Source organism: Camellia sinensis, chromosome 8 (assembly GCF_055761805.1).
Source record: "Camellia sinensis isolate YWXY chromosome 8, ASM5576180v1, whole genome shotgun sequence".
Lineage (NCBI taxonomy): Eukaryota > Viridiplantae > Streptophyta > Magnoliopsida > Ericales > Theaceae > Camellia > Camellia sinensis.
In genome coordinates, this window is record NC_138968.1 from 91,763,869 (window position 1) to 91,835,957 (window position 72,089).

Consider the following 72,089-nt stretch of genomic DNA (forward strand, 5'->3'; position numbering starts at 1 on the left):
CTCTATATATTTGATATACAGAGAAACAGTAATACATATTATTATTAGTATGTGAGTTTACCCGAAAATCTCCTGCAGAAAAAGATTTCTCTCTTTGTTATTCCCTCTTAGGTCACCATTATAGAACCTAGGGATTTGGAGTATGGATACAACGTTGAGAAACTCTGGTAGCTTTTCAATTGACGAAGAGTTTTTCAAACGAGACTCGTAATCCAAGTATTCGATCCAAACCAGTTCTACTTCAGGTAATATGGTTACCCGCATCTTTTCCTTCATATAGAAAAATGTAACACAAATCTGTGGTCCTATAGCATGGAAAAAGTTGACAAAGCTAGCCCTCCAAATCTCTTGTCTTTTCTTTGATTTGAACAACAATTAATTCCACCAACAAAAACATCTAATGAAATGTTGCTATGGCCTTCTTTGGGAAGTGAATTTTTAATTTTTTTTTGACTAAAATCTATAATAAGATAAAAATAAGTTAAAATAGTTAATAAAATAAAATATTATACCAAATTCATAATAATTTCACTTTCTCTCTCACAAACATCACATTTAACTACAAAAAAAAAAAAAAAAAAATTTCCAACCATCTTTTCAAACATAAAATTTTTAACCTATTAAAATAGTAAAAAACTAAAATAATCTAGTTTCCAAATAAGGCCTGTATCATGCGTGTTCACACTGCATACAATTTGGTTATTAGTAGTTCAGTATTATATATATATCCTCAGTAAAATAAAACAGACCCCACCAGTCTCTCCACCTCCACCATATATTTTTTCAACTTCTTTGACTACAATTTTCTTCCCCTTTCTTTCCCCTTTTGCTACGGCAAGACAGCCATGTTTGATAAAGCTACTTGCAACCCTTTAATTGGCTTGAATGATATTAATAAAAAAAAGAAGACATGCAAAGTTCACATGAGACCTCTCTATATCTTTTTTCTTTTTCTTTTTGTTTATTGTCTCCTAAACTTGGGTTGATTTTGGTAAAATGCTTGGAATTATTAGTTCAATAGGATTGTTAATCTCCTAAAATGATGGGACTAATTCGGACTCATATGTATGAATCTAGTAAATGAAATGAACTTGAAGTATGAAACAAGAAGATAAATGTGGGACAAAGACTTCCACCTTTTTTATTTTATTTTATTTTATTTTTTATTTTTTGAGTTAAAGAAGTACTTCATAAAATTAAATCATATAAATACGAGGTTGTCCTCTGACATCTAGTACCAGTTGATTGAAAGCAATAGAAATAAGTACATGAAATATATGAAATCCTAAGTCCATCTTAGGTCTCGTTTAGAAATTTTCATTTTTAATTAAAAAGTCAAAAAGTTATTAAATTAGTCAAAAAGTTAACAACTCATACAAAAAAGTCAAAGATTCTATTTTCTCTTTACTTTTTGCACATCTTTTCGTAAAAAGTCAAAAAGTCATCCCAAACACACTAGTTTTTTTTTACTCATATTTTAACCAAATAGCCAAAAAATTACTAAATTAACCTGTTCCCAAACGTTACCACCCAGATTAGCCAGCAAATCAGTACATGCATTTGTTTTCCTGTAACAGTGATTAAGCTCTGAAATTCCCAACTTCTACTCTCTTCATGTTTGTATTCTCTCCTCAAATGAGATTAAAGGAATTGTTGTGTGAGAATAGGGATCTGACCAACTTAATATAGACAATTATATTTAAGAGCCTTAGAGATTGGCCTTATCACAATACCCTCAAAATTCGATCACTAGCTGTAAGATGGAATCACCAGTATGCCTTTTTTTGACTGAGCAACAACCAATTTGGTTATTCATAATATTAGCCCACTTTTAAGTGAAAATTATACCATAAAAAAATATGGTATTAATGGACTTGCAAATTTAATGATAAGAAAAAGTGATATAATCATCGTAAATGAAATGTTTTGTAGCAAAAATTTAAACTAATACTTGGGATTAGGCAATAAAAAAATGAATTTATTTAATTTAACTAGTAAAATGTTGAAAAAAAAATATGTAACCAACCCTACTTGATTAGGATATAAAACTTAATTTAGTTCAGTTGTCACTTATATCATCCTGTATCCTGTTCTAATAAAATATGAGGAATTCTGTTCATAATCCCATATTTTTACAAATAGAATTAAATGTACAAAAACTTATATAGATTATCAAATGTGGCCTAATAATTATACTTTTGTCTACTTCTTCACAAATCTCTTTACTATACATGTGTAGGTGATCTATGTAAATTTAACCCATATACATAACATAGTCACTATCATTACTGTGTATATATATAATTTTGCTCCTATACATGACATTGTCAAGGCATTAGTAAGCACGACTATCAATGATTTATAAGGTGAATGTGTCCTATAGGCAATCCTTGCCAAAGGACTTTACCTATACGCGACTTGGGTGACGTCCCACTTCTCCTAACTCCATTCTACCCTTATTTGGCACCAAACCAGGAATATAAATACACATAATACAAGTATATTATAAACAAATTACAACATATATGGCCTCATGATTTACTATGGGGTGGAGGCCTGACGGCGGCCACCCACACACAAATATGTTCCTGTATTTGCTGTTGGATTCTATTTATTTGTTGTTCATAGAAGTCTACCTGTTGTATAGCCCAAGGCTAAAGATCCGGACCTTGAAGAACTTCTAAATAATTATTACGACTTATAATATAAAATTCTAAAGCATTTAATAAATCGACAAGTATATCAACTGAGGGCATACATTAAAGGAGGAAATACTTACAATCACAATCTTCAAAGCAACTTAATTCTTCAATACTTAATTTATATATTGGAGAAATGTTTATAAGAGAGAGAGTGCTCAAATGATAAAAACATGAAATTAAATTACAATTACACTTTGCCTCAACAAGGGTGAGGACCTTCTCCTTTTATAATATAAGAAACGAAAAAGATAATATAAGAGGAGGATAGGTGCCGTGTCTTTGTGGAGTGGAGTCGATCGTCCTTATCCTCATGACTCAGCATCTTATCTTCTTTGTCTGGTGGTGGACATTTATCTGGACAGCTGTGTGGTAGATTTGGATAGCAGACAGAGCATTTGCTTTTGTCAAAAGTTGGTGTACTGGTTATGTCGTTTTATGCCGAAGGTTTTGCTGATGAGGGACAAAACCCATCATGCTTTGCCTTTATCTTTTTAATCTTTTTCTTTGTCGATTTTGTCGGCAATTATACTGGTGAGTGAATCCCAAAAATCACCAAAGTTGGGTTCATCATCTCCTGGTGTTTGTGATTCGCTAGCTAAAACGGCAAATTCATTTTCATCCTGGTCAGGATCTTCATGATCTTGACTACTGGTAACAGATTTCATGGAGGTATCATCTCCGGAAATAGTTTGGAGAAATTGTTCCTTCATAAAATTCATACTTTTAACAATTAATTCTGTTTCTGAAAAATTAGGATATTTTTGTCGAAATTCTGTTTGGATTTGTAAAAACGGATTTTGAGTAACTGGTTGGCTGGGAATAGTTTTTGGAACAGCATTCCAACAGGCTTGAGAATGTGCCTTGATTGTCTGGACAATTTCTAGTAGAGTAGGGTTCATACCCTTATCCCACCATCTCACAAAGAAAACCTTTTTGAGACGTGGGATCTTATTATGATAATCACACTAAAAGTCTCATTTCCAAATCTATGGAATACCAAAACGAATTGTGAAATGGACTAAGGATTTTGTAATAGAAATATCCTTATTTACTGGTAAATGGGAATATGCAACATGCCATTCATTATAAGCTTCCCTGATTAGTATTCGTAAAACTTCTAATTGTAACCCAAATTTATCCCACCAAACGAGAAACCAAGAAGGGACATTGTTTTTAAGGACATCAGGGCAAAAATGAATAAACCATGAATGGTAATTAATGGGATTCTAATAGTAAAATGTTTGAGTACAAGTATCGATATAGTCTCAATAACTATACCGAGTTTCCCTGTTACGAATATCAAGTTAACGAGTAGTATGTGGATGGATGCCCCATATGGTAATGGGTATAATGTTTCTGATAGTAATTTTGCTATACTGGATAGGACTGGCAGTTTTAGAAGGATCATGCAAAGTATGTTTGATCTCAGTAGCAGCAGTCTCAATATTTTTTCATTGGTATAAAAACGTGTTTTTACTAAAAGTAATGCAACGATCTGATGCTAACAGTGAACATTGGAAAGCCAAATTTATTGATGGCCTTCCTACTTTGTTTCTAGAAAAGGTCCGGAAAAAACTTCGGGATCGCCATGACCATATGGCTATTCCTTATGACCAGTATACCCATGGCCAACTTAGTAATTTTAGAAGGAGGTCTTTCTTCGTGTGATGACCTCAAACTTCAATACCGTATGAGAAAACAGAATCTTACAGGAAAAAAAGAACTAGGTGAATTTTGTAATCAATTTACCTATGATACCAAGATTCAGTATCCCTCAAAAACCAGAAAATCTTATCAAAAGCCTTCTAAACAATATCGTAAACATTATCAAAAACCTCACTGTGTCACATCTCAACAGAAAAAGTTTTTCCCCCGTGACAACCCACTTAAAAGCTTTTATCCAAAAAGAATGTTAAATGCTATAAGTGTGGTACCATCGGACATTATGCTAATCGATGTAGATTGAAATTAAAACAGAAAATTAATGAAATGTCTTTAGATCCTATTATAGCTCAACAGCTATTACAGACTTTATCTGAAGAAGAAAGAGATAATAGCTCTGAGTCGGATGGACTCACTGAGCTATGCTCTCCATCTACCTCTAGTGATGAGTTAGAAATACCAGAACCTAATTGTTCTTGTTCTACAAATCTGAATCAGATTTCTGAAATAAATTATTGGAAATCTATTGTTGAACTAAATGGTTTGGACCTTGGGGGTCCTAGTATTCATGTTTTAACTGATGACCAGAAATCCATGTTAGATTTTGCTGAGCAAATTAAGGATCCAGAAATGAAACTAAAATTTTTAGAAATTTGTTACCAACAATAGAAGGCTGCTACTGAACCTCCTTTAATTCCTATTCAATCTTATAGCATGAAGGATGTTTTGCAAAGAATACAATCTTCACCTATTATTGAAAAACCAGTCACCATTCAAGACTTAAAAATGGAAATTAATATCTTAAAACGGAAACAAGGCATCTTCAAACTACAACCCAAGCTATCCAAGCAGATATACATCTGCTTAGAACTGAAAAACCAAAAGGTAAAGATATTGCTCCAGAAACTTCTGCCCAAAAGGGTAATTAGTATTTGATGCTTGTTAATCAGGTTACATTTTAGATATGGTATATCCGAATTACTTTTGTTATTCAATCTGAATTTATTATCAAAGATGTAGTTGCCCTTGTTGATAGTGGTGCTGACATGAATTGTATACATGAAGGATTAATTCCAACCAGATATTTTCAAAAAACTAACCAGCCACTTACTAGTGCTAGTGGTAATTATGAAATTCCCAACTTCTACTCTCTTCATGTTTGTATTCTCTCCTCAAATGAGATTAAGGAATTGTTGTGTGAGAATAGGGATCTGACCAACTTAATATAGGCAATTATATTTAAGAGCCTTAGAGATTGGCCTTATCACAATGCCTTCAAAATTCGATCACTAGCTGTAAGATGGAATCACCAGTATGCCTTTATTTGACTGAGCAACAACCAATTTGGTTATTCATATACTAAAAACAATATTAGCCCACTTTTAAGTGAAAATTATATCATAAAAAAATATGGTATTAATGGACTTGCAAATTTAATGGTAAGAAAAAGTGATATAATCATCATAAATGAAAATGTTTTGTAGCAAAAATTTAAACTAATACTTGGGATTAGACAATAAAAAAATGAATTTATTTAATTTAACTAGTAAAATGTTGAAAAAAAAATGTAATGTAACCAACCCTACTTGATTAAGGTATAAAACTTAATTCAGTTCAGTTGTCACTTATATCATCCTGTATCCTATTTTAATCAAATATAGTACAAATAATACTTCCATAATCTAATCGCATCCATCTTCTTCTATATTAGGAATTCTGTTCATAATACCATGTTTTTGTAAATAAAATTAAATCTACAAAAACTTATATCGATTATCAAAGGTGGCCTAATAATTAAACTTCTGTCTACTTCTTCACAAATCTCTTTACTATACATGTGTAGGTGATCTATGTAAATTTAACCCATATACACAACATAGTCACTATCTTTACTGGGTATATACAATTTTGCTCCTATACATGACTTTGTCAAGGCATTAGTGAAAAAAAGATTGAAACCTTTTTTCGCTGGTGTGTAATTTCTTTCTTTGAGAAAGTTTGAAAAACTTTGATTATTTCAAACTAAAGTACAAAAATAATAAATAAAAAATGGAGATGTCAAAAAGAATTTGAATTTGACCAAACTCCCATTATTGTTGCACTTTAGAAAGTGAGATGCTATGAAATTATCTTACTCGTTGTCTCACTGATTGTGTGATGACAGAGCTTGAGAAAATTGTAAATTAAATATTTGAGGAAATTGTAAATTAGTGGAATTTTTTTTTTTTTTAAAAATTCAAATTAGTAATTAGCTTTGTCAACTTTAATAATTAAAGTTATAATTTTTTTTTTATAAATTTATAAATATTTTTGCAATTTTCCCTAACTATTTTGAATCCGATATCCTATTGGCAAATGAGACCAGCTCTCCAAATGAGATGAATTATCTTTGACTCAATGGCCTTACATCATGATCTAATTAATGGTCATTGGTATGTCATGGTCCAACATTCTAATTAGGGCCAAAAAAAAAAAAAATTGTTTGCCAAATAATTTTTGAGAATATTTTAATTATTTTTAAATTCCTTTTGCACAAAACTAAAAATAATATGAAAATAATTTCATTTTTAAAACACTAAAAAAATTAAAACATTACCAAACCAAACTTGCTTGTCAACTTGAACTTTGGCAATGTGAAATTTGGCACAAAATTTAACTTACGCTCGGTTTGGTGATAGGTTATTTTAGCTTAAAAATTAAAAAGTTACTACAAGTTATTATATTACTCTCTCTACTCTTTTATATGTATTTTCATTAAAAAAAAATTAAAAAATAACTAAAATATTCAATTCTCAAACCATCCCTTAAGATCATATATGATATATCTCATCAATAAAAATAATAATACTAATTTTAAAATAAAATAAAAAAATGGAATGATATGATATGAAGTGGAGATTATTTTATTTTTTGTCAATTAATGAAAGATAATTTGCAAAAATGAGAATTATATCAAATAATAGCAACTACAAGGTCATTATTCACTGTAGGGAAGTCGAATTCAATATCTGATGCTAATTTTCAGCCCGAATGGTAATTAAATTATTAGAGCATTCTTACAATGTGATCAATAGCGGTCCTAATCCAATTAGCGGTCCTAATTCAAATTGACTAGTATATGAGAGACGTTAGGCACGTGTTAAAAAGTGCATGCATGCATGTGACATCTTCTAAGCTATTATTGACCATTTCATTAATAATAATAATGTAATTAAAAATGTGGCTTTTAAAAAATAAAAAGATGTGACATCTAGACTTTGCCACGTTGCATTTTTTAATGTTATTTATTGTCATTTTACAAGGTCAACAACGAAAATGAAATAATGTTTAGTGGCTCCAAGAGTCAAAAATTAAAATAATATTTTGGAAGTTCTAATAGTAAAAAATAAATAAATATATATTTGTATATGAGAAACAATCACTTTGTTTAGTTTAGAATTTTTAAAAAATTTCAATCAATATTTTTTGTTTTTAGTAATTTTTTAAAATATTTTAATTTTAATTTTAATTTTTTACTTTTTAGATCCACTTAATTTAAATACGTTCAAAAAGTACAAAATTTATGAATTTTTTTTAAAAAAATTCAAAAAATTATATGTTTTCAATATATATATTTTTTGTATTTATGGATTTTTTTTTTTTAAAAAAAATTACAAATATTTTACTTGTAAGTATATCACTAGGCGAATCTAAAAATAAAATAAAAAAAATATTAAAATATTAAAAAAAAAAGTTCACAAAAATCAAATAAATACAAAATAAAATATCTCAAATGTCTTTTAAAAAATTCAAAATCAAACCGAACGATAACTCCATGACACGGAATTAATCACATAACAAATCAAAAAAAATAAAAAAAATACAATCGAAGAAACATGAGTGAACCAATCTTTGCAGTCGCAAACTCTTATAGCTAATGTTACTCTTTATTTTTTACTAGTTAAAATATATTTTTATTTGCATGCTCTAACATTGTTTTTTATTTTACCTATCTATATACATAAATTGTTTAAATAGTCTCCCAAAAGTTCCCTAAATGTAGCTAATTTGAAATTTTTTTGTTAGTTAGCTCGTTAGAATGAGTAAAATTACTATAATAGCCAATAAGCTTGTTTTAAAGAGCCTATAAAAAATACTCGAAATATTATTTTCCATAACTGATTGTATGTTGATTTCTAATCTATAGAATTATTAGGAATAAAAATATGACATTGAATTAGGATTGTTTCGGAAAGTTGATTAAACACTAATCACATAACAAATCACAAAAAATTACAATTGAAGAAATACGAGTGAACCAATCTTTGCAGTATTTTTATTTGCATGCTCTAATGCTATTTTTTATTTTACCTATCTATATACATAAATTGTTTAAATAGTCTCCCAAAAGTTCCCTAAATGTTGCTACCTTGAAATTTTTTTGTTAAAATTATTGTAGTTAGCTCGTTAGAATGTGTAAAATTACTATAATAGCCAATAAGCAAGGTTTTAAAAAGCAGCCGCAATCGTTACGTAATGCCGTTACGTAACGGTTTTGGTGATTACCGCCACCCGTTACGGCCGTTTTTACAGTGTGATTGAAATTCACAAGTGTGTCGGCCGTACTGCTGTTATAGCGGTCGTAACGGTGCCGTAACGACCTGTTACGCACCGTTACGTAACGCTTTCGAACTGCTTCTTTCGAAAAAAAAAAAAAAAAAAACTGAAAATTGGAGAAGAGGGATAGAGAGAAGAGGGAAGGTGGAAAGGGAAGATGGAGGAGTAAGAAATAGAGAGAGAAAAGAGAGAAGATGATGAACATGTTATTGATTTGTTAAAGCTGTAAGACCTATGCTATTCTATTCAGCTGCTATTAATGAACCATTTTGTTTGTGTGCGCCTATCTATATATTGTTCGATAATAATAATAATAATAATAATAATAATAATAATAATAATAATAATAATAATAATAATAATAATAAGTGTGGTCATTATCTATTTATATATATATATATTTTTAGGCTATTATTTATTCTTTTACTTTAGTGATTGATTTTTTTGTAAAATATTTACAAAACATAACACCTATAATTATATCTTAATACATTTTTTATATATGTCAATTTTTTTTTTGATTAGTTCATTTTATTTTTATTTACTAGTTATCCAAAAAGAGAATGAGTATTCAAGTGATCCAAACCCAAACAAAAAAAAATTCTTTGTAATTTATATTTTAATTTTTATATGATTACATTAGCATGTATAATTTATTTTTTAAAACTATTCAAATTAAAAGTTACATATGCTTCCACAAGTATAATAATTAAAAAAATAATTTTATACTACGTCCAATATTTTTTATTTTTTGTTGCCACAAGCATAATATGGATTTATGACATATAAAGTCATTAATTATTAAAATAAAATGTAAAAAACTCAGTTTATAGTAATTTAAAAATATGAAATATATTGGATCATATTTAAAAATTTACAAAAATTGATCAATATTTATTTTAAAACCCAATAAATATGATTATAGAAAAAAAAATGTGTGTATCGGTAAGTTTTTTTTAAATTGTGCGAAAAATAAAAAAATTCACGGTTCCGGTTACCGCAACCATTACGTTACGGCCTTTACACCCCGCAACCGCAACCGCGCTACCGCCACCGTTACGGCGACCGCAACCGCTTTTCAGAACCTTGCCAATAAGCTTTTTTTAAAGAGCCTATAAAAATACTCTATTATTTTCAATAACTGATTGTATGTTGATTTCTTATCTATAGAATTATTAAGAATAAAAATATGACGCTGAATTAGGGTTGTTTTGGAAAGTTGATTAAAAATTAATTTTTTAACCTTTTTTTTTGAAAAACATGTAAAATAATAGAGAGAATGTGATTCAAAATAAGTTAAAAATTGACTTTTATTTTTATTTTTATTTTTATTTTTATTTGTATTTGTATTTTTATTTTTATTTTATTTTTTTGATCTTCCTGAAAGAGGCCTTATAATTGTTGTAAAATTGTGTACTTAAATCAAATAAATAGATGCATATTGAACAATTATTTTGAATTTCAAAATAAGAACATACTAAAATTTACAGAAATTCATAGTAAAATAAAACTAGTAGTAGGAAGCAAACCGAAGTCTGTGTGATACCACAGTGTCCATAAAATAGATTAGCCGCCTCACCATGGGTGCTGGAGGTATGTCGACTTTTTTCTCCCAGGATACGACGGTCAAAACCAGCTAATGTAGAAGCACCTTCTGAATAGCTTCGGCGCACTTGATAATGGTTGCACTCTCTCTAACAAGAACCAAAGAAGGGACTAGCAAAAGAAGATAGGAAAATTTTCTTTGGTGTAAAACCATCTCCAACTCTTTATCAAAACAACATCTCTATTTTCCATCAAAAAAAAAAAAAAAACTCTCAAAACTTATATATTTCAAGTTGGAAGGGAAATGCCTCTATTTATATAAGTAGGGGAGTCCCTAGCCAGAAAGACTATACATCAATAGGTTCATCAAATGCCATTAACCATGGCCATCAATTCTAGCCATTAGGGCTAGAGTTACAAAAGTTGAAAACCTATGGCCACTGATATGGTCATCAACTCCATCATCAAAAGATGAGAGTTACAAAGATCTTAACCTCTCATGTGCTTAATATATACAAATAAATATGTATATAATGATGTTTGAATAAACCAACTAGATAGGTCACACAATGGATACCAATGTTGGGTCACAACCCGATCCAAACCCAATTCTCAAACACATGCATAAGCTAAGCCCAACACAACATAACTTAGCTCAAGCTTAAGATTAAGTCCAAGTCTAAGTCCAAGACCAAACCCAACACATGCACAAGCACAAGTACAAGTCTAGGCCCAGTTTAAACTAAGACTAAGTCCAAATCTAAGCCCAACCTTTATTGATGTCCATTTTATGAGACAATTCTCATTCATACCTCAATGGTTTCGGCCCATCATTTTTATATTGTAATCTTCTCACTTGAGAGAATGCAAAACTACTCAGACCCACCTCAACCGACGGTTGAGTCCCACTTTAATTTCGAATTAAAGTTGCCGAAAAACCATTATTTTCCAACAATCCCCCACATGAATAAAATTGGCCGAATAAAGAAAACGGACAACGCTTTACAACAAAGACTCAGAGAGAGAGCACACAGAATAATCTTGCATCAGAAAAGGTAGCTGTTGGCCTTGAACCTTTCGTAGTGAAAGCCTATCGGATTTACTGGCTGACCAGTGAACGTGATGTCTTAATCTGTTCTGCCGTTTGTGTAAATCGGGACAATAGACCTCACACAGGAGTTACTCCAACCATTATTCTTGTTCTCATTAGTGTGTCCGGTTTGGCCCTGGAACACTAGCCTGGTTCAGTGAGTGTTTTTAAAGAATTCAGCCTTGTTAATTCTTAAAGAAGTGGCCCCACTTCGCACTCATATAGGTGACCTACATAAGGTATCTCTCTATACCACGGTTGACTATTCACAACACTTAGGTCATTAAAAACATCAGCTTAACCTCCCATCCCATAGGGTATCACTGTATAAAGGAATGGGCATAAGAGTTTACCTCTACAGTGACTCATCCGTTACACGCAGTTAGGTTGTCCCTTTAAACCTAGATCTTAGGATCTCCAGTCAACTAGGTTGGGTTTTCCATTCCGATAACATTACTCAAGGCCTTAACCCCATTCCTCTCGACGACGTTTCTACTAACTCTCGAGTTAACCCTTTGGTTAGTGGATCCGCAATGTTGTCTTTAGACTTTACATAGTCTAGAGAGACAACTCCATTTAGAGAGTAGTTGTCGTATAGAATTATGTCTATGACGGATACGTCTAGACTTTCTATTATATATATGACTCTGTGCCCGTCTAATCACCGATTGACTATCACAATAAATACAGATAGCAAACACAGGTCTCGACCAACGTGGAATATCCTTAACGAACTTGCGAAGCCATTCAGCTTCTTCAGTTGCTTTATCCAAAGCAATAAACTCAAATTCCATCGCTGATCTCAATATACACGTTTTCTTGGAAGATTTCCAAGACACGGCTGCCCTTCCGAGGGTAAACACATAACCACTAATAGATTTGGAGTCCTTTATATCAGATATCCAATTAGAGTCACTATACCCTTCTAGTACCGCTGGGTATCTGGTATAATGCAGCCCATAATCCCGGGTGTAGCGTAGATAACCTAACATCCTCATAATGTCTCTTCAATGAGTGGCATTTGGGTTACTCGTGTATCTGCTGCATGCTAACAGAGTAGGCTATATCCGGCCTTGTACAACTCATCAAATACATCAAACTTCCAATGGCCCAAGAATATTCTAGCTGAGAGACACTCTTACCATTATTCTTGGTCAAGTGTAGACTCACGTTTATCGGTGTCCTAGACACACTTGTATCTGATCTACTAAAATTTTCAAGTATTTTCTCAACATAGTAAGATTGAGAAAGTACAATACCACTAGATGTTCTGGTAATCTCAATACCTAGAATGACATCTGCAAAGCCCATATCTTTCATGTCAAACTTTGAGTTTAACAATCTCTGGGTAGTTTGAACCATTTCATCATTACTACCAACAATGAGTATGTCGTCTATGTATAGACACAAAATGACATAACCTCTGTCAGTGCCTTTAACATATATGCACTTGTCACACTCATTGATTCTAAATCCATAGCATTGTCAAACTTCTCATGCCATTGCTTCGGCGCTTGTTTCAAACCATATAATGACTTGACAAGTTTACAGACTTTCTTATTTTTCCATGGAGCTGAAAACCCCTTGAGTTGTTTCATGTAGATTTCTTCATCTAAATTTCCATTTAACAAAGCTATCTTTACATCTATCTGATGTATCTCTAAACCACGTAAAGCGGTTATCGCAATTACTATGCGAATGGATGTAATCCTTGTCACAGGTGAATACGTATCAAAGTAATCCAGGCCTTCTCTCTGCTTGTATCCTTTGATAACTAGCCCATCCACTTTCTAAAGATCCACTTACTTCCCAAGGCCTTACTGCCTGGGGTTAGATCAATCAACTCTCAAGTATGATTCTGTAAGATGGAGTGAATTTCACTTTTAATAGCTTCTTTTCATAAGGGATTTTCCGGTGAAGTCACCGCTTCATGGAAAGTTCGAGGTTCTCCCTCTAACATATAAGTCAAGAAGTCCAGGCCAAAGGACTTGGTAGTCCTAGCCCTCTTACTCCTTCTCAGCTCATTTAAATCCTCAATTTGATCATCAACTTGATCATTTAAGTGATCATCTGTTTGATCAGCTATATGATCATTGTCACTTTCAACCTCTTTCATGGAACTCTTAGGAAAGAAGAGTAGATTTCACCGCAGTGCCCATGGATGACTTCCAAGCCGTCCTTGGGTTGGATTTCTTAAGAACCACAAAGACGGCAGTGATGCCTTATTCTAGTAGTATGTGTGTCATGGGGGATAAGCCATGTCTCATTCCTGCTATGGCCACCAACAACAGTGACCGGTTTGTCTCAGCTATGCAACTCAAGAGGGGTGTTAGCCAGAGGGCTACAATTTGCCAGAGGGCTTCAGCTAAAGTGTTTTAAAAGTTTGAGTTTGCTAGAAAGCAACAGCCAAGAGGGCTCAGAGATTGAGTTTGCCAGAGGGCATCAGCCAGCAGGCTTTAGAGGCATGAGCTTGTTCATGAGCAACAGCCAGAGGGGCTTTTATTTCGCTAGTGGGCACAGTACAGAGATACTTAAGTTTATTGAAGATATCAGCCAGAGGGCTTTGAGCTTGCCGGAGGGCATTGTTTAATCATTTTGAGGAGTAACTGATGATTTGCATTGAGTCGACGAGGGCGTTGACAACTCGAGTGGAGGAGGAAGTCGCAATGCGACAACCCACTGCGAGTTAGCTCAGAGGAGCATTGGGAGCATAAGGGATTATTAGAGGAACATCGTCCGGAGGAGTCAGCTCAGAGGAGCTTGAGTTTGCTCGAAGGAGCATTGGCAGAGAGGCCATTTGAGAAGAGGGCTTGGAATTTCAAGAGTATTGGCAAAGGGCAGAGTTTGGAGACGCTCAGAGGAGCTTTGGCAGAGGCCATTTTCAGAGAGGGCATTTTAGAAAAGTTGCCAACAGAGGGTGCAACAAGTGGAGTGCATTTTAGCTGGATTTGAGTAGAGAACAATGAGGGGAGCTTGGCTAAAAGAGTTAGACGTTGAAGGTAGGCCATCAACACAGAGGTGTTGGACTCATCAGAAAAGTCAGTACATGCACTGCAGCATCAGCTTTGTGCTACATCAACGAGGACGCTGATGGTTGAAGTGGAGGAGAGTGTCACGGGTTGCCTTGCAAGGCTAACTCCGTGACGTTTTGCTCACGATGGTGTGGCCATTTAAGTACTCAAGAGTGGCCGTTGAAAGTGCCCCAACGTGGCCTAACTTTGGCCCTAAGTAGCCCAAGGCATGTAGGCCACTAATAGCCAGCAAACGGCAAAGCCGCAGCCCATGCCAATAGCCAACCAGCGCTGCCAGCAGCAGCAAAATACAGCAGCAGCAGCCAGCAGTGGCAGCCAACAGTGCAGAATTTTGGCGCGTTGTTTCAGCATTCAAACGAAGGAGTTTTGAGTTGACATTTTTACTGGAAAAAGGTATTGGGGGAAGTGTTTTCCCGACCAAGTTTCATGATTTTTCTCAAGTTGTGAAAATTATGAAAAATCATTATGACTCCTTGAATATATATGATGTTTCCTCCTGCCAGAGGGCAAATTGCTTAACAAGCATATATAAGGGGTAAGGTGTGCTACCTACTTACCTCCCCACCCAAACTGGGCTTCAAGTGAGCAACCTTGGGGCAACTCAAGGGCGGGCTTTAGGCATCCAGAGGGGTGTCTAGAGTCTCTACGTGGGTTTAGAAGCCCCGTGGACGGTGCAATAATGTAGGCATTGCGTGCACCCTCCCGGGTGGGAGGTCCACTACGTTGTTTCCATTATGCTACGCAATATGGCATCTTTGGGACTCGTTTTGGACCGAATGGGCTATCGAGGCACCACTAGAGGCCTCATGTGCCAACTCTAGTGCTTGGTTTGGGTTCAATCTTGCACGAGGGGATCCCGTGGCTTAAGCTAAGCGATTGGAAGGCGACACCGCATATGTGGGCTATCGAATGAAGGCATCAAGCTATGCATTGACTAAGTTCATTGAGGGACTACATTATGCTACAAGCAAGCTACGGATTGAGATGTTATCTTACTCATGCTACACGTTGGTGCAACGCTAAGGTGCGCAATGGCCTTAGGTAGAATCTAACACACGTGTTGGCACGAGGACTACTTCGTGGGCAAGAGATTGACCCTCGGTGGCTTGTGGGCTTCGCATGACCAAGTAGCCATCCAATATGCATCTATTGAGGCATGCTTGACCCTACGGCACTTCGAGATGCTATCAAAGACCCAACATGAAATGTTGGCTTGTCGGCTAAGTTGAGGACCTTTGCTAGCACAGTGTTGTGTGGCTAGGTACCTTGATGACATAAACCTAAGTTGGGCGAGCACCTTGCTTGAGATAAGCTTGGCGCTATGAAGCGACTTATGCCGTGCTTGGTGCACTGGAGGCGTCAGGCCTACTTGTGGCATCCGGGTGAAGAAGGAGCTTCCTTGTGAAGTTGTTTTGCTTGACAAAGCATTGGGCCCTAATGTTCAAACAGGTGAGACCATCAACACTCGATTTGTTTTGCTATTCCAGATATACACAAGAATACTATCATGGAATCAAGAAATGCATCTTTCTTTGATAAATCGATATGCACTGCTATATTGTGCACAACCGTTGAATACAAAGTCAACGAATTTTTAGGCTTATCCTAACCCTCTTGGGTTTAGGTATTCCCACCTTTTGCATGACACCCCCACATTTGTAGAATTTATACAAATACTTTTGGCCTTTTCCGAAAATTCATACAGGGTCTTTAAACAATTTCTTGTGTCACAATGATTATGAAACTCTCAAAAGCATATCACAGTAAATACATTCCCAGACTGTCATCAATCGATTTAGGCACCCAAACATATTTGGTTCAACCTATCACTCTGAAGCCAATAGTCTAACTACTAGGAAACACAAATCCAGTGTTCAATAGTCTACTACTCGGAACTTCATAACATGGCCAGTAGTCTTATCACTAGGAATTATTAATTTCTCAACATGTGGTCAGTAGACTTTTTACTACTAGGAATCACAATGTCTTAACCTGTGATCAGTAGTCACTTTACTACTAGGAATCATAACGTCCTAACATAGGATCAATAGACTCTTTCATTACTCGGAATCAGCATGTCTTGACATATGATCAGTAGCCTCTCTACTACTAGGAACCATTATATCTTGACATGTGATTAGTAATCTGTTCACTACTAGGAACCACAATCTCATAACTGTGTAGCCAGTGGTCTAACACCTCCTAGGAACCACCAGTTTTCTATCTCTGTGATCAATGATCTTATACTCACTAGGAGCCACCAATTTAAGAATATATTTGGAATTTAAAAATTCAAAAATATATTCACCCACCCTAACGGATTGTCTCATCTTTGCTTTCAAGCAAAGTCACATAGCAATCATATATGCTATAATTGACACAAGGATAACATATTAATTGCCTCTAATTAATTCAGAAATGTTAGCATGCAATCTTATGATTTCCTTTAATCACACTTGATCTCTCTAGATCTTCTTTTAAGAATCTCGCAAGGCTTAGCGTTGTCATGTGGAACAACATTTCTGTTGTCACCTCTTGAAGCAATTTCTGAAAAATCACAACAGAATTTCATTATTCTGTTTTTTCTATAAACTAAACTTAACACTAGAAAATTCACAGTTAGAAATTTAATTCAAAATTAGTCTCATCACTTAATCTAGAATCGAACATGGTCAAGAATGTTCTCAGGAATACTGGAGGGGTCACATCAGTCCCACTTAAAACCCAGTTAACCTTTTGACAAAACTTTTAAGAGCATGTTGACTCCTAGTCCATGGGAAACAAATTTAAAATTAAGTTTTTCAAGGGATAAACCAGGTTATAGGTTATAGCAAACTAATTCCCAAGCAAATAAAATTTGCTACCAGAATTATACCACTCATAAAAATTAACCGGTACTCTCGGAACTAAGCCCATTATTTCTGAATAAACTCAAAAATATATAGCTAATGCTAAAATTTGGTTTCTTTTTTCAAACCAAAATACTTTGGAAATAATCAGATTATAACCAAAGGCTTTCTCCAAACTTGGTTGTCCAACACTTTGGGAATAAAATGATTAAACCCAAAGATTTCCTCAAACCCCAAAGGTTTGAAACCAAATCCGTCTTAGTTGTCATTTCTGAACAAATAAGAACTACTCTTTAGCCAAGGCTAAACACTTTAGTTTCTATTCCAGAAAACCAAACCAAGTTCCAAACTTACAAGCAATTTAAAAATTGCTACAACCAAATACATGCATATAAAATGCTTCTAATAATACAAGCAAATAAAACTTGCTACTACAAATTGGTAAACAAACCAACTAAATCTCAAGTAAAAAATGCTTCAATCATTTAAATAAAATGGCCAATCCATTAGGATTCTATTTAGTTCAAAATCTTTTCCACGCTTAGAAATTCCTGTTCATCACAAAGGTTAGTCGTCCAGACTTTTTGTTTTGACACACCAAATACTATTCATTTGGTTTTGTATTCGTTTTTCCATTCCCTTTCACATAAATATTCCTGTAAAGAAAGTTAGCAGAAAATACAAACCAAACAATCTAAACAAAATGTAAATGTACTAAATTAATTGAAACCATCTAGCCAACTATAGAATAATCAAATTAACCAATGAATTAAAATGCTAGATGAGTTACCCAACTAAATATATGTAACTTCACAATTAATTTAAAAGTTAATAGCCATGAGTTATGAATGAACTTAATTCACAATAACTATTTAGACATATAACTCCAGGTAAATAAATTCAATTCAAAATTTAATTCACCCAAACAAATTACAAACTTTATAACTCTAAATATTAAATTGAAACTTTTAAAATAAAGTTTGTAACTCCATAATTAAATTAAAACTTTAAATTAAAATATATAACTCCTAAATTAAATTAAAACTTTATGGACAATTAATATGTAAATATCATACACATAACTATACACATAACTATAGAAACAATAAGCATGTAATAAAAATTAAAATCCAGGAATTTTGAACATGCAAATTTTATTATAAAGTTATAAATCATGAGCATGCTAAGATACAAAACTAAATTAGTACTCATATAATCAGATTATCCAAATATGCTAGAGATCTAGGCAACCTAATGAAACTGTGCAAATACATGTGCATAGAAAACAGTAAACTCCTAATTTGTAACTTCCATAAGCATGTAAAATTATAAAACTAAAACTCCAAAAGATTAAATTGATAGTTTAATTTATACATTAACTATGTACATAAATATAAACAAGTTACAAACATTTTAATAGGCAAACTTATATATGCTTGTTACAAAACAATAATCATTGAGCAATTAACATGTAAATAATTCTAAAAATTAAATCATATACGAAAACGAAAATCTAGAAAATAATTAACATGTCAAAAAAGCATGATTTACAAGTATGAATTTCCAGGAAAATAATTATATATGAATCTTTTTTTTTTCCATGAAAAATACATAATCTGTTTTAAGTTTGCTGTGAAATTGTGTACTTAAATCAAATAAATAGATGCATATTGAACAACTACTTTGAATTTCAAAATAAGAACATACTAAAATTTAAAGAAATTCATAATAAAATAAAACTAGTAGTAGGAAATAAATCGAAACCTGTGTGATACCACAGTGTCCTTAAAACAGATTAGCCGCCTCACCATGGGTGTTGAAGGTATGTCGACTTCTGTCTCCCAAGATACGACGGTCAAAACCAGCTAATGTAGAAGCACATTCTAAATAGTTTCGACAAACTTGATAATGGTTGCACTCTCTCTAACAAGAACCAAAGAAGGGACTAGCAAAAGAAGATAGGAGAATTTTCTTTGGTGTAAACCCATCTCCAACTCTTTATCAAAACACCATCTCTATTTTCCATAAAAAAAAAAAAAACCTCTCAAAACTTATATATTTCAAGTTGGAGGGGAAATGCCTCTATTTATACAAGTAGGGGAATCCCTAGCCATAAAAGCTATACATCAATAGGCTCATCAAATGCCATTAACCATAGCCATCAATTCTAGTCATTAGGGTTAGAGTTGCAAAAGTTGAAAACCTATGGCCACTAATATGGTCATCAATTCCATCATCAAAAGATGAGAGTTACAAAGGTCTTAACCTCCCATGTGCTTAATATATACAAATAAATATGTATATAATGATATTTGAATAAACCAACTAGATGGGTCACACAATGGATATTAATGTTGGGTCACAACCCGATCCAAACCCAATTCTCAAACATATGCACAAGCTAAGCCTAACACAACATAACTTAGCTCAAGCTTAAGATTAAGTCCAAGACCAAACCCAACACATGCACAAGTACAAGTACAAGTCTAGTCCCAGTCTAAACTAAGACTAAGTCCAAATTTAAGCCCAACTTATATTAATGTCCACTTTATTGGACAATTCTCATTCACACCTCAATGGTTTCGGCCTATCATTTTTATATTATAATCTTCTTACTTGAGAGAATGTAAAACTACTATGACCCACCTCAACCGGTAATTAAATCTCATTTTAATTTTAAATTAAAGTTATCAAAAAAATCATTATTTTCTAACGATAATAACACGTCTCATTTGTAAGTACTCAAGGAAAGAGAAGGATGCGAAAGTAAACAGAAATGATAAGTCTTTTTATTTTTATTTTTATTTTTTATGGGAGGAACACAGAAAGTTAATCCAAAGAAATATCTCGAAAACGCGTTGAAGGGTTAAAGTTTATTTCATATGTCATCACAAAAACACGTTGAAGGGTTAAAGTTTATTGAAAATGAGTTGGACCCTAAGTGGGTTGACCCCAGCAACTCTGATGTTTTTTTATTGATTGAAATTTTATTTTATTTATTTTATTTATTTTTCTTGTTATCTTGCCATCACAGAGCTTCACGTAGCATTGGGGGTGCTGGGGTGACCCCACTGGGGTCCCAGCACAGTTGAAAGTTTATTTCATAGATTTTAGCTGCATATTTTCGGGCCTTGTTTTGTGGGATTTATAAGTTGCTTGGGAAATTAACTATTTTAATTAATTTTTAGATAAATTATCAATATATTATATGAGATTTAATTAAAATACGAATCGCTCTCTGCGATTTTAAAAATTACATTCCACATTCTGAGATTTCTAATTTCATAACAAATCGTCCATTTTATTAATAAATGATCAAGTCAATTAATAATTTTTAATAATGTTAAAAATATATTTCAATTAATAATTTAGGTAATTTTATTATTTTATAAGATAACAATTATAAATTTTATTTTTTTAGTTAATTTTGTTAAATTAAAAATCCTAATAAGAGGGTATTTGTAATTTTTCAAACCATATAGAACAATCTATATTTTAAGCAAACCCCAAGATGTATTTGTAGTGTACCCTTAATTTTTTAATTTTTTTATGAAAAAATAAACAAAATAGTTGATCTTTTGTAATGATTTTTTTTGACTTTTCAACTAAAATAACTAATTGTTAACAGGAAAAATTACAATTTAGTGTTGTGTCAAAAAAATAATTATAAAATTATTAAAAATTTTGTAACTTTAATAATTAATTAGCAGGTGGCACACATGATACTTGTGCAATTTACATAACTAATAATAAAAAATTTAGTATCATAATATGTATGTTGTTAATGAAACCTAAGGTCTTGGGTTCAAAACTTACTTACATTGTTTATAATAATATTTTTATTTTAACATATATAAAGTTGTCACGTGGCATGTAGAGAAGAAGGGTTCACCAAACCAATTTAAGCCTTCACTTAATAATAGTAATAGTGGGTGGCACACGCGATACGTGTGTAATTCAGATAACTAAATAATAAAAAAAAAATAATAAACAATTTAATATTATAATATGTATGTGCCTTAAATGATAAGTATGTTCTGAATAAAATCCAAAGTCTTGGGTTTAAAACTTACGTATGCTGTGCATAATAATTTTTTTACTTTAGCATATATAAAGTTACTACGTAACATGAGGAGAAGAATGATTCATTTAATTAATTTAGGTCTTCACTTAATAACAGTATAGATATTGATAAAAAAATTCATTAATTTATAACTATTTTTATAAAAATACACTGATCTATAATATCCTCGGGTTAATGAGTTTTGCTACATCTCTCCATTTTTATCACTTCCAATTGCTAGGGTTGACCATGGTCCAGTTTGGATCTGTTTGAGATTAAACCAGAAACAATCTATTGTCTACAGTTCCATAAAAATTGGAATCAAATCAAACAATTAAAATCATGAACCAATCTGATCCAAACCATACAAGATTCGGTTCAATTTGGAACTAGTATTTCACATAATTTGTTCACAAAAAAAATCATATACTATAACATTAAAAAAAAAAAAAAAACTCAAACTATCATAAATTTTAAAAGTAATAATAACATGGTCATGTAACAAATTACTCTCATAATAACATTAAACAAATATTGTTCAACATTAATCTGTTATTATTTTTCAAAAAATAAACTTTCGAAAATTGTTCCACTATTAACTTAAATAAACATAATATCTAATAAATAAAATGGTTTAAGTTATACATTCCGATTCAATTCAAATGAGGAACCAATCCGCAAAAGACCGATTTCTTAATTTTTCAAACTAAGACCAAATCACAAATTAAAAAAATAAAACTAAACCTACTAGATTAGTCTAAACCGAGTTGGTTTGCGGATTTTTCGATTTGCTTGCTCAATCCTATCAATTACATCTTTAATGATGTGGCAAATACTTTTGAAATGAGAGAGAAAAATTAAAAAGAATTGATTAATTGGTATTATTTATCACCTTATTAGAGATGTAATTAATGATGATGAAATAAGGGATGAAACTTTTCTTTGGTTAAAACAAGCCATTGTAAACCAAGTGTGTTTGGTTTGAGTTTTTTTGTATTAAGTTTTTTAAAAATTGAGTTTTTTGATTTTCATCTTTTTTTTTTTTTAGTGAATATTTTTTAAATTTTAAACATTTTTTTTTTACTTTTTTAGATGCACCTTACTTATATGTATTTAAAAAGTAAAAAAATTGTGAAAAAATATTTTAAAAAATTAATAAATACATAAAAATATAAAAAATGTACTGAATTCTCATATTTTTTTTTTATATTTTTGGTATTTAGTAAATTTTTAAAAGATTTTTTCACAAATTTTTTACTTTTTAGGTATATTTATGTTAGGTATGCCTAAAAAATAAAAATAAAAATTACTTAAAATGTTAAAAAAATTCAATAAAACAAAAAAATATAAAAAATAAGAAAATAGAATTTAAAAAAAAATATTTTTAGAAAACTCTAGCCAAGCAAAGTGATAATACTATGAATCTATCATTAACTATTCAAAAATTATTTAAAATTATCATTTTATAACTTAAATTTATCTACATATTAACCTCACATGAAATAAATTTAATTTTCAACAATAATACAAATTTTCCAAGAAATACAACTTTCGTAACTTCCACTCACTTATAAAAAGTCAAAAATAAAAGAAATAAACAAATAAAAATACACGTTTAATTCACATCCTTTTAAAAGTCAGGTGAGCTGATAACCTTAGAGGTTGTAACCATTTTTCTTTGATTTTAACCAAGTCTGCCTTACCAGACTTTTTGCTTTCTGAAAACTAAAAGGTATGTCTCTGTTGACACGATTGTATTGGATGCAGCTCGAAAGTATCTTGTCACGCCATCGTGAGCATGAAAAATTATTAATTGGTCTTAGACACGACGTGATTATACTTTCCATCAGCGACGGAATCAGAAAATCAAATAAGAGAGACATTTATTAATTATAATATTAAAAAATTTAATAAAAATATTTAATACAAGTTTTTATGATTGGCTTTGAAAAATATAAAAAAAATAATATTATTTATAACTAGTGTATCATGAATAATATAAAAAAATATGAATATAAGTCTTAAAATAAATTATATAACGATAAAAAAATTTATACAAAATTTGATTAAAAATTCAATATAATAGTAATACCATGTCATCATTATTATGTGATATCACAAACTAATAGTAAATAAATACATAGAGAGTGAACCTCACATGTCAGATGTAACTAACAATCTAATAAATTTCATATATTTATAGTGAGATTACTTTTACTTGCATGTCAATAATAATGGCATTACTGTTGCATTCAAAAATTTTCATCAAATTTTCATAGATAATATGGTTTATAATAGTCTCTTCATTTTCATTTAAAACAACCATTATTGTTCTCATAATTTTTAAAATGTCATTGACATTTCACTCTAATAATATTTTTGTAATTTTTTTTTATTTAAAATATTTTCTTTATATTTGCAACAAAACAACAACGACCAATTAGTATAGATTAATGTATGTTTGGGAAGAGAAAGATTGAGTACACATCTAACATTTGACATAATGTACAAGGTAGTGGTTCCAAGACTTGAACCCATAACCTTAAGGTTATTAGGCTAAGGCTTAATTATTGAACTAATAATCACTCCCTTTCTTTATATATACAAAAAAAAAAAAAAAAAATCTCAAAATTTAGGGGTGCACGTGATTCCCTTGCTGCCTCCGCCACTACTTTACACCCATCATAATTCATTATATCTTTTCATAATTTTCAATCACTCAATATAAATTTATAAATTTCATCACTTTCACCAAGCACAACATTATTAGAACACCACATGACAGTACCCAATATTATTATAACACCACATGACAGTACCCAATGACCAGCTAATAACTTCTCCGTAAGCATCAGACAGTAGGGATGGCAATTTAAACCCGACCCGACGGGGACCCGACCCCCCGACCCCGAATAGAGCGGATTTTCCCCGAAAATTATCCCCATAGGGCCGGGGATGGTATCAAAAATTAATTCCCCAATGATTTTCGGGCTGGAGACGACGATAGGTTTCCCGGTCTCGGACCCGCCCCGGCCCCGAATGAACCCCGTATAATCCCCGAATATATATATATATATATATATATATATATGTTTAGGTTATATATATATAAATATATTTAGGTTACTTTTTGAGACTATACACTACTCACCTCTCTTCTCCATTCACACTCACCTCTTTTCTCTCAGACTCTCTCTATGTTGCAGTGCTCACGGGACGACGTCTCTCAGACTCTCTCTCCCTCTCTCTCTCTCTCTCTCTCTCTCTCTCTATGCTGCGGTGCTCACGGCGTCGGCGTCAGCGTCGACGTCTCCTCCTCTCTTTCTCACCGGCGTTACTCCTCCCTCAAGGCGTCACGGTGTTGGCTCATCTCCTCTCTCATTGGCGGTAGCTCCTCTCTCTCTCTCTCACGCTATGTCCTCTCTCTCTCTCACGGTATCTCTTCTCTAGTTACTCTCTCTCTCTCTCTGTTTTTTGATTTTGTTTTTCAGATCTGGAAGTTTTGGTCACTGGTGCCAAGATCCGAGTTGAGGAGTGAGAGACGAATCTGGTATATGCTAGGGTTTTTCCATTTTCTACTGTTGAATCTGTCGAATATTTGATCTGAAGCTGAATTTTTTTTTGATCTGAAGCTGTTAAATTTGTTATTCAATATTTGATCTGAAGCTGTTGAATTTTTTTTGATCTGAAGCTGTTAAATTTTTTTTTGAATCTGTTAAATTTGTTATTCAATATTTGATCTGAAGCTGAATTATTTTTTTTTGGCCGGGGACTTTTCGGGGTTGGGGAAACCTGATCCCCGTTGGGGGGCGGGGGCAGGGGCAGTGACAGGTTTCCCGTCGGGGATCGGGGCCGGGGACGGGGGTATTTCCACCATCGAGGATCGGGGACGGGGAGTGCGATCCCCGGCCCCGCCCTGCCCCGCTCCGTTGCCATTCCTATCAGACAGCCTTGCGGTAGGCTGTGAAGAGTAGCACGGCTACCTAAGAACATCATTATCAAATTTATTAAAATATTTTATAGGTTATTTTATAACCCAAAATTATAGAAATACATTTTCATCAAATAAGATTCAATAATTTTAAATAATAAAATATTTAATATATTATATTTAATATATTATATTTTATTTATCATTTAATCAATTATTAATAATAAACATAAGTGGTAAAATCATTAAATTAGAAGTAAGTATAATTCAAATTGGCTCGATTTAGGATAAGAATAAGATTAATCTGTTATTTACGGTTTTAAAAAAATTAAAATCAATCCAATCCATTTAAATCATGGAACCTATCCGAACTAAACCATTTAAACACGGTTCAATTCGGTTCAGTTTGGAACTACGGATTAACATAATCTATTAACAAAGAAAAATCATATAACATTTTCATTTCATAATTTTTCAAAACATAAACATGTATATTGTTAATTTAAACAAATATAACATCTAGTTCCACAATAACATAACAGCAACAATCACCAAATTCAAAATAAAATAAAATAAATAAACTACTTTCACCATTAGGCCATTACGAAACTAAAACTTTAAAAAAATAATAATAAATAAATAAATAAATAATTCAACAATAGCAACAAAATTTTATAATAGCAGCTTCATAGCAGCAAATTCCACGCCAAATTCCACAGATGCATTATAACAACACTCATCCTTGTCATAGTTATGCTCATATGAATTTATATGATTTTGTCTTGTTAAGCTTGCATCTGCAGACTTTGATTTGTTTTCCCTAAGTGAAGGTTTCTGACTTGTTTTGTACTATTGTGTTTTGCCTAAGTATTGTATACATGTTTTGTTCCTTGCTTGTGTGTTGAACCTAGGCTGTCTACAGTTGCTATCTCATGCCTAGGTCACGCCTTTGAACCTGTAACACTTAGGCCGTTGAGCGTCAACACCTAGGACCATCTTGGAACCACCTTGGTTAACCTACCCTATCACCCTAGCATATTGACTGAAATATGCATCATCTAGGCCGAGGCGTGCATCACCTAGGCTGAGATGTGTATCATCTAGGCCAAGATGTTTATCGTCTACGCATCCTAGATCTTTGATCCTTGAACCTTGAAATCTTGTTCCTTGACCTGGACAACCTAAGCCGAGGTGTGGCACATCTAGGCCAAGGTGTGGCACACCTAGACCAAGTGTTATCCTTCATAGCCGAGATCATGGAAACCTTACTTGTCCAAAGCCTATGTCTTGATCAGGGATCATTACCTTGTCAGAGTGCCCATGCCACTTTACTTGTTATACACACTTTGACCTACTCTTGTCTTTTCATTTTAGCACCTTTTTTAGGAGATTTGATCATGTGATGCCACGTGTCCTAGTAGTGGGCATTAGTCAGGTTAGTAGTGAGAAACCCATATCATTTTGCCATATCTTTGCCTTGTAGAGAGAGAAGCTCTAGAAAGAAGAAGAAAGAGTTTTTAGAGTGAGAACTAGATTTCCAAGCTTGATTATTAGAGCTTGAACCGTTGGATTTGTATTTTGAGGTTAGATTCTTGATCCACTCTTGTTGTTGTTTATGTTCATTTAATCACATTGTATGATCTAGCATGATTCATAAACCATGCATTTATTTAAAGTTTTGTTTTAGAAAGAGAAAGTGATGTTCTTGTGTTCTTGAAAGAAAACCATGTTAAGATGTATGTCATTTCATTTGATTTATACACAGCTCTTATGGACTACTTAGATTTAAATTTATACTTCCGCAAATGTATGTCCCATATGTATACTCTGTTGTGTGAATCTTTGTAAGTTGGCTTTTGGTAATCTCGGATTACTGGCCATCACAGCATCATTCTACTAGGGACGGAATGGGGTCGTGACAGATTGGTATCAAAGCACAAGTTCTTTATAATACGTCTATTCACACACTCTTGGTCCTAAAGAGCATAGGATTTCCCTTAGAAGGATGTTAGGATTGCATCGTATTGCTTGCTGTTTGCCAAGGTGTGCATTATCTCGACACGTTTATTTGCTACTTGTCTAGTTGTCTATTTGTTCATCTTGTTTTAAAGTCACATTTTGCATACTCTTAGCATCATGAGAAGGGGGAGACCTTCAATTAGACGAGATCATTCTGAGGATAGGTTGGACAAATTGGAAAGGTTGGTAGAGAGTTTGACCTATTAGTTGAGGCAAGCAAGGTAACAGAATACTAGTACTACCTCTACTCAAGTCGAGCAGACAAACGGCCGAAATGCAGTTCCGCCTCCACCTCCTCCAGTACCGCAAGTGCCTCCACAGCCAGCCTTATATGGGAACGACACGTTAACATTGATCAAAGAATTTAAGAAAATGAATCTGCCAAGATTCCATAGGGGTATAGAGTTATTAAAGGCAGAAGCATGGGTTCTTGAAATGGAGAAGTTGTTTGAAGTCTTTCCTTGTACTAACACCCAGAAGGTGTCATTGGCAGCATTCACACTAGACGATGACGCTCGTAGGTGGTGGATGATGATCCGAGAACGTAATCCAGGTTTGACTTGGGCCAGATTTTTGGAGTTATTTTATGACAAGCATTTTCTCCTTAGTGTCCAAGATCTCAAGACGATAGAATTCCAAACTTTGACATAGGGTAACAGAACAGTAGCAAAGTATGATTGTATTTTCACCAAGTTGGCTAGGTATGCATCTCATGCTGTCAATACCGACTACAGAAAAGCTAGAAAGTTTGAGAGTGGACTTCGTGGGCAAATACAAGATCGAGTTAATATGCTCAATATGCCGACTTATGCCAGAGTATTAGACAAAGCAGGAGCATGTTTCGAATGCGGTGAGATGGGTCATCGAGTTAAGGACTGTCCCAAGGCAAGGGCTAAGGATGGTAAGAAAAATGGGAGTTCCTCAGGATCTGCATAGAAAAGTAATGTCGGGAAAGGACAGATGAGGCAGCGCATAGTCTTTGCATTAGTGCCTGGAGACACTCAGAGTGTCGAGACAATAGTGTCAGGTATACTTCCAATTTGCTCTCAAGATGCATATATATTGATTGATTCGGGTTCTACACATTTATTTGCATCTGCTAAGTTTGCTGAGAAATTAGATAGAGAATTAGAACCCCTTGGTTATTTGTTATCAGTGTTTACTCCATCTGGAAGAACTATGACTGCTGCATCCATTTATAGAGCATATGTTATTGTGATTGAGAATGTTGAATTATTAGTTGATTTGATGTCGTTGAACCTGACTCATTTCGATGCTATATTGGGAATGGATTGGTTAGTAGCAAATCATGCATCCATTAATTGTGTTTCTAAAAGTGTCACTTTTAAACTCACGAACCGAGCCTAGGTTACATTTCAGGGTAAAGGAGTATTTTCCCCACCTTACTTGATTTCATCCATGAAAGCTTATAAGTTGATCCAAAAAGGATGTCAAGGTTATTTGCGTAGTGTACTAAGTAATATGAATAGAAGTGTTGAATTGCATGATATCCTAGTTGTTAATGAGTTCCCCGACGTCTTTTCGAATGATTTGCCTAGCCATTTAGTGGATAGGGAGATAGAATTTACTGTTGATGTTATACTAAAAACACAGCCTATCTCCAAAACACCCTATAGGATGGCCCCAGCCGAGCTTAAGGAATTGAAAGTGCAATTACAAGAGTTATTGGATAGGGGTTTTATTAGGTCGAGCACTTTACCTTGGGGAGCGCTAGGTTTATTTGTTAAGAAAAAGGACGGTGTACTTCGTCTTTGTATTGATTACTGAGAACTGAATGAGGTAACCATTAAGAATAAGTATCCATTACCGAGGATTGATGATTTGTTTGATCAGTTACAAGGAGCACGAGTCTTTTCTAATATTGATCTTAGGTCAGGCTACCATCAGCTCAAGGTTAAAGCCAAGGATATTGAGAAGACTGCTTTTTGGACAAGGTATGGCCACTACAAATTTTTGGTAATGCTTTTTGGAGTAACCAATGCTCCTGCTGCATTTATGGATTTGATGAATAGAGTCTTTAAGCCGTACTTAGATGAGTTTGCGGTTGTTTTCATTGATGATATAGTGATCTATTCTAAGAGTAGAGATGAGCATGAGAATCATTTGAAACTTGCCTTACAAATTTTGAGAGATAGAAAATTGTATGCTAAGCTTAGCAAGTGTGAGTTTTGGCTTTCTAGTATTTCATTTTTGGGTCATGTGAATAATGAAAAGATAATTTCAGTTGATCCTAGCAAAATTGAAGCCATTGTGAATTGGCCGAGGTCGACTAATGTGTCTGAGGTTCATAGTTTTCTAGGTTTGGCAGGTTATTACAGAAAGTTTGTGAAGGACTTCTCAAAGATTGCAGTACCATTGACACAGTTGACTCGGAAGGGAGTGGTTAGTCACAGCACTGATTCTTGTACTACCATCAGGTAATAAGGAGTTTCAAATTTATAGTGATGTTTCACATAAGGGTTTGGGTTGTGTATTAATGCAAGGGGGTAAAGTCATAGTTTATGCATCTCATCAGTTGAAACCTTATGAGAAGAATTATCCTACCCATGATCTAGAATTAGCAGTCGTGGTGTTTGCTTTGAAAATTTGGCGTTATTTCTTGTATGGAGCTTTTTGTCAAGTTTTTATAGATCACAAGAGTTTGAAGTATTTGTTCACTCAAAAGGAATTGAATATGAGGCAAAGAAAATGGCTTGAGTTGTCGAAGGACTATGACATGCAGATCCAGTATCACCCAGGTAAAGCTAACTAAGTGGCCAACGCTTTGAGCAGAAAATCTATAAGGAGTTTAGCATGCTTGCTAATCGAGCAGAAGAGCATACTTCGGGATCTACAAGACTTAGATGTTGATGTTATTCTCCATCGAGATGAGGGAATCTTAGCGATGATTTCAGTGGAGCCGACTATTATTTAGGAAGTAAAGACAAGACAAATGGAGGATGAATTTTTCAAGAAGGTAGTCGACGAGGTTATCACCAAGCGGAGGCCAAGATACTCCATGGAAAATCAAGTACTAAAGTTTAAGGAAAGATTGTGCGTGGCTGACATCCCAGAGTTGAAAAGGAAGATTTTGCAAGAAGCTCATAGTTCCAGATTTGTCGTTTATCCAGGAAATACGAAGATGTACCAAGATGTGAAGCAAACTTTTTGGTGGCCGAATATGAAAAGAGAGATAGCCGAATTTGTATCGCAGTGTTTGTATTGTCAACAAGTGAAAGCAGAACATCAAAGACCAATCGGACTTCTCCAACCTTTGTCAATTCCCGAGTGAAAATGGGAACACATTTCCATGGATTTTGTTGTGGGTTTGCCGAGAACACAAAAAGGTATGGATTCGATTTGGGTTATTGTTGATAGATTAACCAAGCCAGCACATTTCTTGCCTATTTAATGCCGACCGACTTGCTTTGTTGTATATGAATGAGATTGTTAGACTTCATGGGATGCTAATGTCTATTGTTTCAGACCAAGATCCAAAACTTGTTTCTAGATTTTGGTAGAGTTTACAAAGAGCTTTGGGAACCGAGTTAAAATTTAGCACAACTTTTCATCCCCAGACCGATTGGCAAACAGAGAGAACGATTCAGACACTTGAAGATATGCTTAGGTTATGTGTATTGGACTTCAAGGGAAGTTGGGAATTACATTTGCCCTTAGTAGAATTTGCTTACAACAACAATTTCCAAGCTACCATTGGCATGGTGCCATATGAAGCTTTGTATGGGAGGAAGTGTAGATCGCCGATATGTTGGACTGAAGTAGGAGATAAAACATTAATCAGTCCCAATATAGTTCAACCGACAATCGAGAAGATTAAACTCATTCAACAAAGAATCAAAACCGCTTAGAGCCAACAAAAGAGTTATGCCGACCAATGAAGAAAAGAGTTAGAATTTGAAGTTAGGTAGCATGTATTCCTGAAAGTTTCACCAATGAAAGGAGTTTCAAGATTTGGGAAGAAAGGTAAGTTAGTGCCTCATTACATCGGACCGTTTGAAATTCTTGAGAGAGTTAATCGCGTAGCCTATCGACTTGCTTTGCCACCAGAATTAAGTCAAGTCCACCATGTGTTTCGTGTTTTGATGTTGAGGAAGTATATTCGGGATCCATTACATACGATTGATCATTTCAGGATTGTGGTTAATGAAGATTTGGGTTATGAGGAGAAGCCGATACGAATTATTGATAGACAAGTGAAACAGTTGAGGAATAAATCAATACCGATGGTGAAAATTGAATGGAAGGAGTATTATGGCAAGCATGTTACATGGGAAATGGAAGAAGAGATGAAAATCCAACATCTGGAGTTGTTTTAGGGCAAGGTAACTTAAGTTTGGGAACCAAACTTCTTTAAGGGAAGTAGACTATAACAACCCTCATCCTTGTCTTAGTCATGCTCATATGAATTTATATGATTTTTCCTTGTTAAGCTTGCGCCTGCAGACTTTGATTTGTTTCCCCTAAGTGAAGGTTCCTGACTTGTTTTGTACTATTGTGTTTTGCCTAAGTGTTGTATGCATATTTTGTTCCTTGCTTGTATGTTGAACCTAGGCTGCCTACCGTTGCTATCTCATGCCTAGGTCACACCTTTGAACCTCTTACACCTAGGCCGCTGAGCATCAACACCTAGGACCATCTTGGAACCACCTTGGTTGACCTCCCCCATCACCCTAGCATATTGACTGAGATTTGTGCATCACCTAGGCCGAGATGTGTATCATCTAGGCCAAGATGTTTATTATCTAAGCATCCTAAATCTTTGATCCTTGAATCTTGCAATCTTGTTCCTTGACCTAGACAACCTAGGCCGAGGTGTGGCACATCTAGGCGAAGGTGTGACACACCTAGACCAAGTGTTATCCTTCCTAGCCAAAATCATGGAAACCTTACTTGTCTGAAGCCTATGTCTTGATCCGGGATCATTACCTTGTCAGAGTGCCCATGCCACTTTACTTGTTATACATACTTTGACCTACTCTTATCTTTTCATTCTGGCACATTTTTGAGGAGATTTGATCAGGTGATGCCACGTGTCCCAGTAATGGGTATTAGTCAGGTTAGCAGTGAGAAACCCATATCATTTTGCCATATCTTTGCCTTATAGAGAGAGAAGCTCTAAGAAGAAGAAGAATGGGTTTTTAGAGTGAGAACTAGATTTCCAAGCTTGATTATTAGAGCTTGAACCGTTGGATTTGTGCTTTGAGGTTATATGAGAATTCAATATAATTTTTTTAAGGATAAATCACGTTGACTTTCCTGAAGTTTGGATACAACAAATCATACGTGTTGAAATCATTAAATCAACCTCTTTATTAGTAAGCTTAAAGGGATCGGAACGAATGTACTTAGTATTAAGACTTAAGGATAAATAAAATAAAATATACATTTTAATATAAGAAAGATGACAAAAATTACTTTTTTATTCATAAGAATAACAAATATAAAGAAAACTAGGTTAAGCGTTACGTAAATTAAAACATTAAAGGAATCTAATATAATTATGCAAACTTAAGATATTTATTGTTCTTTCTTCAAATTTTAAGAGATGTTAATGTAATTTATCCAATATTTTATTTATATATCATTACAAATGTGATCATTCATTATTTTAATTCTCTCCTAAATATTAAATTTAGAATTAGAAAAAATAAAATAAAAATAGAATAGAATAGAGTAAAAAATAAAGAGTTTGTTGGAGATTGTATTTGAAAAGATAGTTAGCTAAAAAAAAAAATTTGACTTTTAATTAAAATTTAACCAAAAAATTGACTATTTTGATAGAGATACTCTAATTGTATTGTTTGATTAGCAAAGATTAATAGCGAGGGGATTAACAATTTATGAGATTAGTGTAGGAGTAGTTATCCAGCTGGATTGCTGAGATATATAATTTTCTCTTATTCAAGTTTATTTTACAAAAGATATACAAATTTATAATCCCTATTATATGTATGATTTGTATTATTATTAAGATTAAAAAAATATCAATTTCGTTTTATAGAATGACCATTAGAATCTAATCTGAATAATAAAATTTACAATCAAACAATGGAATGTGGATCCTATAGATTAATAATCACAATCCTATGTTATAGTCCATCTAATCAGACAAGCCAATGTATATTCTCTATCATATTTTGTTCTAAACGTAAAAAAATTACGAACAAAAAATAATATGACAAAACTTGTTTTGGAAAATTCAATTATTCCAGTTTTCAAAATCAAATTTGAGTTTTCAATTAGTATTTTTTTGTAATGAACTTTTTAATATTTCGATCATTTTTTTTTTCAAATACATCTAATCTAAATGTATTCAAAAAGTAAAATATTTGTGAATTTTTTTTTTTAAAAAAATCAATAAATACTACAAACTATAATACATTTTCGTATTATTTTATATTTATTAACTTTGTGAAAAATTTCTTCACAAATATTTTACTTTTTGAATACATCTAGATTAGAAGCATCTAATAAATAAATAAATAAATTGGCCAAAATTATTTTAAAAATTCACTAAATATATATATATATATATATATGAATTAAAAACTCAAAATCTGATTTGGAAAATTGTATATATATCCATGTTTGGTTTCTATTTCAAAAAACTAAATCATAATTGTTTTTTTATTTTTATTTTTTTATAATAGAAACTAGTTTGATAAAAATAAATATAAAAAATGCAATTTTAAATTTAAAAAAATTATTTTTGACCTCTCAAAAAAATAAAATTATATAAAATGATAAGTGTTTTTAATTTTTTTATTTATTTCACCAAATTAAATTTTAGTTTAAAAAAAATTGAAACAAGTTTCTGAAAATCAAAGAAAACATGGTATAAGTCTTTTATGTAGAGTGTTGTTGGGCCGGGCTCACTATAGGCCTATTCCAATAATCTAAACTATTCATCTTGTTTCATAATGTATGTATATTATTTATACAAAACAAAATAAGATTGATCTGATAATCAAAGTCACATTTTGGTGATGTTTGTTTTAAAAATAGGCCGCCTATTTTTTCATGGACAAATCTCGCAAAATAATGCATTATGATTATTGAATATTTTTTTTTATAAATAATTTACAAATATAGTCAAGCAAAATGAACAATTCAAATATTGGCCATGGGCCTTGCAAGGCCTAACATCTCTTTGTAGAGTGGAGAGAGAAGCTCATTCTTTTTTCAAATGGAAACACCCTTTTAAGAAAATATTTTATTTTTTCAAATATTGATTTTGCACAATAATAGAAATAAGGGCACGTGGTCTATAAGTCCAAATTTAAATTTTATTTGGTCAAAAGTCCACTCTTGTCGCATGTTCGGGGTACCCAACACGCTAAATAGTTCGGACCCTTGATCTCTTTGATCTAGTCTCACAAGTGCAATGGAATGCATCACTAGATCTCAGAGTCGCCATCTAATTTTTGAAAAAAACTAGGAAACTTGTGACTCGTGCCAAGTCCACTTTTCATCATAACCAAAGATGTCTCGGTTTAGAACCTATGAGAGGGAAAGGCCATTAATTGAGCACCATTACTCACCCGATCAAAAGATCGGCTTCTACTCAGCCATTATATAAGTTTTATTGACTTTATATATTCATATTCTGATTATTAATAATCTTAAAAATTACTATGTGAAGCAAACAAGTATAGACTATGTCATTCATTTTGAAACAATTTGATTTCATATATTTTGAAAGAGTTTTGAATAATGTACGAAACACAAAAAATCGAGTTTATGATCAGGAAAATCAATTTTATTCTAAATTGAACGACACAACCTCCATCCACTAGCAATCATAGAGATATATCAATAAAACAAGTAGCCACATATGAGGATGCTAAAACATAGTAAGAAAATTATGTATAGACGAGATGCCAAAATTATAAACACTCACCTAGTATGTACGAGCGTCCCGCGAAAGGCTGCAAAAGAAAGTTAGAAAATATATATATATGCAAGATATATATACAAAATATCAATGCAACAAAATCTTCAAATATAAATAAAAAAAAATATTCAGAATTTTACAATTATGACCTTGCGTTTGCGTCTGGAATGGTCCTTCTAGCTAGGACCAACCTTCGCCGCACTTCCAAGGGGTCTCATTGAAAAATTCTCCCGAAATCTGGGCCAGACCATAATTTTTTTGAAACTTTTGGGCCAAATGCAATTTTCAGAACTCAACGAATATTCTGTAAATATCAAGAAATATTTCATCCGCTAAAGTAATCAGTGCGTCATGCTGATGTAAAACTGGGAGGATTTAAACACACAACTTGAGCCCTTAACACTTAACATCTTAACCACTGTGCCAAGCCAAGTCTTGTATTATTTGTTTGCTCAGATAATATTTAAACACTAAAATCAGAGATTGAATTACCCAAGACTGGGCATCCGGTTGGACGTCTAGGTGAACAACTGGCAGTCACTTTCCAGTTTTACAGATGGATACTAAGAGATGAATGAAGTGTTTCTAAAAATTTACCTTTAAAAGAAAGGATTTTAATTCGCAAACTTTTTTTTCCTAAAACCCTCAGGTTATGGAGTGTGTTTTTGAAATCTCAGTAAGAAAATTCAAATCTTAGCTTTAACAGAGTTTTGGATAGTATATATTAATGGAGATTTATATCTCACTTTGTATTTTCTCTTAATTTTGACAAAACAAACTCTTTTTTGATCAAAACTTAAACCTCTCTATCATCAAAAAAATTCCCTCTCTTCATAGCTCTTATGGTCTTTTTATATAGGCAATTGAGGAAGGCTTTCATAGTGGAGAAGGTGGAAGACAAAGTATAATGGAGGTAGAAGACAAAGAATAATGGAGATAAAGAGAGATCCTTCTGGTAGTGGAGATTAATGTGTATGAAATTTGGTATGAAGAAATATCTAAAAATGGGACAGGCGGACAAAATAAGTTTTCAAACGGGTCTAAAACAATTTGGCCAAACTAGGTGATGGTTGGGATTGAAGCTCAAATTCAATTTTTCTGTTGAGAAATTTATAAAATAGTACATTTCAATTTTCATCATTAGGTGTTCGAAAGAAAGTGCCCAAGTCTTAAGACCGTTCAAAATGGGGTATTATAGACGCGCCCGAACGTCCCGGGAGAAATCCCTTTTTGTTCATTGGGCTCACTACAGTTCAGACTCAAATATCACGGTTCTGAATCTAATCTCGCAAAGTGCAATGCGAGACCGATAAATCACCAAAGAGTCTAAATCCGGCAAATCGTTTTGAAAAACAGATTTTTAAAAAGAAGTGCCAAACATGGATTGCTTTGCCAGATACAGAATCGCCACCTAAATATTTTGTTTTGGGAGAATTTAGGAAACCCTGACTCGTGCCTAAGGCTACGTGTCCGTTATCACCAAAGTTGCCTCGGCTCGGGAACTTGGGTATGATTGGGGAAGGTCATTTCATGAGTACCCTCGCTCACCCGATCAAAGATCAGCCACTACTAAGCATGATATCTAGTTTTTGAAAACACATGTGCTCTTATCCCGGTTTATTAGCCTAGAATTACTATGTGATGCGCACAGCATACAAGTATAGACTAGATTGCCTAAGTTGGAACAAAGCATCGCATATCCGTTTGTTTTGAAAATGGATTGAATTTTGCTACTCGCAAGTAGGCTAAAACACGGGTTTCAACGAATTATTCCAATTCAAGCAACCCAACCTTCACTCACAGGCATTCAGGCAGTTATATCACATAAGCAGTTAGCCTCATGGTAAGCATGCTATCATGGTAGTCACTCACACACATGCAAGGATGCTAAAGCATAAACACTCACCGAGTTCTCCAAGCCAAAACAGAAACTAGTTAGTAATCAATGCATGATCCTAGTTCATGTTAAGATGGCTAATGCAACATATGCAAAATGCAACTAAGATAGGCTCGGCTATTCTAAGATGGCATATGAGATGCTACAGATAACATGTATTCAACTCGGAATTGAAATACAATGCAGTTAGTATGATGCGCCGAGCCCGGTGAATGCAAGACAGATGAATGAATGCAAACATGCGAAGCATAAGGATACTAATTGAAACATGCCCTAAAACTAACCATCGTAAGCTGGTAAATAAAAGGGAGAAAGACGTGGGGTTGGAAGACATGTATCACACACACGCACATTTATTACAACAGTTGGCCCTCTCGACGGAGGGTCCGAATAAATAAGACAACACCAACTAGTTAATCTAAGCTAACCTAATTAAACTAGTTATTATACAACCACAATGAATAATAAATTACAGCTAATTATTACACAACTCTAACTAATTAACAAATTAACTAAATAAGCAATTAAACTAGCATGCAAACTATATGGAATGGGTTGCCTCAGCTCTGCCATGAATGATAAAGGATGCATGCATGCTCGAGTCGCCTTGTCGGGAAATCCGTCGCGATGCCCCGGCTTGCCTTTGTTTGCAATTGATTTCAGAAATTTGCACAAAGCTCTAGAGAGATGGAACTCCACCCTAGGAGATTGTGGGAAGGATGCCGACCAGCTTATGCGCATAGGAGACCAACTACCAACCACCTTTGGTGGTGGAAACCAAAAAAGGTGGTCGGCCAGCCAGTAAATCTGGTCGGCCGACCAGCTCCTTCTCCTGGTTTCTGTTTTCTGCAACAAAGGGAAATGGAAGGGCACGACAAAGTATTTTCAACATATGTGTGCGCGACCACTCTCCCCATCATTGCATAAGCTCTAGGGAGTGTAGTCCTCGACCCTCGGGCCACCAATCACGTATCCCGATGCATGATGGCCGAGGAGTCGAATTGCACGACTCAATGTGACATGAATGCACATACAAGCACCTAAAGCCAATAACTCCGTCATGGGTAGTCAAGAGTGTCGGTGATCGGGAATTGAGGCACGTTTCGTCACTTTGAGTACAAAACGTCCCTCGTTTCCCGTGTTCAGACTAACTCCTATTCCGAACACAATGCAACAAACAATGGCATACACAATGCGACTTTAAGTATGCAACCTAAATGCTATGCAACTAAGTGATGCAAACATGCAAAGGATGACATGCAAACATGCAACTAGCGTACACAATGCTATAAACTAACAATGGCATACTCAATGCACCTAAGAACTAACATACACAATGAGATGAACAAGGCATGCACAATGCAATGATCAATCATACGATAATGTGGCATACTCAATGCTATGGAATACAATGGCATACTTGATGCAAAAATGGACTTAAACCAAAATGATTGGCCTCAGCCACACCCAAATCAATGGCCAATATGATGAAAATGAGGCAACAAGGTACATGCAAACATGCACAAATGCAAGGGACCAAACCTAAGGCACAAAGTGCAACTCTGCCAAAGCATGACAAGGATGAAATATGGCATACAATGACACATGTTCCAGCTCTGAAATGACATACAAGATGGTCCCGAATCATACAAACAACTCACCCGATGCATGCTGGATGGCACAATTACCGAAACTAGTGAAGTGCATTACACTAGAGGTATGCAAAACGATGCCCAAATGACCAAACCAAACCCCAAATAGTCCCTATGCAGACCCAAAACAGTGGCAAAATGGACTAAAATGATGGCTTGCAATGCACAAAAATGAAGCTCATGCAATAGCCCAAAAATGAGGCATACAAGCACAACTCTCAAACACATTTAAAGAGTGGAAAACATGAGAATATGGCATAAGTATAAGCTCTGAAATAACATGTTCAATGATGCCAAAACATGAAAACAACTCAAGTTAAGCATGCAAGAGGCTTCAAAACTCGAAGCTAGGCAAGGGTATTACACTACAAGCATGCATGGAAAGCATCATTCGACCATGGGACCTCAAAATAGAGCTAAGGCAGCCCAAATCATGAATAAAATCAGTTTAGAACATGGCCAAAATATGCTAGAATCAAGGGCCAAAACAACATGCAATGTGAGCTAGTGAACATGGATTACACTACAAGCATATGAAGCATTCAAGAGGCCACTAAACCAGAAAAATTTAGAGACATAACATGCCAAATAAAGCCCAAAAACCCACTGAAACATGATCAATGCATGCAAGAATGTTATGCTCCTTTGATAGGCTATAAGAGGGGTTAATCTACACATGCAAGAGACACACACAAGGTGACAAAACCAACTCTGGACAGAGCCTAGGCAGGCCCTAAAAGTAACTGAAAAGGGCCTGAAACAAGGCTTGGAGGTGTGCAAATATGGGCTCCTTTGTAAGGCCAAAAATGTTAGTGAACAAGACAAGGAGGGAGAAGGTCACCCCTCTCTGATTTTGGCTCTCAAAAATACATATTAACCACTGAAAATCTGTTGGATTTCAATGGTTAAAAGGCCAAGCAAAGGTCAATACAAAGGCCTTAGGACATGGCTCAAAACAGGCAAAATGAAGCATGCAAGGGGGTAGATGACCCCCAACAACAAAATGACCTTAAACAAACATGAAAAGGACCTCAAAACAAGACTTTTTTCAGTTGACAACAAAGCTCAAATATGCATGCAAATAAGGCTAAGAGATGGATCAAAATGAAGCTTAAAAGAGGGAAAGGTGAGTTACCCTTGAAGCTCAGCAAAACCAGCAACTTCTGGACCAAGAACCAAACCTTTAACCTCTGAAAATGACCTCCAAGGAGCTCCAAGCAATGGTGGAAAGGTTAGGCTATGAGGTGGTGTGCAAAGGTGCAAGAACAATACCCTTTTTGAGCTTGGATGTAGAGATATAGAGGGAGAAGTCTTTTATGCCTTAGACAAATTTCTGAATCCTCACAAAGGGGGGGGGAGGCTCTCCTTTATCGAGATACAAGGCCTTAGCTTCTTAAAGAAGCTAAAAACCAAGGCCAAAGATCCTCCATACACGTGTATGGAGGATGTAATCTATGCCTTCCAGCTGGCACAGCTGGCAGCAACTCACAGAGATAGAACTGGAGGGAGTAGGCTGACCAGTTCAGGTGGTCGGCTGACCAGTTCAAAAGGGTCAACCCAAAGAAAGGTGGTCGGCCAGCCCATTTGGTGGTCTCCCAACTGAATGCAAGCTAGTGGTGTGGTGGGAGACCAGCAATTGTGGCCCAAAAATGAGGGAGACCAGTTACCTAATAAGAAAATTGGCCGGCAGGGGAAAAGTGGTCTCCAAGGAGAAAAGGTGGTCTCCCACCCTTATACCACCTTCCAAATAATGAAAACAAGGTCCATGCCAAAAATGAACCAAGACGGAAGCAAAACGAGGGTTCGGGGGTCAAAACGCGCAGCCGGGTGCCCCGAAAACAGGCTGTTAAGCATCAAAAGTGGCGTGCGAACACAAAGGTGGTCTCCCGGGCCATAGTGTCCCTCTAGAAAGAGGAAACAAGGTGTGTACCAAAAACCGTGCCAAACGGAGAAAGTTAAGCGGTCCCGAGCCAAGGCGCACGACCGACGGCTCCAAAAATCAAAAACTGGTCTCCAAACGGGAAAAGTGGCCTACGACCACGAAAAGTAGCCTATGGCCACTGAGAGACGGTCTACGAGACCTCTCCCTCCCTTCGAGAAGAGAAAACAAGATCTAGTTCGCAAATCGAGGTAAAGCACAAAAGGGTCCCGAGGTCCGGGGGTAAGGCTCTCAGCCGAAACTCCGAAACCTCAGAATGAGCACAACATGCACCATCACCGAGCGCTCAATCGATGACGTCTGAGTCTTAAGGTCGGTCAAAAATGGGGTGTCTACAGGTATCTACAGTTGCCCCTTTGATAGAGCTCAATACATTTCACGATGTGAGTGAATGTTAAAGCCCAAAGACAACCCTTTTGACAAGACCGTAAGACTTGGGCAAACAAACAAAATGTAGATATAGTTGGTTGAACCCGAAGATTGCCTATGTATCCCTTTACATGGAATCAAACCAGTGTAGTTCAGAGGCAAGATACAAATGATATGCTTGAAATGCAATTGAAAGTTGGACTTACATGTACCACACCGCCGGGTTTTTCAAAGTTCATAATCAATGCAATGCAATGCAATAGAATGAATAATATGTGAGGCAAGCCTCATGCACATGATATGAAGCATAACAAGGAGTACAATTCAAACACATTCACATCAAAGGAGAAAAAGGGTTTTAACCAACAAGCAAAACCTAGATCATACCTCGATACAAAATAAGGGGTTGGTTTCAATCAAATAAAGAAGGAAAGAGTTTTAATCAACAAGCGAGACCTAGACTGTACCTCAATATGAAATAGGGGGCTGGTTTTAATCGGGTAAAGGGAAAAAGGATTTTAACCAATAAGCGAGACCTAGAGCGTACCTCGATACAAAATAGGGGGCTGGTTTCAACCGAGTAAAGGGGAAAAGGGGTTTTAACTAACAAGTGAGACCTAGACGGTACCTCGATACGAAATAGAGGGCTGGTTTTAATTGAGTAAAGGGGAAAAGGGTTTTAACCAACAAGACAGACCTAGACCGTACCTCGATACAAAATAGGGGGTTGGTTTCAACTAGGTAAAGGGGAAAAGGATTTTAACCAATTGATTGAACAATTGTAACCAAATGATGCGGCAGTGTGATAGTTATAACTATGCATGATAGATGTAACAAGTGGTGAAAGTGTGATAGTGAAAGCAATAAACATAAAGGGTATGATGTAATAAATGCAACATGTAGTGTGATAAATGCACAAAGGCAGTGCGATGGATGCACGTGCACACACACACACACACACACAAAATGGAAATGGCGGCACAACAACAGTTTTGATGGATGCACAAAAGTAGTTTGGTGGATGCACAAAAGTGGTTTAGAAATAGCGCTAGGGCCACTCTTTGTGTGTGTATGTGTGCGTGTGTGTGTGTGCGCGTGTGTGTGTGAAAAGAGTGATGTTCTTTTGAATACCAAATTTTGAAAAAGATTTTGAAAATTAATGTATGAGTCCAATTCATTCCAAGAAGCAATGTTTATAGAAAACATATCGAGAAGAATGTTTCAAAGAAGCACTTTATGGGGGAAAGTATTGGGTTCACAACTTTTTTTTTGATTTTATGAGATTGCAATTGAAGTGTGTTAGAACCTAAACACAAATATGCACAATTTTTTATTTTATTTCTTTTTCTTTTTCTTTTTTATTTTTATTTTTTTGTGTGTGTCTATTTTTGTTCTTTTCCTTTTCTTTTTTTTTTCCATTGATTTTCTTTTTAATTTTTTTTTTGTCTTGCTAAGGTGTCGAGTGCCTCTCTCTTCGTTGTCTTTTCCTTCTTCTTCTTCTTCTTCTCTATTTTCTTCCTCTCTTTCTCTCGAGGCGTCGAGCACCATGTTTGAATTCGCAAATTCAACATCTACGATGCCTAACAACCGACACCTCGATCCACCAATCGCTTATCCTAATCCCTTCCTCCTATTTTCTTTCCCTCATTTGTCTTCTTCTTAACCGAGGTTTGTGAAAGAGGCCTAGAATGGAAAGCTGTAAAAAATCAGGCTTAGGCAGTTCAAGTTTCTCTCTACCATGGTTTCTTCCCGTTCTCTTACTCTCTTTCTTGACCTTAATGATACTTTGATAAAGATAATTGTCACTAGCTTATAGCGATCCCGGGTTTACCCTTGTTGTATAGTGATCCGGACATGTGTCCGTGGATGTTGGTAGTTGTTTATTATCTTGTTTACATCCTTTCTTACTTTGTATTTGAGTTATGGGATGTGTTGGGCAGGTTTGTTTCAGGTTGGTTGAGTTTAGAAACCAAAACTAGTTGCCCAGATTTTTGGCCTGTCCGCTCGAGCGGGGAATACATCCATCCAGTATCTTGTTGTGCAGTGTTGTGAGCTCGAGCGTAGGGTTGGGAGCTCGAGCGGAGGCCTGGTTCTGCAAAAGTGCTGAGCGAGTGCATTCTGCGCTCGAGCGGGAGGTTGGCCGCTCGAGCGGAAGTCTGTGAGTGGCCGCTCGAGCGGGGTGTTTTACGCTCGAGCGGAGACCTGGGTTAAAGTCCCGAATTTGTGACTCTTTAAATCACTTTTTCACTTTCTCTTCTCTCTCTTACTTTTCCAAAATCACCATTGTTGAGCCTCTCACTCTAGACTCTACCTTCTCTCTAGGTTTTGATCTAGTAGGAGTGATTTACTCACCTTTGGCCTTTACAAAAAAGTTGTTGATCGTCGAGGGCTTCATTTTAATCTGAAAATCTCGGGTTTTGGAGCACGTTGGGTTTTGTCATCTTCTCCTTTGGGACTCCGAATTTGAGGTAGGGATAACCTACTCCTCTCTATGGGTTTTGTCGTTAAATTTTGGTATTTTGAGATGTTGGGCTTGGTTTGGTAATTTTGTGAAAGTTTGGGGCTTTTGTGTAATTTTTACAAAAGTTGGGGTTTTATTCATAATAAACCTAGATGCATGTTTGGCATAGAAAAGTGGAATGATTGTTGAATCATTGATGAAAATGGGACCTAAGGGTTGAAATGGTAATTATGGAAAATGGCCTAATTACATTGTTTAATTAATTGGGATAATTAATTGGTGAGAAATGAGGAAATGAAATGTTGATTGAATATCCATTTGTGCATTTATTTTCTGTTTTAGAAATAACTGCTTTGGGCTATCGGTGGAGGATAGTCGAGATTGTTGTAGACAATGCATGATGATTAGGTAAACGGAAACTAATCAATGGAATGTGTCATGGAACTTGACGGTTAATAGAATACATTAATCGTGTGTATTGTGTGATTGTATATAGAACCAATGTGTTTATATACGTTATGTGTAGAGGAGGAGATAGGGGATGTACTCCGCGGTTTAGGGGAAGATAGGGGATGTACCTCTAAACCGGATAGGTATTGGGAGGAGATAGGGGATGAACTCCGTAGACAGAGCTCATATGCTTGTCTAGAGAAGTGAAGATAGAGCTCATATGCTTATCTTTGTGAAGTGTGGATACAGCTTGTATGCTTATCTGTGGATATTGTTGTTATACATATCTGTTGTGAAGTGTGGATACAGCTTGTATGCTTATCTGTGGATATTGTTGTTATACATATCTGTTGAGAATGTGGATATAGCTTTTGTGCTTATCAGAATGTGAGATATAGTTTTTGTACATATCTGTGGAAATGATGATAGAGCTAGCTTGCTTATCTGTTGAAAAAGGGAAAATGAAAGGTAACTTAGACTCATAAGTTGTATGACATAAATTTGTAATTTATGTGATTGTATCAGTGTTGACCAACTATCAATTGCTAATGTTTTAGTCATTGTCCATGGTTGGTTTAGTGTATTTCTACTGGGCTGTGGCTCACCCTATATGGGAATATCATTTTCAGGTGCAGGAAGCATGCCACCTCCAAGGACATAGCTGGGAGGCTACTAGCGGCATAGTTTTGTCGTTTTACTTTTGATGTATTACATGTAACTTCAAGCCAAGGGCTTAATGTGTAAACGAGTTAGAACTCTTTGTTGTAACCAAGTGTTAACTTGGAAAGCTGTAAGCCTGTAGGGCATTTTGTTATGCGGTTAACATGTAATACTTTTGTAATGGAATTCGATTGAATAAAGGAATGCGGTTAGTTTAAATGTAAATGCATGTCTTATCTGATGGGTTTAATGTTATTTTTTTGGGGCGTTACAACTTGGTATCAGAGCGTACCGGGTTCGAATACTTTGGGTACGTGGGAAGTGATTAGGATCACAATGGGTTTGTCTCACTTGATAGAGGCGTAGATGTAGTACCATATGCTATGTGTTTATTTGATAACATGCTTATGTGACTATGTGGGTATGGGATTTAATTTCTTGGATGTTGATCGGATCCTTGAGTTTCTGGGAGTCTTGTTGGAAAAGCACTTGATCAATGCTGTTTCTAACCGGAACTCTAGTAACGCCTCGGGACTATCATTATCCGGAAATGAAATTCGTAAGTGCTTATGTGTTTATGTGCTTATGTGGAGTGAATTACAGTTGTCCATGCATTAGGACGTGAGTGTTTAGTTTCAGCACATTTATGAATGTGCTAACGTTCTGTGTTGCCTTTATTAGGATGTCAGGACGAGGAAGAGGTGCTAGGTGTGGTAGACCTGCGAGGCAGGAAGTACCGTTACAGGGTGAGATTCCGGCAGTGCAGGAGGGAGTTGGGCAGGCCAATGTGGCCGAGCCAGTAGGTCAACAGGCTATGGGTGCCTTGGCCAGAGAGATAGCAGGAGCTTTGGGTATTCTTAGAGCTGGGAATCAGGCAGCTGAGACAGGACCTTCCTTCTTGAAGAGGGAGTTCTTCCGGTGTAATCCGGACGAGTTTATCGGGGATCCTAAAGAGCCGCTTAAGGCAAATGAATGGCTCGAACAGACAACGAAGACGTTTGAGATGCTTGGCATCGAGGACGGAGCACTGAAAGTGACCTTGGCATCCTTCCAACTGAAGGGAGATGCGGGTCAATGGTGGAAGTACGAGAAAGCTCGTGTTGGTGGTACTTGGGAGGCGTTTGTGAATGCTTTTCAGGAGAGGTTTTTATCAGCAGCAGCTAGGGAAAAGCTGAGGGATCAGTTTAGCCGGCTTAATCAGCAGGGCTTGTCAGTGGCCGAGTTTGAGGCTACTTTTACCAGTCTGTCTAGGTTTGCACCTGAACTGGTGGCGTCTGAGGAACGCCGTTGCTATGAGTTTGAGTGGAAGTTGAGGCGGGGCCTCAAGTTGAGAATTGGTGGGTCTTATATTCGAGAGTATAGACACCTAGTGGACGCTGCAGCTCATATGGAGCTTATGATGCAGGAGGAGGATGAGGGTCAGAGAGGCTCCAAGAGGAGCCAGGATAGTCAGAGTGATGGCAGGAGACAGAAGGGTTATAACCCTCAGCAGTCGCAGGGTGGTGTTGCTAGATCGACCTTCCCAGTGCCGAGTGTAGGCTCCGGGAGAGGTGGTCAGGGGGATTTCACCTGTTACAAGTGTGGCCAGCTGGGTCACAAGGTATCTGTGTGCCCGCAGAAGGGTGGGGGTCAGAAAGCTGCTTCTTCTTCAGCTAGACCGCAGAGTCAGAGTTTGGGCAGGGGGCAGCTCTTGACTTGTTATCAGTGTGGACAACCTGGGCACATGAAGAGGTTTTGCCCACAGTTGAGTGCCACTTCGGGAGCGTCTGGTTCTAGGCAGACGCAGGGTTTTCAGCCAGCTCAGTCTGTGCAGGCCTCGAGGGCCAATCCGGGAGCTTCGTCATCCCAGTCTGTGCAGCAGTCTTTTGCTCCGAGAGGTGAGCAGGTAGACCAGGGGCCTACGGGGCGCGTGTATGCTGTTACCGCGCAGGACTTAGTACCGGCTCCATCAGTAGTGAGAGGTACTTTTCTGTTTTGCAACTCAGTTGCTAATGTGTTGATAGACACGGGTGCATCTCATTCTTTTGTATCTGCTGCATTTGCATCTGTTTTGGAATTGGAGTTAGCACAGTTAGCATCTCCTATTTGTGTGGTATCGCCTTTGGGTGGTGAGTTGATTCTGAAACAGGGTGTTAGAGGATGTGATATAGAGGTCGCCGACTATAGGCTTCCTTTTCCGTTTGTTGTCATGCCCATGAAGGGTTTTGATGTTATTTTGGGTATGAACTGGTTATCGTCATACCGGGCTGTTATTGATTGCTACCGCCAGAGGGTTACATTGTGTACCTTGAGCGGGGAGTGGTTCCATTTCTTGGGAGACCGGGTTGGTAGTGTTTTGCCACCGGGGTATGATTCACGAGGGCGAAGTGAGCTTAGTAGTCTACTTGCTAGCTTTGAGAGTGGTGAGCGTGGTGAGACCCAGCATGTATTACCGAGGGTGGTTTGTGAGTATTCGGATGTCTTTCCCGAAGATCTTGTTAGTTTGCCACCTCACCGAGAGATAGAGTTCTCTATTGATTTAGTGCCTGGTACGGCGCCGATTTCTATGGCACCTTACCGTTTTGCTCCAGCAGAGTTGGTTGAGTTGAAAGTTCAGCTCCAGGAATTGCTAGATAAGGGCTTTGTTCGCCCTAGTGTTTCACCGTGGGGAGCACCGGCACTCTTTGTTAAAAAGAAAGATGGTGCCTTGAGATTGTGTATAGACTACCGGAAGTTGAATCGGGCTACGGTTAAGAATAAGTACCCTATGCCCCGTATAGATGATTTGTTTGACCAGTTGAAGGGTTCCCGTTGTTTCTCTAAGATAGACTTGAGATCGGGTTACCATCAGTTGAGGGTCAGGGAGGAAGATATTCCTAAGACGGCATTCCGTACGCGGTATGGCCATTACGAGTTTCTGGTGATGCCATTCGGACTTACCAATGCACCGGCAGTCTTTATGGACTTGATGAACCGGATTTTCCGGGAGTTCTTAGACCGATTTGTGGTTATTTTCGTGGACGATATCCTTATCTATTCGTCTTCTGAGGAGGAGCACGAGGCACACTTGAGAGTGGTGCTTGAGTTACTTAGAGCCCATAGGCTGTATGCCAAGTTTGGGAAGTGTGAGTTCTGGCTGAGGGAAGTCAAATTCTTAGGCCACGTGGTATCCGGGGAAGGGGTGTCTGTTGATACATCCAAGGTTGAGGCAGTGCAAGATTGGGCACAGCCTAAGAGTGTGTTTGAGATCCGCAGTTTTCTGGGATTGGCTGGGTATTACCGTCGGTTTGTGAAAGATTTCTCCAGGTTAGCGTCACCGTTGACTAGACTGACTCGGAAGGGAGTCAAGTTTGTGTGGAGTGAGACTTGTGAAAAGTCGTTCCAAGAGCTGAAAGTTAGATTGACCACCGCTCCAGTATTGATTATTCCGGAGAGAGGGTTGGGTTATGCAGTTTATTGTAATGCCTCACGAGAGGGTTTGGGTTGTGTGTTGATGCAAGAGGGAAAAGTGATAGCTTATGGCTCACGTCAGTTGAAAATACACGAGAAGAATTACCCCACACACGACCTAGAGTTAGCAGCTGTGATCTTTGCCTTGAAAATCTGGAGGCACTACCTTTATGGTGAGAGGTTCGAGGTATTCTCGGATCATAAGAGTTTGAAGTATCTGTTTACACAGAGAGACTTGAATCTGAGGCAGAGGAGATGGATGGAGTTCATCGAGGATTATGATTTTGAGTTACATTATCATCCGGGAAAGGCCAATGTTGTGGCCGATGCCCTTAGTAGGAAAACCATTAGTGATGTAGCTTGTATAGCCATCCGGGAATGGGTGATGTTGGGAGCACTTGGCGAGTTTGATTTGCTACTGGGCGAATCTGTTGAGGCTGCGGCCTTGTTTTCTGTTGTTGCGCAGCCTACACTTGTGACTAGAGTGTTAGAGGCACAGAGAGGTGACCTTGAGGTAGAATCCCTCCGAGAGAAGATCTCCAGTGGGAAAGTTGAGAAGGGTTTGACGGTGTATCTCGACCTGAGTGTGAGATACCGAGACCGTTTGTTTGTACCGGAGGCTTGCCGAGAGGAGGTACTCCGAGAGTTTCACCATTCGCGCCTTGCGGTGCATCCGGGAGGTACTAAGATGTATCAGGATTTGGGTCGCCAGTTTTGGTGGCGGGGTATGAAAAGAGATGTGGCTGTTTTCGTATCGAAGTGCCTTACTTGCCAGCAAGTGAAGGCCGAGCATCAGAGGCCAGCGGGTTTGTTGCAACCCTTGCCTATTGCCGAGTGGAAGTGGGAGCATGTCACTATGGACTTCGTTGTAGGTCTTCCGAGGACTCAGCGGGGTAGTGATGCTATTTGGGTGGTTGTAGACCGGTTGACTAAGTCGGCGCACTTTATTCCTATGCGCGTGAGAGATTCGGTAGATCATCTTGCCGATTTGTATATTCGGGACGTAGTGAGATTGCACGGGGTCCCAGTGACGATCGTCTCAGATAGAGATCCTCGTTTTACTGCTAGGTTGTGGCAGAGTTTGCAGAGTGCCTTGGGCACTAAGTTGACCTTTAGTACGGCTTATCATCCTCAGACTGACGGGCAGTCCGAGCGTACTATTCAGATCCTCGAGGATATGCTTCGGGGTTGTGTCCTGGATTTCAGTGAGACGTGGGAGAGGCACTTGCCATTGGTAGAGTTTGCCTACAACAACAGTTTTCAGTCTAGCATCGGTATGGCACCGTTTGAGGCCTTGTATGGCCGACCGTGTAGGTCTCCAGTTTGTTGGGCCGAGGTGGGTGATGCACCTTTGTTGGGTCCGGAGTTGGTTAGGGAGACGACGGAGAAAGTTGAGCTTATCCGTAGGAGGCTTGTTACAGCCCAGAGTCGACAAAAGAGTTATGCCGACCGTAGGAGGAGGCCTTTGGCGTTTGAGGTAGGTGATCATGTCTTTCTGAAGATATCACCTAGGCGAGGCCTGATGAGGTTTGGGAAGAGTGGGAAATTATCCCCTCGGTTTATTGGTCCTTTTGAGATCCTTGAGAAGATAGGCGAGGTTGCTTATCGGTTAGCCTTACCGCCGCAGTTGTCCGGAGTGCATGACGTGTTTCATGTGAGTATGCTTCGGAAGTATGAGCCAGATCCATCACATGTGTTGGATTGGACTGATTTAGAGGTAGATGAGGATGCCTCGTATGAGGAGAGACCGGTTCGGGTCTTGGATAGGCGGGATCAGGTCCTGTGTGGCAAGACCATTCCTTTGGTGAAAGTCTTGTGGAAACATCACGGAGTGGAGGAAGCCACTTGGGAACGTGAGTTGGGAGTCCGTGAGAAATATCCGGACTTGTTTGTTGATGTGTGATCTTGTATTTAAATTTTACATTATGTTGAACTTAAGAGCTTTTATATATGTCTTAAGTTGTCAAACATTGAGAATGTTTTGATTAATGGAAGCATGTTTTGGAACTTGCCTCATATGGTAGTTGGATGTAACACTATATCTGTTGAATATATTGTTGAAATTGGAAGGATTGTGCATAATGTTGATGCATGTTGAAAATACATATGTTGTTTACATATTGTGATATGTCTCTTGTTAAAGGGACGGGATGACCGGTAATGGGTCGAATTGTTGAATGTTAAAATGTAACATTGTTTAAAATGGAGGAAAACTTGTTTTTTTTGAAAACTTGTGTTTAATTTCGGGGACGAAATTCTTTAAGGGGGGGAGGTTATAGCGATCCCGGGTTTACCCTTGTTGTATAGTGATCCGGACATGTGTCCGTGGATGTTGGTAGTTGTTTATTATCTTGTTTCATCCTTTCTTACTTTGTATTTGAGTTATGGGATGTGTTGGGCAGGTTTGTTTCAGGTTGGTTGAGTTTAGAAACCAAAACTAGTTGCCCAGATTTTTGGCCTGTCCGCTCGAGCGGAGGTGTTGGCGCTCGAGCGGGGAATACATCCATCCAGTATCTTGTTGTGCAGTGTTGTGAGCTCGAGCGTAGGGTTGGGAGCTCGAGCGGAGGCCTGGTTCTGCAAAAGTGCTGAGCGAGTGCATTCTGCGCTCGAGCGGGAGGTTGGCCGCTCGAGCGGAAGTCTGTGAGTGGCCGCTCGAGCGGGGTGTTTTACGCTCGAGCGGAGACCTGGGTTAAAGTCCCGAATTTGTGACTCTTTAAATCACTTTTTCACTTTCTCTTCTCTCTCTTACTTTTCCAAAATCACCATTGTTGAGCCTCTCACTCTAGACTCTACCTTCTCTCTAGGTTTTGATCTAGTAGGAGTGATTTACTCACCTTTGGCCTTTACAAAAAAGTTGTTGATCGTCGAGGGCTTCATTTTAATCTGAAAATCTCGGGTTTTGGAGCACGTTGGGTTTTGTCATCTTCTCCTTTGGGACTCCGAATTTGAGGTAGGGATAACCTACTCCTCTCTATGGGTTTTGTCGTTAAATTTTGGTATTTTGAGATGTTGGGCTTGGTTTGGTAATTTTGTGAAAGTTTGGGGCTTTTGTGTAATTTTTACAAAAGTTGGGGTTTTATTCATAATAAACCTAGATGCATGTTTGGCATAGAAAAGTGGAATGATTGTTGAATCATTGATGAAAATGGGACCTAAGGGTTGAAATGGTAATTATGGAAAATGGCCTAATTACATTGTTTAATTAATTGGGATAATTAATTGGTGAGAAATGAGGAAATGAAATGTTGATTGAATATCCATTTGTGCATTTATTTTCTGTTTTAGAAATAACTGCTTTGGGCTATCGGTGGAGGATAGTCGAGATTGTTGTAGACAATGCATGATGATTAGGTAAACGGAAACTAATCAATGGAATGTGTCATGGAACTTGACGGTTAATAGAATACATTAATCGTGTGTATTGTGTGATTGTATATAGAACCAATGTGTTTATATACGTTATGTGTAGAGGAGGAGATAGGGGATGTACTCCGCGGTTTAGGGGAAGATAGGGGATGTACCTCTAAACCGGATAGGTATTGGGAGGAGATAGGGGATGAACTCCGTAGACAGAGCTCATATGCTTGTCTAGAGAAGTGAAGATAGAGCTCATATGCTTATCTTTGTGAAGTGTGGATACAGCTTGTATGCTTATCTGTGGATATTGTTGTTATACATATCTGTTGTGAAGTGTGGATACAGCTTGTATGCTTATCTGTGGATATTGTTGTTATACATATCTGTTGAGAATGTGGATATAGCTTTTGTGCTTATCAGAATGTGAGATATAGTTTTTGTACATATCTGTGGAAATGATGATAGAGCTAGCTTGCTTATCTGTTGAAAAAGGGAAAATGAAAGGTAACTTAGACTCATAAGTTGTATGACATAAATTTGTAATTTATGTGATTGTATCAGTGTTGACCAACTATCAATTGCTAATGTTTTAGTCATTGTCCATGGTTGGTTTAGTGTATTTCTACTGGGCTGTGGCTCACCCTATATGGGAATATCATTTTCAGGTGCAGGAAGCATGCCACCTCCAAGGACATAGCTGGGAGGCTAGTAGCGGCATAGTTTTGTCGTTTTACTTTTGATGTATTACATGTAACTTCAAGCCAAGGGCTTAATGTGTAAACGAGTTAGAACTCTTTGTTGTAACCAAGTGTTAACTTGGAAAGCTGTAAGCCTGTAGGGCATTTTGTTATGCGGTTAACATGTAATACTTTTGTAATGGAATTCGATTGAATAAAGGAATGCGGTTAGTTTAAATGTAAATGCATGTCTTATCTGATGGGTTTAATGTTATTTTTTTGGGGCGTTACATAGCTCTTCTAAGCCTCATCGGAGTGCTCCTACCCCTCAGAGTACTCCTACTCTTGTTTTCAACTTCCCCATAATATCAGTTGAATAACTAATGGCAACATAATCTGACATTGATGCCAACTCCCACACACTGAAATCGTATGTGAAAACCGTGATTGTGGTATCCAATTTGTCGCACCGGTTGCAGAGTAGAACAAATGACGTGCAACAGCTGACTGTTCAACTCTCCCTCTTCCAGTGTATGTATCAAGACGCTCGGTGGGAGATAAGCCAGTTGAAGAAGTAGAATAAGGAGCTGAGGCGACGGTCAACGAATATGGCAAGAACCCTGGCACCTTGGTGTTCCTCATTCGATGGCCAACAGAGGGTGTTTTCCTTCGGAAGTCCTACGAATGCTGAGGCATGGTCTTCAAGGGCCTCCATAGAATGAAACATGAAGCGAAGTAATCAGTGGTAGAGTCGAGCAATGAAGCTATTTGCAAGTGAGGTCGGCCTGTAACTCTTACCGCCGAGCTGCTGCTGGAGTCTGAGAAAATCCTTCCTTCTTTGTTTTGTATTTTTGAATTTTTTTTTCATTTTTTTTTTGGTCTTTTTTTTTTTGGGTATAATCTTGATCAGGGTTTGATCCCTAAAGATAATAAAAAGAGTTTTGTTTTGCATATCATGGCGTGAATGGCACAGCGCTTGAGCATGAATTTTTTTTTTTTTTTTGGATTTGAAATTGAGAATGGTTGTATTTGAATGAGTACTGAACTAGATGTTGAGCCTACAACTAACCAAAATACAAAATACAACTAAATGAAACAAAAACAAAGAAAAAATAACCTAAATACACCTATTAACACTTACTGGAATAGAGAGGACACAAAACTTCATCACATACGGGGTTATAAACACCGTGGGTGCAACAAAGTAAAACAATCAAGGGCGCGATTTAGAATATAGTGGGTGTCATGACCCAAACCTGCCCTTAGAGGTTTAGACTATAACTGGCCAATAATCACTTGAGGTTTAGACCATATCTTCGGCCTTGTACATGCATACAGAATAATTATAATAATGAGGCTATAAGCGGGAGCATACAACAAATGAAGAAATCCATTGAGCTATGCCAATAAACAAAATTATAAAGCTTACATTTACACATTTACATGCCCATGCAAAAACTTAAGTACCATTGGAAATTTCATACATATCGTTTACATATCCCGAGACCATTAAAGCAAAAGCAAAACAAAAGTCATAGCATGATGTGAGTCAAAGGCAAAACTCCATCTCGGAGGCATGACTCGACAGGTTTGCAAAATAGCTCCTAAAGCTGACTCTAAAGGTGTGCTCCATGTTGCAGATCACCTATATGTGCATACATAATATTGGGTGAGCGAAATCCAATGAGTAATAATACAGTAAAACAGTGTAAATAAATGAGCATAAGGTTCTAACAATATCCATAATCATAATACGGAACAGCCTCAGGCCTAGCATAACATGGAACGGCCTCGAGCCCATTATATAAACAGAACGGCCTTAGGTCCATCATTATCAGAACAGCCTCAGGCCCACATAAAATACAAAATGACCTTGGGCCCACATATTAATAGCTGTTCAGAATGACCTTAGGTCCAATCGCATATTATCATATCATTAACAGAATGGTCTCGAGCCCACATATGATACAGAAATCCTCGGGCCCGCAGAACGGCCTCAAGCACAAACATATCATAGTATAAACGGAACGACCTTAGGTCTACAATGCACAAGTTGAATAACATTTATGAACTTCATTCATTTCGATCAAAACACAATGTCCTCACAAATCACCATTCATGGCTAAAAGTAATCAATTAAGAACATATCTTTACAATACTATTATTCACAGTGTGTTTGATCTTACGGCTTTTCCTTTGGCATACGACCTACACAAACATGTCACACCCACATTCGATAAATAATTCATTCATTAAGTACACTTTCCTTTTAGTGATTCACAACATTCTTCAATGGTTTCTAATTATCATTTCATTCTCCGGAGGGTTTAAATAAAGCCAAGAATGCGCTCAGAAGGTCGGAGAGGTCAACACAAGAAAGTAGGATTTTCACCCCTGCTGGCCGCTCGTGTGGCAGGTCCAATCGCTCGAGCGGAAGTGTGAGCCCCTTAAACGTGCAGAATGCAATCCTCTGGCTCCCAAAATTTTGAGTTACTATAGCAAAGCCTTTAATTCGTTGATTGCTCGCAAATTAAACCCTAGAGTCGAAAACGCATCACGGACGAAACCATACAAACCCTAATCGACCCTGGAAGCTTAGAAATCATTTATAACACTCTAATATTAATTATTTAACTCTCAAATTTTAGATTAATTGCTCTAAACCCTAACTTCTGATTTTTACAGTCTTCATTCAGTTATTTACCTTTAAATTCAAAGCAAGATAATACAAACCGAATTATTTTCCCTAAACACTAATTTATTAACTCTTCACTTGAAATAGATATTTTAATTGAGCCCAAGCCCTCACATTTTTATTAAATCACAAATTGAGCTCAAACAAGTACCATTATATATTTATATATACACTTGTACCCTAAAATCTTTTTTAACATTATGTTTTACAATTTTCAAGATTTGTACACAAAATAAATAGGAAAATCTCCCCAAATCTCGAGGACATGACTAGCCGTCATCATTATACTTTAGTGCAAACAAATCCCTTGAATCTTGGAGCAATAATGACTTTGGTACCAATAAAGATTTGCTATGAGTATTTAAATTAGCCCTAAACCTAACTAGATCATAATTAAATACATAAATAAGGTTCCAATACATGAGTTTAATTCCAAGTCTTCATTTCTTTTATTAAGAATTACCCCAAAAATAGTACATGTACCCTAATACTATTAGTACCATCAATCTTGTAATATACAAATATGTATACACCTTGAGGGATATGCCCTTGTACCTAAAATTAATAAAAAAATAACCCATCATTCTAGGAAAAAGTGAGGAGACAACTTTCAAGATATATATATATATATATATATATATATATATATATATATGTGTGTGTATGAACCTTGTAGAGTGAGCCCTAGGACCAAAAAAAAAATTAAAATAATAACCCATCACACTTCCCCAAGGCTCACGATTATAAAATTCTAGAAAACACAACCTAGTACCCTAGACCTAGGATACAATTCTCAATGCTAGTTAGTTTTCAACTAAGAGCCACCTAGATGATGCCTAATCCTATGATTTAACACCTTAATCACTCTTATCCCATTAGATTCCAAGCAAAACTCTAAACTTTCCATCCATTTTCAACTAGAGGGCCTTTTTGTCTTTTTACACCAAATTGTCTATAAATACCCACACCCCCCTAGCTTGCAAACACACACAACACACTCACTCACACACACATTTCGGTTAGAGAGAGGGAGGAGAGCAAGGAAGAGAAGTCTAGAGGAGAAGGAGGAAGAAGAGAACTTCTTGTGCAAAGCTTAGTAGGTAAGCCACAACATAACCTTCTCTTTCATTTTCCTTTTCCAAATACACGTTCTAAGGGTTCTAAATAATATTTTCAGATCTGCTATTGATGAGTTACTTGTGTTAAAAATGCTAAAAGTTGAGTATTGATTCCATCTCTCTTGTGTTTTTCCCATTTTGGCACAAAACCATCTTTTTATACCAATCTCTCAAACTTCCCAAAGGCACACCTTCAAGATAAATTTCTGAGTTAAATATATGTTAGTTAGCATGTTTTCTTCACAAAAGAAACAAAAACTTTCCCTCGGTGGAACCCTTTTTCTCATAAATCTTCTTGTTTTGGACATTCCACCTTAGAATCTGTTTTTGCAGCCCACTTCCAGAAATTATAGAAAAATGTATAAAATTATTCTAGACCTCTATTTTATTTCAAAACCTTCCTTAAGGAGTTAGCCTTCAACTAAAATTAGTTTCATCGAAAAACATCAAGCGGTTTGCAAGAAAATCAAATTTTCGTAACGGTCGACAGATCTAGACAGATTCTGGACAGCACTGGAATATTTTCTAAATAACTTAAAATCTAGAAAAGCAATCCCATTTCCAAAAAATGTTCTAGAAATTAGATCAAATTCTATACGAACTATAGGAAGACCGAGTCCGGTGGAAGATCTAAAATAGTCCTTTCATTTTAATCTTTATGTGATATTAAATCTGGAAATTTTGTTATGTATGGATGTTTTATGCCCTTGTATTCATGAAAATGTTTAATAGGTTATGATCATATCTTGGCATGGTACTGTATGTGTTATGTTATGCTATTTATCTTTCTTATCTTAAGGATGCATGCTTATGTGGATATTATTGTCTTGTAAGTTGGACTAACCTTGTCTTAAAATATTTAACTCAACGGGAAACCTAATTGGGAGGGTATTGGGTTTTCGAGCACTAAGTAATGAAAAGATGAGAATATGTGATATATGGATTTTTGGGATGCGTTCCCTATTTGAAAGTTAAAGTCTTGCGCAAGCAGTTGTCGCGTAAACCCTGGAATGGAACGGACGTATTCGGACTCCTTGCGACGGTTTGAATGGTGAGATAAGGTTGGGTCCGGATGGGACATTCAGGATGATAAAACTTTTTCTGGAAGGATGAGGTTAGATTCAGGAGATAAAACTTTTTCTTTTCGGTATCCCTTTTGAGGCCCTGCGGTTGGTGCTACGCGGTATATAACCGTTGGTAGGCATCCGAGGTTAGTTCTGCAACAAAGCAGCAAAAGGGGGAGTTCCGAATAGTCTGGTGTCCAATTCTTGTGGTTGGGAGGACGAAATCTCTTTGGGGGATTTCTAGTTTACTAACATCTAACTTGTAACCCCTTGTTTATTTGGTTGAGTATCATGCTTTACTATTTGATGTTATATTTGTGATTGTGTATTGGACTGGGAAAAAGGGATGGGGTGTGTGTGTGTTTATTGGGCATTCAAAGCTCACGGCGTGTCATGCCAGGTGCCGAAGAGGAGTTTATAGCTGGAGACGACAAGCCTGAAACCTTCAAAGACTTTTGGCTATCTTAGGAAAGTTAGAAATCCCTTTTGATATTTTGTAAGGCTCATGTGAAGATTTAAATTTTCCTTTTGGGATGTAATGTAATGGAACAAGCCTTTGGAATTAAGAATATTCGAGGTTGTTATGTACTTATGTTCTATATATTTATATGTATGAACCTTATCGTTGCTTATGAGACCTTGTGTCAATACCTTTTAAGATCTGTCAAAAGGGTAGTGCGCTGCCTAAGAAAGCCGGACTTAGAAGGGAGGCTAATTTGACTCCTTCGGCGATCTGGGATCTTACTTGGTTATTGACCATAGGACTCACTAGTGACTCTCCCTTGACTGCAACTAATAATGTAGATTCGGGGCGTCACAATATGGTATCAGAGCCTAGGTTCAACCCTTACCCACGCGTTTCGACCTGCGGTTAGAGACTACCTTGCCCAGACTATGTTATATTATTACACTACCTATTCTATCAAGGACATCGACAATAAAATACTTCTTAACCTATCTTAGGAAATTTCATCGAATTTCGGGCACGCCAAGATCAACTCATGAGGACCTACTTTAGGATCGTGAAACGGTTTTAACTTTGAGCACAGCCTCACATCGGGCAGTAGAGGTACTATTAGTTCTACGCGTCTTCTATCGATCGTCGTACCCTCATCTTGTATTCGTAACCTTTATTCGATGTCATCATTTTCCAAGATTAAGTCTTGTTCATCTAGTCCTGTTTTATACACTACTATTTGTAAATTTGACCTCCTTTGACCCTTGATTATTTTATTTAGCCCAAGGCTTCTTGTAAATAATTTCATTTTCTTTACTCAGTGACGAATCTTGGATGTTCAGTTTGAAACACGGATGGCCAACGCAGTTTCAAGTTAAATATCTAGTTTAGTCACTACCTCTATAACCTTGATCACATTGAATTTCGAAACCACAACATCATACCATTCATCCATATTTCAGTTAATCCTGGTATTATCACCATAACTGCTTCATATTCTTCGTCTCCACTTCGATCCAATTTCAGGAATCTTGTAATTATTATTTATACGTGAAGTTGTGCTGCGTGAACACCCTAGGATAATTAAACTCTAACTTAAGATTAGTTGCTTACCCATAAGGAATTGCCTCTGTAGTTAGAATTTGACTTACGCCTCACCTCATTCAAAGAACGACAAACGGTGGACCATACTTCGAGACAAGTAATAACACGAGCTCACAAGCAACAATAGGAATGTAGTACTATGAAATTGAAACCTTAAGAATGGACTAGTAACCGTGGCTGAAATCCCAATCAAGAATCAAATTTTGGAGGAGTCTTACCATCTTTGTGGAAATAACTTTAGAATGAGAGGAGGTAGAATCCAAGAGGATTTGGAGGTTATGGAAAGGAAACCCAACGTCATGAGAAACCAAAAAGGAGCAACCAGAAGAATACAACAACATACTCCAAGATAGAAAGGGAAGTCAAGGATGACTATTTAAAGGGAAAGGGCTAAAGAACACTAGCAACCAGACCACATTAGCACCTTATGTAAGGTATAGACAAGAACGGATGGATATGATTAATGATGAGCTTAGGGAAGATGCAACTAGGAAATGTTTGTATGATTAATTTTCAATTCCTAAGACATGAAGATACCCTACTCTGACCTCATCTTAAAAATAGTATTGTTATGTGTACCTTGGCTATTATTAAATTACCAAAAAAGGAGATAAGCCAACAGAATGCTTTTATTATTTTAAGGGGGATAGATTAATGATTCAATAAATCAACAAACACAATGGAAAGTGTAGATCGCCACATCAGGAAATTGGCAATACAAGCCCTCGCACTAGAGCAGCAGTGTCATTACCTATATACTGAACAGTTCAAGAAACGCGAGAGGTTAGCTTATCTCATAACGTCATTAATTGGGATGGAATTTGATTCAAAACGCTATTATTAGAACGAGACCAATGATGGCTTGGGCAAAGGAAGAAGAACTTAAGAGAAAAAGATGATCCGGCTAATTGCCCACAACATTTGAGAAATGAAGAATGTTTGAAATTTCGAGGACGAAATTTATTTTAAGGGGGATAGGTTGTGAGACCCCTAACTTTTGTAAACCTTATTAGGTCCCAAAATTTTGAGTTACTATAACAAAGCCTTTAATTCGTTGATTGCTCGCAAATTAAACCCTAGAGTCGAAAACGCATCACGGACGAAACCATACAAACCCTAATCGACCCTGGAAGCTTAGAAATCATTTATAACACTCTAATATTAATTATTTAACTCTCAAATTTTAGATTAATTGCTTTAAACCCTAACGTCCGATTTTTACAGTCTTCATTCAGTTATTTACCTTTAAATTCAAAGCAAGATAATACAAACCGAATTATTTTCCCTAAACACTAATTTATTAACTCTTCACTTGAAATAGATATTTTAATTGAGCCCAAGCCCTCACATTTTTATTAAATCACAAATTGAGCTCAAACAAGTACCATTATATATTTATATATACACTTGTACCCTAAAATCTTTTTTTAACATTATGTTTTACAATTTTCAAGATTTGTACACAAAATAAATAGGAAAATCTCCCCAAATCTCGAGGACATGACTAGCCGTCATCATTATACTTTAGTACAAACAAATCCCTTGAATCTTGGAGCAATAATGACTTTGGTACCAATAAAGATTTGCTATGAGTATTTAAATTAGCCCTAAACCTAACTAGATCATAATTAAATACATAAATAAGGTTCCAATACATGAGTTTAATTCCAAGTCTTCATTTCTTTTATTAAGAATTACCCCAAAAATAGTACATGTACCTGTAGACGCGCCCGTGGCCCTCACTACAGTTCGTACTCAATTTGTGTCACGGTTCTTAATCTGAACTAAAGAGTTCAAATCCGGCAAATCGTTTTGAGAAACAGATTTTTGAAAAGAAGTGCCAAACATGGACTGCTTTGCCAGATACAGAGTCGCCACCTAAATATTTTTTACGGGGGAATTTAGGAAACCCTGACTCGGTGCCAAAGGCCACATGTCCGTCATCACCAAAGTTGTCTCGGCTCGGGAGCTAGTGTACGATTGGGGAAGGTCAGCTATGAGCACCACCTCTCGCCCAATTCGAAGATCGGCCTCTACTAACCGTGATATCCGTTTTTGAAAACGTTATGTGTTCTTATCCCATTTATTAGCCTAGAATTACTATGTTATGCTCGCAACAAACAAGTATAGACCAAATCGCCTAAATTGGAACAAAATATTGCATGTTCGTTTTGAAGATGGTTTGTTACTTGCAAGTAGGCTAAAATGCAGGTTTTGCCACCCTCAAGCGGGCTTTAGAAAAGATGGTTTTTGCCACTATCTAGTTGGTTTAAAACTCACAGTTTTAATGCATTTTTCCAATTTAGGTAATTCAACCTTCATCCATAGGCATTCAAGCAGTTATATCACATAAGCAGCTAGCCTCATGGTAATCATGCAATTATGGCAACACTCACACGCATGCGGTATGCTAAAGCATAAGTGCTTACCGAGTACTCCGAGCCAAAACAAAAACTAGTTAGTAATCATATGCATGATCCTAGTTCATGTTAAGATGGCTAATGCAACACATGCAAAATGCAACTAAGATAGGCTCGGCTAATCTACAATGACATGTGAAATGCTACAACTAACACGTATTCAATTTGGAATTGAAATACAAATACAGTTAGAATGATGCGCCGAGCCCGGTGTATGCAAGACAAATGTATGAATGCACGCATGCATAGCATAAGGTATGCTAATTTAAATATGCCCTAGTCTACCATCATAAGCGGGTAAGTAAAAGGGAGAAAGAAGTGGGGATTGGAAGACATGCACACACGCACCCACACTTATTACAAATTCGCCCTCGCTCGGAGGGACCAAAAGAATAATACAATTAATTAACTACGAGCTAACTAATTATTACAGTCCGTTAACTAGTTAAGCAAATTAACTAATCTAGGAAAACAGTAAACAGCCTTGGGAAGAGGGCCCAATGCAATGCGGGCTCAGCTCCGCTCGGAAAGTCACTGCCATGCACAAGTTTGCCTCTGCTTTGACTGTTCTGCTTCTCTGAAAATTGCACAACTTCCAAGGTTGCTTCTCTGAGTGTTGTGGGACACTACCGGCTGAGTGAGATCATCACCGGCCATTTAGAATGGTCATCGGCTAAACAATATGCTCTCGGCCAAACCTGTTTTGCCGGTCGGCACCCAACACTGCCGGCCGGCCAATTCTTCCTGCTGAAACCTGTTTGACAGCAGCAGAGGGCAGACAAGGCATGGCAATGTATTTCAAGCAAATGTATGCACCAACCACACTTCTTATCATGTTTATGGCTCAAAGGAGCATGGTACATGATTCTCGGACCACCAATCGCGCATTTCAATGCGTGATGGCCCAAGAAACCTAGTTGTGCATTTTGATTTCAAATGACATGCAAACTAAATAAACACATAAAGCCCAACCTCTATCATGGTGATTCAAGAGGCAAGGCATGCATGCAAAATACTATGCAACCTAGGCATGGAAGCTAAGTATGCAACATGAACATGTGAATATGTATAGCATGCAACAATCATGCAAAATGGAGCAAGGATGTGACAATATGGAAGACAAGCATGCAACATCATGCAAAGATGGACTTAAACTAATATAGGTAGCTCTCAAGCATGCCAAAATCAGTGGCCAAAATGATGTAACAAAGGCATGAAAGCTCACACACAAGCATGTATGAACAAAGGCCTAAACATGGAGCATAAGCTATCAACTCTCCAAAGCATGAAAAGGGATGAAAAATGCAAGTATGAAAGCATGGAACATGGACTGAAATATGGTCTCCAATGATGCCAAATCATGAGAACAAGCCAAGTAAAGCATGCTAGTGACACACACATCCAGGGCTAACAAGCTAGAATGCAAAGAGGCTATACAAAGCATGGCAAGCATGACCAAAACGACACCAAACAGAACTTAAACATGTTAAAACATGACTAAAAACTTCACAAAGCTAAGCCAAAACATGCAAGCATGGTGGTCCAAATGCAAGATGCCTTTCTAGGAAAAATAAAGGAATGCAAGGCAAGTGTAAGGTGCATGCAAGGGACCATTAAACCACGCAAAAACAGTAACATGGTATGTCAAATAAGCCCCGAAAACCCATGGAAACAAGGTCCACACATGCTACAATGGGGTGTTCCTTTGAAAGGCCAATAAGAGGGTTACTGTAGACACCCCATTTTTGACCGACCTTAAGACTCAGACATCACCGATTGACCACTCAGTGATATTGCATATTGTGCTCGTTCTGAGGTTGCGGAGTCCCGGCTGCGAGCCTTGCCTCCGGACTTTCGGACTCTTTTGTGCTTTGCCTCGGTTTACGAACCAGGCCCTGTTTTCTCTATTTTTTTATTCCCGAAGGGAGGGAGAGGTCTCGTAGACCATCTCTCAGTGGCCGTAGGCTACGTTTTGTGGTCGTAGGCCATTTTTCCCATTTGGAGCCCAGTTCCCGATTTTTCGGAGCTGTCGGCCGTGTGCCTCTGTTCGGGACCGCTTAACCACCTCCGTTTGCTCTGATTTTTGGTACACACCTTATTTCCTCCCTTTGAGGGACACTGTGGTCCGAGAGACCAACTTCGTGGTCGGACACCACTTCCGGTGCCTAACAGCCCACTTTCGGGGCCCCGAACTGCGTGTTTTGGCTCCCGAACCTTTATTCTGAATTTTTGGGCTCCGACCCGAACTTGAGTTAGTCATATTTTGAGGTCCTTTTCATGTTTGATTAAGGACCTTTTGCTGTTTGAGATCTCCTACTGCCACTTGCTTCTTTACCCCTCTTTTAGGCCTTTTCTTGCATGATAGTTTAGGCCTACTTGTATTTATTTTCATGGCTTTTCATAAACTAAAAAGTGTCTTATTTTGAGCTCCTCTTCAACTTTGTTTAAGGGATCTCTTCGGTTTGAGATCTCCTACTATCACTTGCCCCTTTATCTCCCTTTTAGGCCAATTTTGGGGGGAAATTTGAATTTCATTTCCCCCCCATTTTTTCCCCTCTTTTCCACCCTCTTGTGTCTATATAACAGACCCCCCAGCTGTGTTTTAGGGGTTAGAAAATTTTGGTTTGGAGCTCTCACATTAAATCTCTCTCTCTCTCTCTCTACTCTAAGCCTTAAAAAACCCTTTGATTTTTATACCATTTCCTCACCATCACCTAGCACCACACCACCACTCCATTCCAGCAGCTTGGAGGGTCTTCTCAGAGCTTAGGAGGCAGCATTTCTTGGTCCAAAAGGCTGTCAAAGATTAGTCTTTAAGGGTAAGTCCTCTTCTCCCCTTTTTAACCCTTTTCTTGGTTCACATCTTAGCTCTTTGTGCTTGCATGTTGGGGCTCCGACCCTAACTGAAAATATCATTTTTTTTAGCTCTATTTCATATTTGTTTAAGGGCCTCTCACTGTTTGAGGCTCCCTTTTTGCACTTTCTTCATTACCTCCTTTGTATGCCATTTTCTTGCATATTATTTTAGGCCTATATGTAAACTGTTTTGAGCTCTAGTCCAACCTGGAAAGAAGCTTATTTTGAGCCCTTCAACATTGTTGAAGGGCTTATCACTGTTTGTGGCTTCCATTTGCCACTTGCCTTTATATCCCTCTTTTGACCTCATTTTTGCATGATTTGTTAGCCCCTTGTGTTTGTGTTTCTGGACTTTGGTCTGAACTGTAAATGGACCCCTCTTCATGTTTCATCAAGGGTCTTTTGCTGTTTGATGTTTCCTTTTTCCTCCTTGTGTTTAGACCTCTTTTTAGGCCTTATTTTGTATAGTATTTTGAGCATGCTTGTGTACTATTTTTGGCTCGGCCACCAACTGTAGAATACCATATTTTGGGCCCCTCTTCAACATTGTAGAAGGGCCCTTTTTTGTTTGAGGCCAGAAACCATGACTTGCTTCTTTATCTCACATTTAGGGCCATTTTTGCATATTGGTTTAGCCCTATTTATGTTCATTGTTTGGCCTTGCTTAAAATTGTAAATATGCTTGTTTTGGGACTTCCTTGAATCTGTATTCACACTTCATGTTCAAATAATGCATGTTTTGTATAGCTATAGGCCAATGCATATGCCTAGTTTTGCATTTCGGGTACCATTTCATGCATCGGGTGCCATGTTTCCATGATCCGGGGCTGTTTTGCATCATATTTTGCTTCTAAAATTTGCATATTTGCATATCATATTCCAGGCCTTGCCATGTCTTGTTAGAGTGGCATTTGGTGCCTTAGGGTCGGTCCTCGGTTTGCGTGCATGCGTGCATGTACTTCGAGAGTCTCATTTTCATCTAATGGCCTCTTATGTGAGTGTGGATGAGGTCCACTCATGTTGGTGTAAGTCCATTATGCATTGTGTATGCCATTTCATTTCATAGCATTGAGTATGCTAGGTTGTATGTTAGCGCATTGTGTATGCCATGTTACCTCGTGCATCGTGTATGCCATTTCATAGCATTGTGTATGCTAGGTTGTATCTTAGTTGCATTCATGCATCTCATGCATATTGCATTGTATTTGGGATAGGAGTTAGCCCAAGCACGGGAAACGAGGTACGTTTCGTACTCCGAGTGACGGAACGTGTCTCAATTCCCAGTCGCCGACACTTCGGATTATCCGTGATGGAATTAGGTCTTGTCATGTTTTCATATGCATTCATTTTATATCGAGTTGCATAATTCAACCCCTCGGCCATCATGCATTTGTAGACGTCCCCGAACGCCCCGGGAGGGTGAGTCCCGTTCTGTTCATTAAAGGGGTCACTACAGCTCGGACTCTCAAATTGTCACGGTTCTTAATCTTGAACCAAAGAGTCCAAATCCAACAAATCGTTTTGAGAAAACAGATTTTTTTGAAAAGAAGTGCCAAACATGGACTGCTTCGCCAGATACAGAGTCGCCACCTAAATATTTTTTACGGGGGAATTTAGGAAACCCTGACTCAGTGCCGAAAGCCACATGTCCGTCATCATCGGAGTTGTCTCGGCTCGGGAGCTAGGGTACGATTGGGGAAGGTTAGCTATGAGCACCCCCTCTCGCCCGATCCGAAGATCGGCCTCTACTAACCATGATATCCGTTTTTGAAAACGTTATGTGTTCTTATCCCAATTATTAGCTTAGAATTACTATGTTATGCACACAGCATACAAGTATAGACTAGATTGCCCAATTTGGAAATAAGCATTGCATATCCGTTTGTTTTGAAAAATGTTTTGGAATTTGCTACTCGCAAGTAGGCTAAAATACGGATTTCAACGAGCTATTCCAACTCAAGCAATCCAACCTTCATCCACAGGCATTCAAACAGTTTATAACACATAAGCATCTAGCCACATGGTAAGCATGCTGTCATGATGGCATTCACACGCATGTGATATGCTAAAGCATAAATACTTACATCGTACTCCGTGCTAAAAATAGGAACATGTTAGCAATCAATGCATGATCCAAGTCCATGTTAAGTGCCTAATGCATCGCATACAAAATGTTACTAGAATGGGCTCGGCTAATCCAAGGATGGCATGTGAAATGCAGTCAGTCAATGCATGTATTCAATTCGGAATTTGAAGTACAAATGCAGTTAGCATGATGTACCGAGCCCGGTGCATGCAGGACAAATGAATGAATGCACGCATGCATTGCATGAGGTATGCTAATTTAAACGTGCCCTAATACTAACCATCAAAGCAGGTAAATAAAAGGGAAGAAAGAAGTGGGGATTGGAAGACATACACACCACTCACACACACTTATTACAGATTTGCCCTCGCCCGGAGGGACCAAATAAATAATACAAATTAATTAACTACGCAAGCTAATTAAATATTAAAAATTGCCTAATCAGTTTAACAAACTAATTTAAACTAGGAAAAGCAGTAAACCGCCTCGGGAGGAGAGCCAGATGCAGCGCATGCTCGGGTCCTGCTCGGAAGTGCACGGCCATGCATAGTCTGCCTCTGTTTTCCCTGCTCTGCCTCTCTGAAGACTGCCAAAGTCTCAAGGATGCTTCTCTGGATACTGGGAATCACCACCGGCTGAGTAGAATTACCACCGGCAGTGAATTGTGGTCACCGACACAAAATGAATCCATCGGCTGGTGATTTACTGCCGGTCGGCAATGTATACTGCCGGTCGGCAAAGAATGCCTGCAGAACCTGCAACTCACAGCAGCAGAGGACAGAACTTGCATGGCAATATAATTCAAGCAATGTATGCACCAATCATGTCCCCTATCATGTTTGTGACTCAAAAGGGCATGTGTCTCGATTTTCGGACCGCCAATCACGCATTTCCATGCATGATGGCCCAAAGAATCAAGTGTGCAACTTTCATGTCAAATGAAATGCAAACCAAACAAACGAACCAAGGCCCAATTCGTATCACCAAGTCAAGGAACAAGGCATGCATGCAAGATGCAATGCAACCTAGGCATGCAAGCTAAGGATGCAACATGGCATGGCAAGACACTTATGCAAGCATACAAGCAAACATGAGGCAATGCAAACTGATGAAAAGGTGGACTTAGACATGATTTAGGCAACTCTAAATAGGCCTAAAACAGTGGCCAAAAACCAAGGAATTGGGATCAAACATACATACACACATGCAAGTAAGTTGGACCAACACTTAGGCATTAAATAAGCAACTCTAAGGCACACTTGAAAAGGGATATCATGGACAATTAGCATGCAACATAAGCTCTGAAAATCATGTTAAAACATGGTGCCAAACCAAGCAACAAGGCAAGCTAAACATGCAACAATGGTCCAAGCATTCAAGGCTCACCAAAGAGGCAATGGACTACACTTAGTACAACCACACATGGCAGGACTTAGGCAACCAAAAACAGAGTTTTAACACATGAAACTAAGCCCAAAAGACCAACTAGATAGCATCTAGATGGTTTGAATTTAAAGGCATGCATAAATGCTAAAACATGGAGCATGTAAGGCAAGCTTCCAAAGCTTCAAAGAGGCATCCAAGGCAAACATATGAGCATGTCAAAGGGACTGAAATAACATGTAGGGTGGTTCCAAACCACCGAAATGATACAAGCAACACATACTACACATTCACATACTTGAAGCATACAAGCTCAAATACAAAGGAGCTATACTACGCATGCCAAGATCAACCCAAACAACTATGGACAGACCTAAAACATGGCAAAATGAGCACAAAACCTTCACAAGGCTAAACCTAAAACATGTTAGAGCAAAGGCTAACAACCTAAGGCATATTAAGGCAATAACAAGGCATTACATGGTAGGTATGCTAAGTATGCATGGTGTACCAAAACCAACACACAACAAGGTTATATCATGGCATAATGAGCATGGAAAACAGCCAAGACATGATCAATACACACTCTAACATGATGCTCCCTCAAGAGGCCAAAAAGGGTCCCTTTCAAGGACAACAAGGAGAGGGGGTGGCCCTCCCCTTTTGGAGACATCAAGGCACCATCTCCGCCACTGAAATCCCTCAAGATTTCAGTAGTGAAGAGGCCCAAACACCAAAGTCTCGAAACTTGCACAAAAATAGCACAAAAAGGAGCCTTACAAGGCTTAGGAGGGGTCAAACAAACCCAAACCACAAAACACTCTTAATAAACAATCAAAAGGGCTAAAAAATAGAACTTTTTTGTATTATACAATAAGCACGAAAACAGCTCTAAGACAGGTAGAAAAGCAATGCAAAAATGGGGAATAAAAGGGAAGTTTCTCACCTTTGTAGATCACCTTCACAAATGATGCTCCAACAGCCCTCTTTGGCTTGAATCCAGCTCCAAAACACTAAAACCAACCTCTTAGAACCTCAGTAGCTAAGAGAAGGTGAAACACTATGTGTTTGTGTGCAATAGTAAGACACAAACACAATTAAACACACACAAAGGTAAAAAGAGAGAGGTATAGAGATAGAATGTGTATGGATTCTAACCCTAGAACTCAAAACCCTAATATGGCTTTCTAAACTCTCTAAAGTGTCTAACCCTAAGCAAGGGAGCGAAGGGCTCCTCTTATAGAGCTTCTTGTCTTGTAAAGCTTACAAGACAAGCTTCTAAAGAGGGAGATCCCTCCATACACGTGTATGGAGGGGAGCCAAATGCAAGACAGCTGTAATAAAATATCTGCAAAAGCAGATGAACAGTAGTTGGCTACTCAAACATGCCATTTTGGTAAAAGGGAGTGCCGACCGGCAATAAATAGTGCCGACCGGCAATATACATTGCCGATGGCAGCAAAAACCAGCCGGTGGCCTCTGGCCATGGCCGGTGGTGTGTGGGGATGCCTCACAAGGCATTCCCTGCCTCTCAAAGGCAAAATGCAAGTGTTTGGTGCAAAACCAGACACTGAACAGTCAAGTTCGGAGATCCTGAGGCAAGGCGCGTAGCCGAGACCTCCGGGAACTCCAAACGAACACAAACATGGATAATCACCAAATATTCCAACGGTGACGTCCAAGTCTTGAGGACGGTCAAAAATGGGGTGTCTACAGCATCGAGATACGTGATTGGTGGCACGAAGATCGAGGCATGCATATATTTGTGAAAATACATTGCTATGCCCCTTTCTTGCTCTCTGTTGCAGCAAATCACGAATCAGCAGTCTTTCGGGGCTTGGCGCGCTTTCTAAGAAATTATTGCAAAACAAAGGCTAATCGGGGCATCGCCGTGGATTTCCGTGCAAGGTAACCCGGATGTGCATCATTCATCATCTGAAGAAGAGTCAAGGCAGTCCCTGGCTTGCATGCCAGTTTATTGTTTTCTTTGTTAATTTGGTGATTAATTAGGATTTTTGTACATATTTGGACTGTATTATTTATTCATTCGGGACTGTATATTTATTTGGACCCTCTGTGCGAGGGCAATATTGTAATAAGTGTGCGTGCGTGTGATGTATGTCTTCCAACCCCACGTCTTTCTCCCTTTTATTTATCCGCTTATGATGGTTAGATTAGGGCATGTTTCAATTAGCATACAGTATGATAGCATGTTTGCATTCATTCATCTGTTTTGCATGCACCGGGCTCGGCACATCATACTAACTGCATTGTATTTTCAATTCCAAGTTGAATACATGTTAGTTGTAGCATTTCATATGCCATGTTTAGAATAGCCGAGCCTGCTATAGTTGCATTCTGCATGTGTTGCATTAGGCATTTCTGTATAATTAGGATCATGCATGGATTTCTAATTAGCTTCTGTTTTGGCTTGGAGTACTCGGTAAGTTTTTATGCTTTAGCATCCTTGCATGCGTGTGAGTGACTGCCATGAATAGCATGCTTACCATGAGGCTAACTGCTTATATGATATAACTGCCTGAATGCCTATGGGTGAAGGTTGGGTTACTTGAGTTGGAGCAATTCGTTAAAAATGTGTGTTTTAAAGCCCACTAGATAGTGGCAAAATCATGTTTTTCTAAGCCCACCCGAGGGTGGCAAATCCACGTCTTAGCCTACTTACGGGTAGCACCATCAAACCATTTTCAAATAAACACACATGAAATGTTTTGTTCCAATTCAGGCGACCCGGTCTATACTTGTATGCTGTGCGCATCACATAGTAAACCTAGGCTAAAAAATCGGAATAAGAACACACAATGTTTTCAAAACTTGATATCATGGTTAGTAGAGGCCGATCTTTGATCGGGCGAGCGGGGGTGCTCACGAAGTGACCTTCCCTAATCGTACCCAAGTTCCTGAGCTGAGGCAACTTTGGTGATGACGGACACGTGGCCTTAGGCAACGAGTCAGGGTTTCCTAAATTTCCCAAAATAAAATATTTAGGTGGCGACTCTGTATCTGGCAAAGCAGTTCATGTTTGGCACTTCTTTCTAAAAAATCTATTTTCTCAAAATGATTTTCCGAATTTGGACTCTTTGGTTCAGATTTAGAACCGTGACAATTTGAGAGTCCGAACTGTAGTGAGCCCAAAACGAACAGAACGGGACTCGTCCTCCCGGGGCGTTCGGGGACGTCTACAGTTTCTGGCGACTCCGCTGGGGATTTAGAGAACTTGACTCGAACTCATGATATCTTGTTTTGACTACACTTGTGTGTTTCTTTGCATTGCATTTGCATTGGTGCGCCTAGGACACCGTGTTTGCCATCTGCTATTCCTGAACGGTTTGCCAGAGGCTTGTCTTGTCAAGGCATGACCATAAGGCTGACCGGTTGTGGGCTCTGCCAGCATGGGAACACAAACCCCGGTTTTACCGGGGCACCCTTTTGACCATTCGACCTAGTGCATATTCGGAATCCATAGTGACCATTCCAAACTAGGACAGGTTGCTTACCCGACGTAGGTTGTTTGAAACCGCTGCGTGCGTAGTGAAACCCTAGCTCCTGACAAAATAGGACAGGAAAACCCTACCCCAACATAGGGTTGTTTTGGCTCTCACTTGCTTGTTATGTGCTTTTAGAGTGCGTCTCTACAGGAATGCATGTATCAGTCTACAAGTTTGGGCATCAGGCCTGTGGGCATCAGTATTTGGAAGAATCAGTTTTACCTGAGGGTATCAGTTTTCCAGCAGAATTTTGGGCAGAATTCAATAGAGAGCACACTCATTCAACAATGCTCATATCTGTTCAGGTGAAATCAGGCTGAGATGCTGTCTGTTTTCTCTTTTGCTAGGCAGTCTTGGAACCATAGCTTCAGAAGGCCCCAATATTTCCTGGGTACACCGAACTTGTGTTGATAGACTTTGTTGGATCAGAGATTCAGTTCAAGGGCAATCAGTGTTCCTTTACCAGAGGCAGGGTGAAAAGGTCGGTCAGGCATAGACCACCAGTACAGCAGCTACCAGTTCAGTGGTCTTTGAACAGCCAGGTTGAGATTTCTGAGCCTACTGCACGCACAGGTATACCAGTTGCTCAGTTAGATCAGGGCAATATGTGGGGTTTGGAAGAGATGGTGCGCCAACTCCAGGATAGTATGAAAGCCATGCAGCAAGATGCTGTCCGTCAAGCGGAATTCACCAAGCAACAGGCTGTGGTCATAGCCCAACAGGCAGAGACAATTGCCAAGTTAGAGCAGCAAACTGGAGTATCTACTTCACACCAGGCTCCTCCCCCACCAAGAGTTCCCATACTCGGGGAGGCAACCCACGTCCAGGATGATACGGACGTTCCAGGCGGGCCAGCTCCGCCCCCGGTGCTACCCCAGCTGTCTAAAACACCCACCAACCTGCCAGACTCCCCTTTTGAGTTCAAGACGGACCCCACAGCATTGAAAGTGAGCAGGCTTGAGAAATTGTTCAAAAAGTCTCAGGGGGCCCACTCTATTCATGATATAGAGGATGGTTATACCGACTCAGTGGTGACATTACCGGATCGGTTCAAGATGCCACATATCAATCGATTCGTTGGCTCTGAAGACCCTATGGTGCACCT